We start from the raw sequence: 72,089 nt of genomic DNA, 5'->3' as shown, positions 1-72,089 counted from the left end.
GAGGCAGCGAAAATTCTTACTAGGAGAATCCTTTCAGTCGTCATATGAGTCTAGAGAACAAGACTTTTTGCATGAAATCGTAAGATAAATCACGAGGGTTAAGATCAATGGACAAGCTAACACAGAAATAAGCTATTCTGTTCAGATTCACCATTCAAGAACTCTGAAGAGCCGGCCTGTGTGGCCGTGCGGTTCTAGGCGCTTCAGTCTGGAACCGCGTGACCGTTACGGTCGCAGGTTCGAATCCTGCCTCGGGCATGGATGTGTGTGATGTCCTTAGGTTAGTTAGGTTTAATTAGTTCTAAGTTCTAGGGGACTGATGACCTCAGATGTTAAGTCCTATAGTACTCAGAGCCAAAATTCTGAAGATGATGTTCACGAGATGCATGTGCAAAGTTTGCAGAAGAACAGTCGTACTGGAATAGATTGTGGCTTCCATTATATTCTAACTACGTGGTGAGTATCTCAAACACACAGCGTGCACTTAAATGCAGCGTTAGGATCCTAAGTGACCAAAAAAAAAAATGGCTCTGAGCACTATGGGACTTAACATCTATGGTCATCAGTCCCCTAGAACTTAGAACTACTTAAACCAAACTAACCTAAGGACAGCACACAACACCCAGTCATCACGCTAAGTGACCCATACGTTGCTGTTGATACTACTGAGTATCGGCATTTGGTGGTACAGGCTTCACAGGTACACAGGGAAGTGAAGATTGATTATACACCACTGGAGCACACATTTGCTCAAAACCTCGCGAGGCCTGAAGTTTTAAGATGTCAATGGTTGCACTTTCTATTAAGGCATTGTTTCTGCTTTTCCCATATTACTTTTCACACAGTACTGTACTAAGCACTCATTATCATTTAACTGCTCGAGTACTGATGGAAATCTCTTCAAATGCGAATAGAAGCACTGCTTGTTCCAAATCAAAAGCGCTTACAGTTCTTTGTCTCCCTGGTCGTTGTATGTTACCACTTGCCATATTTCCATTACCAATTGGAACAGTCTTGCAGATGGAGTGCGTTGGATGTGTGCTACGTGATCGCTTGATCCGGTACAACCTACAGACTTTCCTACAATTTACATTAGCTTGGCTGTACATAAAAACAATGTCGTGGCTGTTCTAATGAAGACTTCAACTTGTAAAAACAGACTACACCATTAGTGCACACTGTTTGACCGTTGCTAAAGAGCAGAGACATTGTTGGACAGGAATCACCACATGCAAAGATGGACCACATGAAACCCACTACATACGTAATAGAGGTGGACTGGTATATTTATAACGAGAAATGGTACAGATTTCACAACATAGGAAAGCAGATAAGAGACATAAATAACGTTGAGGTTTGTCATAGGCAGACTCCCAACGTAAAGGTCGGTATCGGACTCTCAGTAAGGAATGTGGCCTCCCCGGGCACTAATGCACATTTTGCACATATTATTCATGCTGACTACCGAACTGTTGAGGAGTCCCTGGGGCACATTGTCCCAGTCCCCTGTCAAGGCGGTTTTCAGTTCTTTCACGGTTCGGGGACGGATGTTCAGAGTCGCTTGCCACAGTGAAGCACTATTCGTCGGAGGACACCACTCTGGCCCACTTCTGCTGACGTCAACCAAGGTTTAGGTCCTGGGAGTATACGCAGGCCATTCCATACTTTCAGTACCTTCACTTTCCAGTTTGTCTGAGACCTCAGCAGTCCTGTGTAAGGGGCACTGTCGTCCTAAACAAACGAACATGATCCAGAATAATCTACGTGCAATACCTCTGTGCTGTAACGGTACCTGGCGCCAAGATATGCAGCGTTATTCGGCCGTTGTGCATAAAGCCTGCCCATGCCATAACGTCTATGCTACACCGATGACGCTCATGAACATTCTGATGTATGTAACGTATTCCCCTCTCTCTCCACAGTTACTGGTGAGAAGAACAGTTTGCCACAGTGAAGCGGGATTCGCTGGAGAACATCACTCTAGTCTTGCTGACCTTAACTAACATGCTCTTTACACCAACAGACTCTTTCTCGACGATGGCGGGGTTGGACTGGGATACAGGCTTCCGAGTGTACAAACCAGCCTAATTTAATCACCACGTGATGGTTCTAAGAGAAACACATGTTGCAAAGTCTGCAGCGATCTGCCTAGGAGTGAGATGACTGTTCCTGTTCGCCACTAGGGCTACGAATCTATCCTCTTGCGGTATGGTGGCTCGTCTGCGACAATTGGCATGCTTCCGCATAGCATTTCCTTCAGCGGCCTTTTTTAATCACGCGATGACACTTTTGGATCCACCCATTACTGTGACCACAGCAGTGACACTTCGAGCCATACAACTTCCCGTCCACTATAGTAAGCCATGAAATGATATCTTTCAGACGTGTTGTCGTAACATACGGAATGTCGCACTAATCGGTTCCACAACAACCTTCGTCAAACACCATGCAGCATGAAATCCCGAATGCATACAGAGCGTTCGTGCACATGTTTCGCTGCAGTTAATGCGTCCTGCCCTCTGCATTTCCTTTTACTATCATTGGTAGGGCGTTCCAAAGCAATAGTCAGTTGTTTCGTAGCATTTGTCCCTTAGCAAGTGTCACTTGTTCATTAGCAGTTGTCAAGTAGTGTATTACCTTCGTTTCTTGTTCCCGCTCCTCATCATCAACGCCTGCAGTTTGGTTGGGTTTGCCTATCCTAAAATGTTGTCAACAACTCCATGCAAACAATTGTTTCCAGCGTCAGAGTTATGCTAGAATGTGTTTGGCTTCACAAGTTCCCGCTCTGTCCTTTCCAGACCAGTGTTCCTCTCTTCACATTTATACATTTGTCCTTCACCAGCACCACCAAAATTATATCACAATTATTAAAAAGTCCTGCCTATTTAAGGATGTAGGGTGTATTTAGGTACTCCGTGATTGCGACGGGATAAAAAACAATGAAGACTGCGTCAAGCGGATCGACAAATTAATGAAGCCGAAAATGGAAGATTCCAATGTAATATTTGATTTCTGGCAGAGTTTAAAGGGTTGTTTCCTGAAAATCATTCAGTTTCCAGCGAAATCGACGTGCTTGCTGCGTCAAGCACACCTTCAAGAGGATACATCGAAAAAAAAATCATCCTTGTTTGGCGTGAAATGGTCCAGGCTTAGGCTGTAACAATCAAGCTTTCAGTGCTGCTGAATCTTCCGGGTTGCATGGTCGTGATCCATGAAACTTTTTCGTCCCTCGCGTTTCTTGTAGAGTTGCTGTGGACAGCTTCAGAGCTTCTGCTGGTTGCGGCGAGTTTTGCAGCTGTGAAGATGTCCAACGCAGCTCTATACGAAACGTGAGGAACGAAAAAGTTTCATGAACCCGAGCTACACAATCCGGAAGGTTCACCAGTAGCTAGAACATCCGGTCGTGAAAACCTTCGTTGCATGATTAGCTTCATAGTGTCAGATTGCACAGCTGATATATACAGGAGGCACAGATACAGGTGTTTCAAAAATGACCGGTATATTTGAAACGGCAATAAAAACTAAACGAGCAGCGATAGAAATACACCGTTTGTTGCAATATGCTTGGGACAACAGTACATTTTTAGGCGGACAAACTTTCGAAATTACAGTAGTTACAATTTTCAACAACAGATGGCGCTGCAAGTGATGTGAAAGATATAGAAGACAACGCAGTCTGTGGGTGCGCCATTCTGTACGTCGTCTTTCTGCTGCAAGCGTGTGCTGTTCACAACGTGCAAGTGTGCTGTAGACAACATGGTTTATTCCTTAGAACAGAGGATTTTTCTGGTGTTGGAATTCCACTGCCTAGAACACAGTGTTGTTGCAACAAGACGAAGTTTTCAACGGAGGTTTAATGTAACCAAAGGACCGAAAAGCGATACAATAAAGGATCTGTTTGAAAAATTTCAACGGACTGGGAACGTGACGGATGAACGTGCTGGAAAGGTAGGGCGACCGCGTACGGCAACCACAGAGGGCAATGCGCAGCTAGTGCAGCAGGTGATCCAACAGCGGCCTCGGGTTTCCGTTCGCCGTGTTGCAGCTGCGGTCCAAATGACGCCAACGTCCACGTACCTTCTCATGCGCCAGAGTTTACACCTCTATCCATACAAGATTCAAACGCGGCAACCCCTCAGCGCCGCTACCATTGCTGCACGAGAGACATTCGCTAACGATATAGTGCACAGGATTGATGACGGCGATATGCATGTGGGCAGCATTTGGTTTACTGACGAAGCTTATTTTGACCTGGACGGCTTCGTCAATAAACAGAACTGGCGCATATGGGAAACCGAAAAGCCCCATGTTGCAGTCCCATCGTCCCTGCATCCTCAAAAAGTACTGGTCTGGGCTGCCATTTCTTCCAAAGGAATCATTGGCCCATTTTTCAGATCAGAAACGATTACTGCATCACGCTATCTGGACATTCTTCGTGAATTTGTGGCGGTACAAACTGCCTTAGACGACACTGCGAGTACCTCGTGGTTTATGCAAGATGGTGCCCGGCCACATCGCACGGCCGACGTCTTTAATTTCCTGAATGAATATTTCGATGATCGTGTGATTGCTTTGGGCTATCCGAAACATACAGGAGGCGGCGTGGATTGGCCTCCCTATTCGCCAGACATGAACCCCTGTGACTTCTTTCTGTGGGGACACTTGAAAGACCAGAAACAATTGAACAGCTGAAGCAGTACATCTCATCTGCATGTGAAGCCATTCCGCCAGACACGTTGTCAAAGGTTTGGGGTAATTTCATTCAGAGACTACGCCATATTATTGCTACGCATGGTGGGCATGTGGAAAATATCGTACTATAGTGTTTCCCAGACCGCAGCGCCATCTGTTGTTGAAAATTGTAACTACTGTAATTTCGAAAGTTTGTCTGCCTGAAAATGTACTGTTGTCCCAAGCATATTGCAACAAACGGTGTATTTCTATCGCTGCTCGTTTAGTTTTTATTGCCGTTTCAAATATACCGGTCATTTTTGAAACACCCTGTACTTGGCTTCAGCTTCCATTACACGCAGTGGCACATGTTTTGTACAGAACAAGAGGAAATGGCTACAGATAAGACGCTGCTTGGGACGATATGTGAATGGAGAACGTTTCATGGCCATGACCTTCAACTGTCTGTTAAGGCAAGAAGTGCAAAACGTGGATCGCGGACATTTATAATGCAACAACGGTACCACATATGAGTCGACGAAGGCCAGCATCAGCGACCGTGCTCTCATTAGCTGGCGAGAAAAACATACGCTTAGGAATTCAGTCTCACAACTGGTCGTAGATACTTGGAATATTTAGGGCTCTGGTGGAGCTGTTACTTGCTCAATCCAAGTTTGGAGTACATAATGCAAAAATTTTCCGTCAACATAATATATAATTTAAGATACGTTGAACAGTTAGAAAAGTAGTACACTAAGACAGCGTTTTTAGTAGCCAGAGATTTATTTCACCGCAGTTCGAGTGTATGTCGACACTGAAATGCAATTAATAAAACACACCATACCTCTCTCCGATCGCCTCAGCCGCTTTATGAATGCTTGATAGTGCGCCTAACTACTTGGAAACAAACCTTGAGATCGCAATACATGGGGCTGGAGCAGTAATGTGTACAACTTAGAATCAAACTGACAGCTTAAAGAACTGATCATTGTATTAATTAATTTTGATTTACAGAACAAATAAAAAGATAACTGACCGGATATAAGTGCCCACAATTACAGTTAAATTGAAGAGATATGAATAATACCGCCACTAGCTAAAAATGAGCAACCTTAATGTTAAACTAATTGGTTACCAACAATGGCGAATGCAGTCTGCAAGTATATATGTGGGCCTGCTGTGCAGAACGTACCAAAAATTTATCTGCTCGGTTTAAAATCAATGACAAATTCAGAAAAAATAAAACATAATAATTTTGAAAGAAGAAAACGTATGTATGGGAGAGTGTTGTACCTGGAGGTTAGCGTATCTAGGGATGTTTTCTGGTGGATGTTTCAATCTAGTGACTGATTTTAGAATCACATGAAGCAATGTGCACTAGAAACTGCCGTACGCAGTTTCTGGCATTTTCTGCTGGTTTTTCGTGAGATATGAGGTTGTGTTTTGTGCAGCGTTTTTAAATATTAAGAGAGCTGCATATTTAAGTGCTCTGTGACATATTAAAGCTACTGGAAGGATATTGTTAACTTCAGTCAGAGAGCTTTATGGCGAAAAAAGAATCTATATGTTTAAAACTGTTTACATAGGACTTGGGCAATTAAACCGTGCTTCGTCGGTCGTGTGCCATCTTGTATCTCGAAACTGAAGAAGGTCTTCTACCATTGGACTTGTGGTATCAGGTGATTATAATAAAAGTGCAGTTACTCACAGTGGGGCAGTGCGGACTGTAATTATCGTACAGCAGTGAAACGTGGTAGGTATTCTAAAGGGTTAAAGAGGAATCGATATAGATTGGAAAAAATTTAATTCCCGTTTTGGGTACCATGTGCAAATCTGGCGCTGTGAATGGAAGAAAGACGTATAGAAATGTTTCAATATATAATGGCCTTGGAACAGGACTTGGCCAGAAAAAGTGAAAGAGACAGTCATAATGTTGATTTTATAATTAACCACTGCTTACGCAATTTGTCCAATATGAGCACCAAAGACTTCGACGAGATGCTTTACAGCGCCAGATTTGCACCTGGTGGCCAAAATTGGAACTAATTTTTTCCAGCGTAAATCGGTTTTGCATTAACGCTTTAGTACATCTACCAAGTTTCGCTGCCATACTAAAATAGACATGTGTTAGTTACCAATATCTTCTGTTTCAAAATGTTCTTATCTTGTAACTGGTTTTTGATAATACTTCTTCTTAATTTGATTTCACTTACTGATTACTGATGTGTAGTACAGTAACAATATAACACACAGGCTATTAAATGCGGTATTAACAAGATTTTATCGATGCAACACTTTTAAATTTGAATAGAATGCTTATTCCTAAGTACATGACCATGCTGTTCCTTGGAACAGTCTTTCACATTTGGAAAAACATTACTTTTTTGGAGTATATTCGGGAAAAGACTGAAGCATACATAAAGTGAATGCCATCATTCCACAATGCAATAAGAAAATGCATTAATCTTCTTTTACAAGGCCTGCTAGAGGCAAAAGTCTGAAAAGTGTTCAAAGGTATTCCTACTGAAATTCAGAAAATATGACAAATATGACCCCAGCATTTTTGCAGCCGTTAATACACATAGGAAAACGTCCTTTTAGGCGATTCAGATTTATTGTTTCTTCTGCCAGTGTGCCAAGTTTCGAACAGTACCGGCAGATTATGAACTGCAGGCTATGTTTTATGTGTTGTAGTATTGAGTGATCTGAAGGTAAACTAGTGATCTCAATCTGTGATTCTGGTTACGAATAGGCGAAATTGGAATTTGAGTATATCAAGTACTAACCTTTCTTGTTTTTTTTTTTTTTTTTTTTTTTTTTTTATAACATTCACTGATACTGGTGGCATACTCCATAAGTGCAATAGTCACACTGTGGTTGATTAAAGTACGAGGAATTTCTTCCCAGAAAGCATGTAAAAACAGTTTCTTTACGAATCAAGCAGCACAGTATGGTCTTATGGTGTCTAAACCAAGTTGAACAGTACCTCATATAATTTTTAATCTATTGCCTGATGCACTTGAAAACGAGCTGGGAGGCTTGAAGTAGAAGATTTAAATTGAACCTTGGGATTTATTGCAGTTACTTGTACATGAATGGAGTTTAATTTCGTAACAAACAATGCTCATGGATGGGAGAGGGGTAAGGGGGGGAGTGCGGGGGGTTGCCTCTATCGGAACAAGGAAAAGGATTTTTTAAGCTTGTCTGTGATCCAACATCCTGCAACAGAGATAAGCACTGCTAAAGGGAAAGGACAAGACGGAACGTTATTAATACTCATTCACAGAAATTCGCGATGCTGATAAACTTAAAACTTCTTTAACCGTTTTACACGGGGCAAGAGCAGGTCGAGAGAAAAAAAAATTATGCTTATTATGGTCATTGAGACAAGAGAGCGAGAACATCGCTCAGCCTAAAAGAGAGCAGTGTAAAGAATTTATCTTACGATACACATGGAAAAGACTTCAGAAATCTGGAAAGAATTTGATACAAAGAACTGTAACTACTAACAAGCTCTGATCGCGGCATAAATAACTGTACACGAACAAGCAGTTGCATTGAATCTCATCAATATTGGCCCATGTACAGCTGTACAGCGTGTCCCGATCGGCCAACAGCATCTATAACGTTTCCAGCCTGTAGCACGTCCAGTTTTTAAGTGCCCGTTCACTCCACCACACCCATGAGATGATTCACTGTTTGGTGCACCTTCCGACTAATCACATTCCAGGCACAATATGGCGGCTTAATCAACTCGCGTCCAAAGTGCGCTCTACGGATTCCTTGTCCGCCCGTGTTAACAGACGGGCTCTCTGTAAAGGTCTTGAAACTTCTACCGCGTAGTTCCAGCAGCCAATGGAAGCACACGTCCACGAATTCGGCGGGAAAGACCGTTCCACCTACGTACCCCAAGACACGTATACCCAGACGGAAGGCAGTAATGTCCTCTGCCACCATCTGTCTCCTTGTTCGATTCCCGGCTGGGTCAGAGAGTTTCACCTGCCTCGAGATGACTGGGTGTTTGTGTTATCTTCATCATTTCATCATCATTCACGAAAGTGAACTGAGGAAAGTTTGGGAATTTGTACGGGCGCTGATAACCGCGCAGTTGAGCGCCCCACAAAGCAAACATCATCCTCATCATCATCTCTCCTTGTTCTTCGATTCCCCTCCCCGCTATAAATCTGTGAATTCCAACGGTTCAGCCCTCCGTTGCTAAGCTTGAAGGGAGCAGGAAATTCGCCTTAGCCCAGAGCCAGACTAAGAGAACGGATTTCATGCAAGACAGAGAGTGAAACTGATGCTGCCGATCATAAAGGGGAAATCAGGATTAATTAGAACACATACCAACAGATCACTTCCTATAGGCATGGATCCGAGTAGAAAATCATAAAGATGGCACTTGAAAATGATAAAATAGCGTATCTAGTTGAGAGGCTAGATTGTAATGAAATATCTATTGAAATAAACGGACGTCCCTCAAGATGAGAGAGCTGTAGTGAAAGTGCTGTCATTGAGTTCTTGGTGGCGGTAAAAGAAACAGGGGTAAAAATTCGTAAACGTTGGTGAGCAGTTGGAGTTGATACGAGTGCTGTTGGGCGACGGGGAAAAAGAACTAAAGCATCAGGAAGTGCTGAATCTTAGCTCCATAACTGAGCACGTTCGGGACATCCTATCACAGCCATTTCTACCGTTTCAGTTAATCATGTGGATGACACTGTTCGTGCAGACTGGCGGATCACAACTCCAAATTTGGCTCTACAGCTATCGGCGAGCGTTAGAAGTGCGCATGCAGTGACTGGGACTTCTAGCCATTCATAACACCACGTTCAGGCTCACTGAAATCTCGATAATCTGCCATTGTAGTAGCAGTAAGCGATCTAACTACTGCGCCAGACACTTGTTGTCTTGCCGGCCGGAGTGGCCGTGCGGTTCTGGGCGCTACAGTCTGGAACCGAGCGACCGCTACGGACGCAGGTTCGAATCCTGCCTCGGGCATGGATGTGTGTGATGTCCTTAGATTAGTTAGGTTTAATTAGTTCTACGTTCTAGGCGACTGATGACCTCAGAAGTTAAGTCGCATAGTGCTCAGAGCCACTTGTTGTGTTATATAGGCGTTGCCGACCGCAGCTTCGTAATCTACCAGTTTACGTATCTCTATATCTGAATACACATGCCTATACCAGTTTCTTTGGCGCTTCAGTGTATGTCAGCAAGCTTCACCAACTGTCCGCCAATGAGCTTGCTGTTTTAAAGCACACACAGCAAGACAGCGGCGTGGGAAGAGTAATCAACATAGCAAAATTCTGCGCCTATGTGAGGCACAGGCTTGGCTGTCACCGAGCCCCTTTTCTAAAGACGCAACTATACAAAGCCCGACCACCGTGGCATGGGCGCAACAGAAATCACACTGACAGGTTACATGCAATACTAGTTGCCTTCCCTCTGGTTGAGAGGAGGACGATGGCACCTTTCAAAGAGAGCACCCCAGACCGCCACTATTGTCACCTGGGCCCGACGTTCTTGGAACACAGTGGACGCGGCCGCACCTAACTCCCCTGTCCCGTATGCCTACCCACACAGAATATCCACGAATAGACCTGGGAAAATATGGCAAATGAAGTAAGACCCATTATCTGATTTAATCCGAGCAAAGAGTAATTTAAGCCCTTGATGCCCGATCACATCCATAATTCCCCGCAGGCTGGAGTGGCCGAGCGGTTCTAGGCGCTACATTCTGGAGCCGTGCGACCGCTACGGTCACAGGTTCGAATCCTGCCTCGGGCATGGATGTGTGTGATGTCCTTAGATTAGTTAGGTTTAAGCAGTTCTAAGTTCTAGGGGACTGATGACCTCAGATGTTAAGTCCCATAGTGCTCAGAGCCATTTGCACCATAATTCCCCGAGAGGGCAATTAAAGAAAATAAATGACAGAGGTGAAGCCAAACGGGTTTGGTGTCTCTTACCGATAAGGCAACATCGCCATATTGGGTCAGACATCGTTGCCCCATCCACCGCAGAGCGCAGACCTGGACCGTCGGATTCTCAACTGTTTGTAACACCTAAGGATGTTACATTAATGTCACAGGTCGCTACGCGATATTTAATTTTTTATTCGGTCATTTTTGACTGTGTTTGAGGAAAGTGCAAGGTCGAGTAGCTCTAGAGAAAGGTTTCAGTTTGCCTTGGAGGATAGCGAGAGGACTGAGTGGCCGTGTAGCGGTTCTAGTTTGACCGCAGGAGTTCTTTCACAAAGGCTCTGGTGGAATAAGGTGGGCTTCGCAGACACTGCTTTTCACAAAAGCGTCTGTTGTAAGCCCTGACTGCCTGTTTCGGCTGCGAAAGCAGTTTTCTCCTTCGACGGGCGTTGCCGACTAGCCCCCAGAGAATTACTATGTGTGACGAATTACACAGATCGCAGAACGGAATGATAAGGCGTTGATAGCCTTGAGCCGTGTGGCTCGATCAGCGAATTTCCCGCCGCCGGTATGGGTCATCTTTCTGGTGGTGTCCGCAGAGCGCGCGGTGGCGCCACCTACCGAGCCGGTCGGCGGGGGAGGGGGTGGGGGTGGGGGGTAAGCTCTAGGAAGTAGGGAGGATTTTGCTTTGGGACGTCTAGCAGTAGCGTCGTTGGGGAAGTATGGCGGTCAGTACAGGCGCCGTTCGAGGTAGCAGAAAGAGCACATCCAAAAGGGACTGTTTACGCACGTGACTGCAACTTAGCAAAAACTGCCTCTGAGCACTATGGGACTCAACTGCTGTGGTCATAAGTTCCCTAGAACTTAGAACTACTTAAAGGTTTAAGTCCCGATAAAACGACACCTCCCCCGCCCCCCCCCCCCCCGACGCAAAAAACAAAGCTATTTACAGCAAATAGTCACACTTAAATTTGATTGAATCAGTATTAATTACCATAACATATTGTCATTGAAGGAATTCTTGTACTTTCATTAATAGAATCAGTTTCAAACTATTTAAACACACAATAACAACTGGCCTCTGAGTAACTTCTAAGAATTTATGAAACTACTTATTTAAAATCAGACACTATCACTTCAGGTAGAAACGTAATAGTAATGTTATTGTAATTCACAGCAAAATATATCCAGGGAAAATTATTCATGTATATCTATAGCAGTTGGCCAGCTCAACTCCGTCGTGTAATATAAATATAATAATCAGGCGGCACTTAAAGACCAGCCAAACTGTTTTCAATGGCGGTTAAACACTGACAGTAACAATCTACAAACAGAATGTATCAGCACTCCAGACCCTAGTAAACGTTAATCATCACATCACATAGAGCTCTCACTAGAACCTTGCGTACTAAGCAAGTTGAAATTAACACATTCGAGGACAGACTCAGTTTCTATCTCACCATCTATGGCCGTCCTATCGCCCTCACTCCCACCCTTAAGTACCTTGGCGTCACACTCGACCGTCGCCTCTCCTGGACTCACCATCTCCGGACAATCCAAGCCAAGGCACGCTCCCGACTCAGTCTCCTCAAGCTCCTCTCCGGCCGTACGTGGGGTCTGGACCCCTCCACCATCCTCCACACCTATAAATCCCTCATCCGCCCTATCGTTTGTTATGCCCATCCGGCTTGGATCTTCACCCCCCCTACCTTTTACAAATCCCTCCAAATCCTTGAACGCCATGCTCTCCGCCTCGCCTATCGCTTCTGTCTCCCCTCCCCCACGCGGATCCTCTACGATCTCATCCCCTTCCCCCACCTTCTCCTTTTCCTTGAAAGGATACGGATCCTGTACACCTCCCGTAAACTCGATCCTCCTCACCCGCTCGTCTCCCCGATCCTCTCCCACCCCCGCCCGCTGCCGCGCCTGTATTCCCACGTCCCACCCGGTCTCCATCTCTCCACCCTCCTTACGCTCTCCCATGGTGGCTTCCGCCAACTCCCTCCTCCCCTCCATCTACCCCACCTATCAACTTTGACCCCGCCCCACCCCCCACTTCTGGTGTCCTTTCCTTTAGGCACCCTCCCTCCCTTATCTTCCCTTCCCTTTCCTTTTCCCCCGTCCCCTCCCTCCGCCCTCTCCCCCCGGGCTTCCCCTCCCCCTTCCTCCCACCCCCTATCTCCCCTGCCCGTGGCATCTCTGCTCTCCCCTCTCGCTCTCCCACTCCATTTCCGCCTCCGCCTCTCTTGGCAGGTCCCCGGAGTCGCACACGCACAGTGAACATTCGCGCGCCGGAGGTCATTGCCATCAGTGTCTCGTGTGTGTGCCTTCGTTTGTGTTTAGTGTATATTCGCCGTCACGCCGCCACTGTTCACGTGTACCGCCGCCGTCATCCATGTTTTGTGCACCGTGTCCACTAGTGTCAGTGATGTTTTCTCGTCCAGCGTGAACGGCTCCATGTTTTTTTGTTTTTTAGTGTCTACATTGTTTTGCCAGCCGTTTTGTTTGTATTCTCTGTGCCCCCTCTATGTATTACTTATTGTAACCTTAAGGCTGAAGAGCGGCGTACTCAGCTGCTGACAGCCCGCCTTGTGTAAGGTGCTAAAAATAAAAATAAAGAAAAAAAAAGACAGACTCAGTAGGAGTAGCAACGGCCGGCCAAGAAAATGAAGTCAATAGCACAGAACCCAGTAGTAGATTCTGGCCACAATTCACAGCACAAGCAAGGCCCTTATCCTCTTGTTTGTTCCACAAAGCCAGCCGCCGCAGATCCCGTTGCTAGGAGACATGCAGCAAGCGAAATACACCAACTGCTTCCCAGTAACGTGACTGCTTCCACGCGAGCGATATTTGCTAAGTTGCAGGCCAGCCGGAGTGGCCGAGCGGTTAAAGGCGCTACAGTCTGGAACCGCACGACCGCTACGGTCGCAGGTTCGAACCCTGCCTCGGGCATGGATGTGTGTGATGTCCTTAGGTTAATTCTACAGATGATGTGCTGTAATGAATTATTGTTTCTAGTTACTTAAGGGCAGATGTCAGTCTGTTGTAGGTAACTGCTAGTTATGGGCTTTTCCGTGCCTTTTCGTGACCGTTGTTGCTCCCGTTTGGGGGTCCATGCCGAGCCTGTATTGGAATCAGCTGAGTGGGCGGGCGTCCGCTTCTGGGAGTGATTTGTTGAATCCCTCCTGGTTGCTTGGTCACATGAAATTTTATATTTTATATCCTACATTGTAGTGTACCTTCCATTTAAGTAAAGTGGTTGTATGCCATGGTATCTGATTTGTTGGTGCCTGTACTCTGAATTACTTTGGTAATACCGATCGCAGCAGTAACGAGACTACATTTTCTCGTTAAATTTTAGTAAAATGTTCTTCAGGTTGATCAGTTTTTGAGTAAATAATTTTTAACTCATTTCACTAAATGTGTGATAGGCCATAAGTGCCGTGGTTTATGAATGTTTAAAGTTTGAAGTAACTTGCTCTCACGTAAATGGTAATTTTAAAAATGTGTTGGTTTTATTTATGTCTTGTTTAAATGTGGCAAATAAATATTCAGTACAACTGTCGATGGTGATTGCCTGATGTCACTTGGTCCAGTCCTACCAGCCCACAGCCTATTATGCTGAGCTTGTGCTGTTGTGTAAAAGTTGAATTCCATGCTGTGCCGACACAAGTCTCCCTCCAAAATCGTATCGAGTAGTATGAATCTCGTCAGATACCCTGCTTTGGCGCGGAGAACTCAGTCAGTGAGTGGAACCTGACTAAGTCAATACCAACAAACTGCATACTAAAACGCGTACAGTGAGCCAAGAATGGGAAATTTGTGCAGGGTTCCCCTGTATTTTGGAAAAGAAAGTGGGATTTCGCTAGTCACTGTGGGAATCGCTGGAGGTCCCGCCTTCCAGTCTGAATTTTTCAAGAAGTAGAGAATTAGTTGCGACGGGATTCTGCTTCTGGACTCGACGTGGGGAAAACGTCTGGGCTTCTCCTGACTTCGGTGGCAGTTTTTCTCCGCCGCCATCTTTGTCGTTTTGCATTCGGTGCTGAATTGTGCGTTGTGGTGCGCGTTTACTGAGTTCTTGTAAGTTTCGTCCTTCGCAATTAGCCCTGTGCGTTATCTGAGCTTTCCAGAATTTGAGGATTTGCAGCGCAACTTGGGTTGCTTGCTTAATTGTCTTATATCATGAGTCTTGCACTCCGTTACTTTGCATCTGCAAGGTGTGAAGATTAGGAAAGCTTGTAGTGCTTCCCGGGCAGTCTTCCAGTTACATTTTAAGTATGCTCCATTGTTTTAGCGGTACATTAAGATGTAATTAAGCTTCTAGTGAGTCACTGTTTGACGTTAATGATCACATAGTAACTATTTAATGGCCATTTTCTTTGGTTCCTGTAGAACTTTGATGATTATGAATCGGTATTGTTCAATGCACGTTGCTTTGCAATTATAAAACCGATTGTCCTCCAACTAATGCTAACTAGGCAACCTTTTATATAATATACATAGATATTTGCATATCTGATTTGTTATCTCATTGTGACGGTGTTTCTGCTACAGTACAGGTTACCACTGTTTGGAGATTATTGCTAATTTGATTAAATCAATTTATAATCTGAATTGCATTAACTCATGTAGCATTTCGATGCTAAAGTTGTGTGGTAGGCAGACAGCACCCACAACTACCGAGACCCAACATGAATTCGAAATAATGTCTCGTTGGGACGCTGACATTAACACCACAACGAGGATTAATTTCAAGAATGCTCTACGTAAGACTGACTGAAGATCATCATTGTAATTTATGCAGTGAAAACATGTCTACGAGCACAGGAGAGCTTTTACCGATAGGAATACATGTTCAAAGAAGTTTCGGATTTACTATTGTCCTCATTCACTACAAATACTTCGACTGGGCACTCGCCAGTCATTTTGAGGTTAGCAATCGAAGAAAAAAAAATAAAATAAAATTCACGAGAAATGAGGACATAAGGCTATAGAACGTAATGGATACTACATAGAAAAATAGTACATTTAAATGAAATGTTATCTGATAGTGTCACCAAATTCTAATTTTGAGCATAAATATGTTCTCAGAAAAAAATTATGAGACGTTATTTGTTGAAGGCCGTCGTATACAGCGTAATTTTTGATATATGAACTACTCTTGTAGGCAGCAATACAACAGCTTTACGACCATAAGTAATAACAAATATGCACTGCCTAAATTCAGTCATATTCATTTAAAGAACTGTTAAGATCAACAGAAAAAATAAGAAGATAATGGTTTAACGCCCCGTCGACATCGAAGGCTTTAGAGAAGGGTCACAAAAGTGTATTGGCTAAGTACGGGAAAGGAAATGGGGCGTATCGTTTTCAGAGGTATTTGCGTTAAGCAGTTTAGGGAAGCCACAGTGAGCCTCAATGTGGATGGCCGGAAGGGAATCTGAACTACTGTACTCTGGAACACGAGTTCATTCTGCCAACGACTGCGCCATCTCACTCAATTTTCTCACTTAACATGACGGAACTGCGCTGGAATACTATACGCCAAATCAAAAATCGAAAAATGCTGTAAAATCCTCTATCATAGAGAAATCGATGCTTTCAAATCAGTGAATACTCTCTCTTCTTTAGTGATCTTGAGACAGAAAGTGTGTGTTAATACAAAATATTTTTGAACAAAAGATTAAAAAAAAGTGGACTTACTACAGGCTTCGTTCGTATGTTCAGCATGTTTCTCAATATTTCATGATTAACGATACTAGGAAACTTAGTTTGGAAGGGAAAGAAAAGGTGTGTGAAATCTTATGGGACGTAGCTGCTAGGGTCATCAGTCCCTAAGCTTACACACTACTTATCCTAAATTATCCTAAGGACAAACACACACACACACACACACATACACACACACACACACACACACACACACACACACACACACCTATGCCCGAGGAAGGACTCGAACCTCCGCCGGGACCAGCCGCACAGTCCATGACTGCAGCGCCGCAGACCGCTCGGCTAATCCCGCGCGGCTAGTTTGGAAGGCCAACCGGGCTCATTTTGTTTACATGATAATGGAGAACTAATGGTACAATTAAAGAATAATCAATCATTAACAGCTATTATTTAAAGAAAAGATGCAAAATTATCGCTCTGACCGTCTTGTACGTTCTTTTATCTAGCTAATCGTTGTCCCGCACGCACAGTTCATCAGTGTGTCGATGACGCTTTTCCGCTGGTGTCGGCGGTTACTGGTAACAGTAGTTGCGCAGGACCCTAGTTTAACTTCTCTCCCCATTAAACTGAAGTTAAATTATTATGACTGAATAATATCTGGTTACTTGAATGGTAGATTTTGGGAGAGAGAAGTTGCTTCCCCAATATTTTTAACAAAAATATCTCCCATACTCCCAGGTGTGAATTCCTGTTTGAATTCTCAAGTCTATCAATCAACATGATTAATGGTATGTAAAGCGCATAATCATGCTCTGTCTGCCTCTCGATGTCGAAGTCAGCACCTGGAATAAAATTTCTGTGGCCCTGCAGAATTCCAGGGATCGACGATTCCGAAAATTCTTAAAATAGTCAGAGGCACAGTCGTACGCCGTGAGGAAGCCGTCTTGGGCGCTGTGACGTACTCACTCTGCACTATGGGAATCAGTGTCCAAGTTGTGTATCAATTTCGATAGAAGTCCAGAAATTAATCTCTCAAAATAGAGCGTAAACGACGAAATTTCAGGCCTTACAGATTTCAAAAATGGTTCAAATGGCTCTGAGCACTATGCGACTCAACCGCTGAGGTCATCAGTCGCCTAGAACTTAGAACTAATTAAACCTAACTAACCTAAGGACATCACACACATCCATGCCCGAGGCAGGATTCGAACCTGCGACCGTAGCGGTCACGCGGTTCCAGACTGAAGCGCCTTTAACCGCACGGCCACACCGGCCGGCCCTCTTACAGATTTCCCAGGATACGAAGTTCCCTACGAGTTAAGACACACCAAATTATGTTCCGAGTCACAGACAAGGGAGAAATTAAAATATCCAACAAATTAAACGTACCTTTTCCTTTCATGAAATTATATTTTCCCGTAAATGATCATCATAGCAACATTTCAGGATACATCATCCTCTTGTATGAGATGAAATGTTACTATAATTAATCAAATTACATTCTTTATTCAAAATGGCTGCTTCCAACAATGCCGCTTATTACATTTCACCTGCGATCATACCATCCAATTCCTCTCTGCAATTGATAAACCAGAATAAATTGATAGTACGCTTAATGTTCCACATTATATCCACAGAGTTCTTATACCACGAGTCAGAGATAATCCCTCTCGTCCTCTCTCCCTCGTCAGAGGGGCGCAGTAAGCAACGCGTTTTCTTAACTGTGCGCATGACGTCACAATGGAAGCAGCCACTCCAAACAGTACACTTGTTCGCGTTGTGTGTCAGTTTTTGCTGTATTTGGTGGAGTACTTTGACCTCTTACCTCGGAAGTACAAAGTCAACAGCGGAAACTTCAATGAATTCGGGAGTGTTAGGGTTTTTGCTTAGAAATTTGATTCATAACACACACACACACACACACACACACAACTGTGGACGGCGGGATCAACATTGCGTTCGCCAGCTTCTTGGGTTTTGGTTTTCCCTATGAAATACTCAGTCTGAATGTACTAGCGAGTATGAAAATTAATTTTTAAAAAACACTGTGCTGTTAAGGGTTGTTTTTCCTACAACCGGAAAACGAAAAGGAAACCGACATAATGAATCAGTTTCCCGCGTAACGAAACATTACAGAAACTATAACAGTCCAAATGTCGTGGAAAGACAGTGTAAATGTTGCGCGTGCACGAATGTACTCAAACCAGACGTTGTTCCGTCACGCAATTACAGTGCAGTAGTGCGATTGTCAATGTGTCACCTGCAACAGAAGCAAACGTTACAAGAAATGAGAACTACATAAAAGATCTCTCGAGACTCAGGAAAAGCTATCACCAAATAAGAAATATCTTAATGAGGGCACATTTAAGGGTGATATTCTTTCTTCTGAAATACATAAAGTTACTTTGATTAATGCTATAGCGGCTTAGTTATGATGAAAATTCAGGCTAAAACATTCACCGCAAGGGAACGCGTATGCATTCTGTCCTTGGACGAAATGAATATTGGCAGCAGCATATTTATGATTAACAAGAGGACAGAGTGTTAGGACCACACAGTAATATTTTAGTTATGGTGCGTGGGCTGCTTGCAAGTTAGAAACAACCTGTTTATTTTGATTTTCATATTTACATGAAAGCTGTCCTCTTGGATGAAGTTACTGTCGCCTTAGCCAGTAGTTCTTATAAGGTTGTAGCTGGTGTAGCAGACATGGGAACAAAACAAATTTCCAATTGCAACGAGCTTGGCGTGACGCACATAAAGTCGTCTCGCTCATCCTTTTGCCGTTGTCGTCCTATTATTTATCATGACAATCCGCCTGAAAGACTGTCCGTCAGTCACTCAACACATACTTCAATCCGCATTGTGACTTTATGACTGATGTTTTTCTGCTTTCCCTGCATGTGGTATAAATTTTCGATACGTTGCCTCTTGAGACACCAAACACCAGCTGCCTTGGTCCCAAACGCACCCACCATACGAGCAGCAACAATTTTCTTACATTCGAATGCACTACGCCGGCCGGAGTGGCCGTGCGGTTCTGGGCGCTACAGTCTGGAGCCGAGCGACCGCTACGGTCGCAGGTTCGAATCCTGCCTCGGGCATGGATGTGTGTGATGTCCTTAGGTTAGTTAGGTTTAATTAGTTCTAAGTTCTAGGTGACTAATGACCTCAGAAGTTGAGTCGCATAGTGCTCGGAGCCATTTGAACCATTTGAATGCACTGAGCTCCGACATAATGCACTCACAACTACACAGAACACTGTTCCGACCACGACTGACACTTACCGATGACGTCCTACAAGTGCCACTCGTGGTCAAGTACAAAAGCGCATCCTGCGGCCTTGGCTAGCATCTGCATTCACGTTCAAGTATGCATTTCTCCCAATGTTTCCATATTTTTGTCCAACACTTGTACTTTAGACATTAATTCTCCTAGCGATGTTGTTATATTCCTGGTTGTAGCCGCCAGTATTTTCTTTTGCTAGAAGCTCGCCTTGATGCAACTTGATACACGCGAAGAAGCATACGGTACAAAAGTGGAATGACGTACAAGCGACAGATGGTACAGTACGTACCAGCCCCGTGGGATAGTCCCCCAATTGTACTGAACTTGCTTCTGATTGGTCGGCACATTCGGGTGCTAAGCGCCAAAACGACTAAATTCTCTAAATTATTTATATCCTTTTCATTGTACAAGGGTCACTCCAAAAGAAATGCACTCTATTTTTGTAAAAAATACAGTTTTCATTCTGCATCTGTGAAAGTTTTGCAATGTAGATACATCCTTCCCGCTTGTTTTCAAACTTAGTTCAACCTGTTCCCGCTAGTGGCGCCGTCACAGCATGTCTTCAAGATGGCTGCTACGCTTGACGTTCGACAGAAGCAACGTGCTGTCATAGAATTCCTGTGCTGTGTAAACGAGACAGTGGGAAAAAGTCTACAAGAGGTTGGAAAAGGTGTGTGGAGGTGCTGCTGTCGATCGTAGTACAGTTAGCCGGTGGGCAAGCAGGTTACGTGATGTAAGCGGGCACGGCAATATTGAGGATTGTCCTCGCAGCGGCAGGCCTCGTACTGCACACACTCCAGACAATGTGCAAAGAGTTAACGAATTGGTGACTGCTGACAGACGCATAACAGTGAACAAATTGTCACACTACATTGGGATATGGGAAGGAAGTGTTTGCAGAATACTGAAAATGTTGGCGTTAAAAAAGTTTTGTGCCAGGGGGTTCCCAGGATGTTGACAGTGACTCACAAAGAAACAAGAACTCGGATAGACAACACTGAAACACCCGACTTAGAGTCCTGACCTGGCTCCATGGAACTATCATCTCTTTGGGAAACTGAAAGACCCTTTGTGGAACAAGGTTTGAAGATGATGACTCCCTTGCGCACGCTGCCAAACAGTGGCTGCAACAGGTTGGTCCAGAATTTTACCGTGCAGATATACAGACGCTGGTTCCAAGATGGTGTGAGGCAGTTGAGAGGTATGGAAATTATGTGGAGAAATGAAAATATTGTTCCTGAAGGATGTATCTACACACTGTAAAACTTTCAAACATGTAGAATAAAAGATGGATTTTTAAAAAAAATAGTGTGCATTTATTTTGGATTGACCCTCGTATTTAACCCAGTTTTCAGTATGACAATCTCTCATCGTTACCCTACGAGTCCATCGTTTCTTTTTATACTAAATTTCACTAGTTTTGAGAAACATAAGACTAACGATATTGCAACAGACGTGCTTCGGACACCTTCGGGTCGCTCTGGCGCGCCTGGGAGACGAAGTACTTCGGCTGCACTAGTCACTCTGTTTCGGGCGTTGTGGACGGACGGACACGTAATTCTGTTTTGGGCGTTCTTCAGAGCCGGACGTGTCGTAGTCTATATCGGAAGTTGGATAGAAAAGTTCCTGTACAATTAAGAAAGCTATGTCGAGTGTTGTAAAAGACAGTGTAAAATGTATGAATATTTAAATAATAACCAAACGGGATACATTAAAGAGAAGTGTCGCCTACCATAATTTTCAGTACTACAGATCTTGCAATCTTTAGATGCGGACTAACGTGGGCAAATGGCATCCCATAAAAAGCACAATCACAGATTCGAGATGACAGCAGAGCAGCCTCCGCCGAAGAAAATCCCACGACCGACGAGCTGTCTTCTGAACTGGGGACACAACTTTAGAAGACGACAGGTTGGTGGAAACAGTGGTTAGAGGCTCTTATTCCGTCTCTCCAAATCTCTCCAGCTTCCAGATCTGACTTCCAAAGGACACATAATTTATAATGTACAGTGCAATAACTGTTTTAAAAATTCACTGAACACGGAGAATTAGTCTGAAATAACGTTATAAATCAATGATTTAAAAAATTACCTCCAACGACGTCGTCGGCCATATGACAGTCACTCTTGAATTAAGGCCACGTCTGGACTTTTACATGGATTAACGGTCTATAGTTATATGAATCCGACCAGCTCTTCCACATTTTATAAAGCCACCTGGCTGCCTTCCATTAGGTAAAAAAAAAAAAAAATTCAAATGTGTGTGAAATCTAATGGGACTTAACTGCTAAGGTCATCAGTACCTAAGCTTACACACTACTTAACGTAAATTATCCTAAGGACAAACACACATCCCCATGTTCGAGGGAGGATTCGAACCTCCACCGGGACCAGCCGCACAGTCCATGACTGCAGCGCCTGAGACCGCTTGGCTAATCCCGCGCGTCTCCATTAGGTCGTTATCTTAGTCTTCTCTCATCTCTTGTAACGAACTTCGTTGGTCACTTACTACCCATAAATTACAATGATCATTAAATCCTTCAGTGCGCTCTATTTCCTGAACCATTTATTGATTTGTTATCTCTCCTCGCGAATCTCGACTATTACCTCTCTATTACTCGTTGAGTATCTTAGGTACCTAATTGTACTTATTCACAACAGTGTTTCCTTTTTTGTACTAGAATATCGACCTGTCCAGTTTCCCATGGGCTGCATTAAGAGAAGTGCCAGACTACTTGTTTGTAGCAGCAGTAATAAATTATACAGTGTGAATGTTAATAAGGCCGACAAACTCCAGGGATGGATTTCTCATTGGAAATAAAGGAAATATGTCCTAGGAATATGTGTCCGGTACACAGTTGCCAAGGTAGCTGGCGCCGACGAATGAAAGTTCCTCTGACCACGTGCTGTGTCTTCCTCGTGTGTAGCAGGATGTGTGATTTACGCGGAGTAATATAAGCAGCAGAATGGTCCGACTTTCTTGTCGGGAACGAGCAGAGATGTTTTGTGTGCGGTCAAGCAGATAGAAACGATGCACAGGCAGCACGGTTGTCCAGATCTCGCGTACATGCAGTCCGCCGCCTCCCTGCACGTTCGTCTGTCTGTAAGGACCCGTGACCACACAAACCCAGAAAAAGGGCTCGAAATGTTCTGTGACGTGATTGGTGCCTGTGAGGGTACTTGTTTTGGTGTAGCCGTATTGCCTCTGGACCGTTTCCATCTGCTTGGCCGTACACAAACACCATCTCGGCTTGTTCCCGACATGAATGCGGCACCATTCTGCTGATTACAGTACGCTACGCCAGTCGCACGGCCTGCATTACACAAGGAAACACGGCAAATGATCAGAGGGACTTTCATTCGTCTGCGCCATCTACCGTTGCAACGACGCATTTCCGGACACAAGTTCTTAGGACCTTCTTTCCTCCATTTCCAGTCAGGAATCCGACCGTGTAGTTCGTCGGTTTTATTAGTGTTCGTCCTGTGTACACAAACCTTCCTCGTGAATGGCTATTAATGAAGCCATATTAAAATCCCTACAGTAGTTTCTGCTTCTGCTGTGTTACTTTAATCAAACTACAGAGAGGTCCAAAAAAATGTATCCACTTTTAAAAAGTCCATAACTTGCAAACTAATTGAAGGAGTTGTCTCATTTTTGGTGAAAGTGTAACTTAAAGTCCAACTTAAAGATATCACTGTAGGTGTTCGAAATGGTCACCATTAACATCCACACACAAACGAACTGCAGCACTAACTACTGACTGCAACGTGTTCAGTTGGATATTTGCACATGAATGTACGATGGATTCTCGAAGTTCATTCAATGTGCGTGGCTTTTGGCGATAAAAATCCTTTAGTGTTCCCCACAGGTAAAAGTCGAGAGGAGTTACGTCTGGGGAACGTGGTGGATACTCCACAGCACCTCTGCATCCTATCCGTCTTCCTGGTAGATTTTCGTCGAGATACGCCCAAACACGATTTTGGTAGTGGGCTGGGGCACCATCTTGTTGAAAATAAACTCTTCCGTCTTCATACTAGTCTCGGATGGCAGGTAAACTGGATGTCTGGAGCTTCTGAAGGTACACATCACCGGTAACTTTGTCGTCAAAGAAGAATGGCCCTTTCAAGCCCTAGTAAGACAACCCACACCACACATTTACTCCTGGCAAATTCACGGCTTTGTCTACATGGAAGTTCGGATTTTCGGCGGCCCAGTAGATGCAATTGTGGCGATTTACTGTACCACTGAGTTTGAACTGTGCCTCATCAGACCACACAATCATCTCTGCAAACTCTTCGTTGCGCACCATGTTAGTAAACCACTCGCAGCACTTCATTCTCCGATCTGGGTCGTCCTCGTTCATTGCGTGTAGCAATCTTTGGATGTAGCACTTCCACTTTGCTGTCTTCAAAATTCGCCGAACACTTGAGCGACTCACTCCAGTTTCACGGGCACACTGTCTCACAGACTTCTGTGGTGAGCGTGTGAATTGTTGTAACACACGACGGGAGTTAGCTGGACTTGTTACTGTTACAGGTCGTCCAGATCGTTGTTTGTGTACATCTTTAACACAGCCTTAGGCTCCAAATTTGTCTCGAATGCGACGAATCGTTAAACGTGTCGGTGGCTCTGTTTGATACTCATTTCACCATTGCCGTTGAACCGCATTAATGTTTTCGTACTTAAAATACCACTTCAAAGCTGACTTCCTTTCATCGAATGTAAGCCTTGCGCCAGCCATATATACTCAAGTAACTAGGTGCAACTAAGAACAAAACACTATCTGGCGACTGTCATCTGACAAAACAAAACAACGCAATACAACGCTTGTGTGGCGATTGCCGGAACTACAAACTATTACACTACCAAAGATGAGACAATTCCGCCAATTAGTTTGCCAGTTATGGACTTTTAAACAGTGGATACATTTTCTTGGACCCCTCTGTATGTACCTTTAGCTGGCCAGAAGACCCTTTGATGATAATAATTGATTTTAATAATAATAATTGATTTTGCTAATTTCATATTAAGACAGTCATGAACATTTTATGCATTGGAGCCACTCGAATGGCCTTTAGTAGACTCTGACAAACAAAAACCGTGAAGCAGGGCTTACTGCAACAGCAACACACCGCGTTTATATGAGGAAAATCACTGTATGCTTGGATAAAGCTGTCGACATTGAAACTGATGAGCTGTGCTTCAGAATCTGAAGGTAATGCTCGAAAACGGTTTACTACTATACAAGGCGATTCAACTGCCCTTACCAATTCGTTTATGGACCACACAGTACGTCGGTATCAGAAGTGGTTTGCTGACAGGCTACAGCCACGAAAACGATACGTATTCCCTCTCAGCACTTTGGGTGACTGTTAGCAAACGGAATCATACAGTAAAAAAAATGAAAGTAAGGATTGGCCAAGAGTTACACAGTATTTTTAGACGAAGATGTGCCTTGCTTCTGCCATAATTATCCAAGTCTCTCAAAGCTTTTTTTGTGTAATTAGCGGTGTAGTCATACTTTTCTTCGATGTCTCTGTAACTTTATTCCCTTTACAGTACTTAATCTTCCGCAAATGGTTCAGAAGCATTGCCTCATAAAGTGCGTTTCAACATCGGAAATAACGAAATTAAGAGGAAGTACCGAAATGGGAAGAATGGAAGTAACAAGTTTCCAGTACCTAACCTTTATCTGGCCAGAAGGCCCTTTGATAGTAACAACCAAAACCTGTATAATTTCACCGCTAATTATACAAAGAAAGATTGGAGACTCGTGGAGAAGTGTGGTAGAAGTAAGATATATCTTGGTCCAAAAATACTGTGTAACCTGTGGCCAGTTTCTTCAGTATGGTTCCATTTGTTAACAGTCGCCCAGAGCTCTCAGAGGGAACTTGTCTGGATAACGTGGCTGTTGCCTGTCTGGATACAGTTCCTGATGCAGACATAGTGCGGTCTGCATGAAACGAATCGGTTTGAGCAGCTGAATGACCCTGTATTTATGCGACTATGGTTTTGTCGACAAAGAATGTGGTATCGTTGGCTGGGAGACGAGGCGCAGGTTCAATAGTCTAAACGGAAAGGTTTTTCTTCCCACACACACAATGGTCTCTTCTCTCGCAGTGTGTAAGAGTTGCATCTTAAACAGATCCCTTGAGCTGAAGGTGACTCTAATGGATGTGCGCACTGTATGGTGTCGTTTTAATATTGTGGGATGATGAGTGAAAGGAGAGAGTGATCTCAAATAGTAAGACAGCCACCAATAAGGACACATTTCCATCAACAGTGTCACATGCACTCTCTCCACGAGCCGCTGCAGGCAGGTTTGGCATTTAATAGCGTACACCGGTGGAGAGTCGGGTGACCAGAAGCATAACATTGCGCTAACACTTGCCTTTCCGGCCAAGTAATGGCAATGAAAATTTCTTCCAACACCAGGATTCGAATCGGCTACCTTCGAATCGAGCACCATCTCTCAGGCGTACATTGGTGACCTACACTACACAGGCGGCTGATTTTGACGGAGATGTGAACTCATTTCGTGATCGATTAGTATGAACAGAATGCGAAAAGGTAGATGCTGACTATGCTAAACCTGATTATCACTTGAAAGCGTATGCAAAGCGCAAGGTGACTCACCAGTACTATAATATTTTTAGTCAGCTAATATTTCGTGCCTTTTCTATTCGAAAACTCTTCAAATGTAGGCTAAATAGATGTAACGTCTGGACCTCGCTTCATCGTCGGGAACCAGCCAAATGCCTATAACTCGGATGAGGAAATTAGTATGGGGTCGGTTGTTATTCTCGTCTTCTGATTGAACAGGAACGCCAACTAATTCGTTTCAAATCCAAAAGATGAACAGCATGATTCTGTCAGTGGTCTTTAAGATTTTGCAGAAACTTCCTGCGAGCAATCGCTACTTGCGTCTCGCACCGGCTACGGTCGGGCCACAAATAGTACAATTTTTCTTAGGGTGTGCTGCTAGGCTAGCAGGAGGCTACCTTCACGAAAATGTAAGAGGACAACAAATATACACATTGTAAACACGATAAAATGATTTTAACTTCCTTGAAATAAAGATCTACTCGTCACTGCAACATTCCCCAGAGCCGGCCGCTGTGACAGAGCGCTTCTAGGCGCTTCAGTCCGGAACCGCACTGCTGCTACGGTAGCAGGTTCGAATCCTGCTTCGGGCATGAATGTGTGTGATGTCCTTAGGCTAGTTAGGTTTAAGTAGTTCTAAGTCTAGGGGACTGATGACCTCAGAGGTTAAGTCCCATAGTGCTTAGAGCCATTTGAACAATTTTGAACTTTCCCCAGTCATAATTTTTCTGCACAAAAACGGAAACTGTAGTAACGTCGGAATCTGTCTGCACTGACAGAAATGGTTCAAATGGCTCTGAGCACTATGGGACTCAACTGCTGTGGTCATAAGTCCCCTAGAACTTAGAACTACTTAAACCTAACTAATCTAAGGACATCACACACATCCATGCCCGAGGCAGGATTCGAACCTGCGACCGTAGCGGTCGTGCGGTTACAGACTGTAGCGCCTTTAACCGCTCGGCCACTCCGGCCGGCCGCACTGACAGACTATAGTTAACACCTGTCATATCAATTTGGAGAAAGTCGACCATTGCTACCAGGACATGCGAAGAGAGCCCACGACGTGCAATGCTGAGTGTGGGACAAGCTGTTACGTTATACTTCTATTCATCGTGCCTCATAGCATTCACTACCAGATACTCGCTAATCGCAGAGCACGTAAAGGCTTCATCAATCTTTATTTCCATGCAAAACTAGTCTCTGTGCTAAGCAGTGTCGTCATAAACTGCCTTGAGTAACCACTCGACGAAAGCGGTGACCCACATCTGTTGCCCATGACGTCAGTCTGCGGTCGTCGAAGGATCGGCAACATAAGAGCTTATTAAGGCGCAGAAAACAAAACTCACTCTCTCTTTCCTGGTCATTACGCTATTCGCGAATGAAACTTCACTTTTTGACACTTTAGACGTAGCCTATCACTTCTACTCCAATAATTAACACTTTATTTGTCAGCGTAATGTATTCTCCCATCATTTTCATCTCATCGTATGCACAGAAGGAAAGATTAGGGTGGATGGTTCTGTCGACGACAATGTCAGTGGCGACAGAGCAGGAGTTCGAATTTGAGAATAAAGGGGAAATAAATCAGCCGTGCTATTTCCCTTTCGCCTGATTCAGGAACCCACGAAAAACCTAAGTTGAGATGGCCGGACAGGGTTTTAAACTGCCGGCCTCCAGAATGCGGCTCCTATGCCTTCCTTACCTCGACGCCACCTCTTTCGGCCAGAGCAAAGTATTCGATCATATTAAAAGTGCTGTCCATAAGAATTTCGAAACTAGAATCTTGAGTATTTCATTTTGCTTAACCCATTCACTACAATTGGGACGTTTGTGTTTCATGGTATGTTATAAGAGGACAAGTGGGAATTTGCTGCATGTAAGTGTAATGTACAACGCGTCATATTACTTATGCAAGAACTTTTTCACATCGTATTACAAGTAGGAGGATCGACATTACTGTCATATGAGATACTCGAATTTGCATGTAATGATAAGGAGCTTGTCATTTGGAATATTCTACCGAAATGCCAAACGTCTGTAGTCATAAATACGATCAAAGTGCTTTTCTGAAAATACACTGCTGTAAAAAAATTAATACACTTTCAGAGGTTTCCAGTTAACTCAAGATTTGTTGCTGCAACAGTGCATATGGAGTGGAAGAAATGATTACATTTACAGAGCAGTTGCACAAGCCGTCGTGATGTCAGGTATCGACCCATGCTGAAACACCTAAATTCGTACGTGATGTAGCCTCCACAGGCGTCAATGCAGGCGCTGACTCTGGTATCCAGTCGGGGGTATAGATGGCGAAACTGTCCTGGGATACATTATGCCTCGCCTGCTCGACGTGTTCGCGTAGTTCTGTAAGAGTCACTTCTCGTCCCATGAAATTCCACCCGCGGGAGAACAGTCTGGAGATAGTGCTGGCCAGGGAAATTGATGCACGTCTAGCAGGGCACTTTCAGATTCAGGGGCAGTGTGTGGGCGAGCATTATCCTGTAGGAATAAAATATCACCCTCCTGTTGCAAGAACGGCAAATGAACGGATCTAACAACCTTCTGCACGTACCGAGCGCTGGTTAGCGCCCTCTTCAGAAACACCAATTCTAGCTTATCACGCCCCAGACCGTAAGGTCTGGTGTGGTAACAGCGTGTCTTGGTCGAAAGCACTCAAGACAGTGCTCACCAGGTCTGCGTGATAAACGCAAACGATCATCACTTGCGTGCAGGCAGAATCTGCTTTCATCGCTGAAGATGATGGGGCGCCATTCCTTCTTGAAGTGATGCTCTGACGTAACCAGTGGAGTAGTGCACGTCGATGCTGTGGGCTGAGTGGGAGACGGGTAAGAGGTTTACCTGCCTATAGTCTCACTGCTAATAACCGACTTCAAATACACTCCTGGAAATTGAAATAAGAACACCGTGAATTCATTGTCCCAGGAAGGGGAAACTTTATTGACACATTCCTGGGGTCAGATACATCACATGATCACACTGACAGAACCACAGGCATATAGACACAGGCAACAGAGCATGCACAATGTCGGCACTAGTACAGTGTATATCCACCTTTCGCAGCAATGCAGGCTGCTATTCTCCCATGGAAACGATCGTAGAGATGCTGGATGTAGTACTGTGGAACGGCTTGCCATGCCATTTCCACCTGGCGCCTCAGTTGGACCAGCGTTCGTGCTGGACGTGCAGACCGCGTGAGACGACGCTTCATCCAGTTCCAAACATGCTCAATGGGGGACAGATCCGGAGATCTTGCTGGCCAGGGTAGTTGACTTACACCTTCTAGAGAACGTTGGGTGGCACGGGATACATGCGGACGTGCATTGTCCTGTTGGAACAGCAAGTTCCCTTGCCGGTCTAGGAATGGTAGAACGATGGGTTCGATGACGGTTTGGATGTACCGTGCACTATTCAGTGTCCCCTCGACGATCACCAGTGGTGTACGGCCAGTGTAGGAGATCGCTCCCCACACCATGATGCCGGGTGTTGGCCCTGTGTGCCTCGGTCGTATGCAGTCCTGATTGTGGCGCTCACCTGCACGGCTCCAAACACGCATACGACCATCATTGGCACCAAGGCAGAAGCGACTCTCATCGCTGAAGACGACACGTCTCCATTCGTCCCTCCATTCTCGCCTGTCGCGACACCACTGGAGGCGGGCTGCACGATGTTGGGGCGTGAGCGGAAGACGGCCTAACGGTGTGCGGGACCGTAGCCCAGCTTCATGGAGACGGTTGCGAATGGTCCTCGCCGATACCCCAGGAGCAACAGTGTCCCTAATTTGCTGGGAAGTGGCGGTGCGGTCCCCTACGGCACTGCGTAGGATCCTACGGTCTTGGCGTGCATCCGTGCGTCGCTGCGGTCCGGTCCCAGGTCGACGGGCACGTGCACCTTCCGCCGACCACTGGCGACAGCATCGATGTACTGTGGAGACCTCACGCCCCACGTGTTGAGCAATTCGGCGGTACGTCCACCCGGCCTCCCGCATGCCCACTATACGCCCTCGCTCAAAGTCCGTCAACTGCACATACGGTTCACGTCCACGCTGTCGCGGCATGCTACCAGTGTTAAAGACTGCGATGGAGCTCCGTAAGCCACGGCAAACTGGCTGACACTGACGGCGGCGGTGCACAAATGCTGCGCAGCTAGCGCCATTCGACGGCCAACACCGCGGTTCCTGGTGTGTCCGCTGTGCCGTGCGTGTGATCATTGCTTGTACAGCCCTCTCGCAGTGTCCGGAGCAAGTATGGTGGGTCTGACACACCGGTGTCAATGTGTTCTTTTTTCCATTTCCAGGAGTGTAGTTCGTGTTGAAGCGTCTGGTCTCACAAGCTGTGTTATCTGTGCTGTGGTTACTGTACGATCTGTCACTGCCGCCCTTAGAACACGAAGGTCCTTGCGGGCCTCTGTGCTGTATGGAAGTGCAGAACATCGTGTACGGGTGTGAGAATGTTAGCATCGTTGCACAACTGACGCAACACGTCCAACGTTTGTGGCAATTCTCCAAAAGGACCATCCAGCCACTCGGGAGGCTACAATTTGAACCCTTTTAAACTCGCTGGCTGTAGGAAGCACGAATGCGTCCTCGTGACATGGTTGCCTGCTTGCTACGCCCCTTTGCATCACAATGTGCCTTCTGGCTGTGAGCATTCCCTGTTAAAGGGTAGACGCATATGGCGTTCTGGTAACTATACCACTACGCTATATGTTATCAGTTCGTCTACTGTCCACCATGTAGCATATCAACGGATCAAAATCGAGGTCGTGTTCCCAGATGTACTAACTTTATGCCCGGCTGTGTATATATATCATAAGTGAAAATACTGAGTGGTCATTCATTTCATTACCACTGGGACATAGTACCTGTTGGACAGATAAGTACCATCCCGTGGGATGGTACATATCCCCTCTCCTCCCCAGGTTGGAAAACGAAATGGCTGAAAATAATTTTTTCAGATTGTTATTTGTGACTACGAAATTAGATAAGAAATTGTAAAAGTCTCTTCACTGCAATAAAATGTTAGTGAAAGGGTTTAGTTGTATAATGTGGAAATTAGCTCGCCCGGTTGGCCGTGCGGTCTAACGCACTGCTTTCCGGGCGGGAAGGAGCGCCTGGTCCCCGGCACGAATCCTCCCGGGAGATTTATGTCGAGGTCCGGTGAACCGGCCAGTCTGTGGATGGTTTTTAGGCGATTTTCCATCTGCCTCGGCGAATGCGGGCTGTTTCCCCTTATTCCGCCTCAGTTACACTATGTCGGCGATTGCTGCGCAAACAAGTTCTCCACGTACGTGTACACCACCATTACTCTACCACGCGAACATAGGGGTTACACTCGTCTGGTGTGAGACGTTCCCTGGGGGGGTCCACCGGGGGCCGAACCGCACGATAACCCTGGGTTCGGTGTGGGGCGGCGGAGGGGTGAAGTGGACTGCGGTAGTCGTCGTGGGGTTGTGGACCACTGCGGCTGCGGCGGGGACGGAGCCTCTCCGTCGTTTCTAGGTCCCCGGTTAGCATACAATACAATACATAGAATATGGAAATTACCGACAATGAGATTGAATGATTTCAGTAGTCTTGTTTACATAATACTACCACAATTTATGTTTTAGGCAGTCAGAGATACGCCCTCTTAATGAATTTAGCGTAAAGGATTACATTAAAAAGAGTTGACTTAATGCATACAAATTTCATACAGACTGGATGATTGCTGGTACTAATGTGACACATACTCAGAGGCAAAGAGTCGTTCCCGACACTGCGAATTCTTAGTAACTGCACTGGATAAGAACAATTCGGCTTGCGAGGTACATGCTTTCACTAAGTGCATTTTGACAAACCTTACTGAAGTATGCGTTGAACATAGCGCTCGTACTTCACTCATGCGGGGCGAGACGGTGGTCAAGCCAAAAGGGCTACACCATCAAGAATAATCACTTCTCACTCATTGGAAAGATCAAGGTGTCAGCATTTTGTCTAGTTCTGAAATCGGAAAACCTACAAAAGTAAGTCCGATATATGTCACGATTTGAAATTCCTTCTCATATGCCGGCCGGAGTGGCCGTGCGGTTCTAGGCGCTACAGTCTGGAGCCGAGCGACCACTACGGTCGTAGGTTCGAATCCTGCCTCGGACATGAATGTGTGTGATGTCCTTAGGTTAGTTAGGTTTAATTAGTTCTAAGTTCTAGGCGACTGATGACTTCAGAAGTTGTCACATAGTGCTCAGAGCCATTTTGAACCTTCTCATATACGAAGCTAAGGCGCGTGAATTTAGGTGGTAACTCGATCTATCTACAATATTTAGAGAATATTACGTAGAATAGGAGAGACTTCCCTTACGCGACGTGTTATAACGGGCCAGACAAATAGTTAACTGACTGGCGTGAATTTGGTTGCTCATAGTAAACATCTCTGTTCTCATGAAAAAAACGTACAAACAACGATGCTTATAGCTGCGCTGTGTATAACAGGCATGATGTACCCCACTGTTACTATACCTACTTGGCGTGAAGCAAAACAGTCGCACGTGATAGTATGAAGAATTGCAACTCTTTCAGCTCCGTCAAGCTCCGTCAAACTCCGTCGCTTACCTTCTGGCCTGAAAACCGTGCATAGAAAGACGGTGTGCATTGTTCACCGCTATTTGTGCAACATCTGAGATAAATCGTAAAATTATTTTAGAAAATACTACATTTTCTGATGGCAAAATAGCGCTCCCGGTGGTATTGTGATAACTGCAGAGTCCAACTGTGTGTAAATTGGACTGAATAGGAAAATGATGGCAAGGAAATTGAACTGATAAAGTTTGTGCAGAAAAGTACTTGATTATTTCCAGAATGTAACTATGCCTCGACGGCACATCCACCATTAGTGTTCAGAACACATGGTGCAAAAGGCATCAACACATGAAACTTGAAACAAATGAAAATGTATATATATCAAAAAACATCGAATAACCCCCAGTGGTATGGAACGTGACGAAATGCAACGCTCTACTGGCGTGGATTAATAGGATACCGATGCGATATCGTACGTCGAGGTATACACTCCCGCAATGCGGACCAATGAAATAAGTACGCGTAAATTACACGATGTCGGAGAACAATTACAGATCAATCAGTAATGCAAATGTGGTTCGTGTTATGTGGAAGACAGCATCCAACCCTATTGTAGTTCCCCATACACCGAACACGCCAGCATACCGACCAGTCCAGAGTAGAGAACACTCGTTAGTGTTCGTCAAGTTCGGCGTCCACCGTCCGCCATGAGGCGTACATGTATCTGAATGGCCAGTGGAACAGGAACTCAGTGTCCTTCCGACCAAGCTCACTGCAATGTACCTTCAAAATTCCAGACAGATGTTATAATTTGAAACGATAGGAAAAATTGACAGAAAATTCTTCATTGGACATTATCAGTATCTTACAAACCTAAATTATTAAATGCCTAACTGTATGAAATTAACTTTAATATGCAGAAGTATGTTTGAAGTAACTCCAGAAGTGTGACATCCGTACACATGTCACGTTCTTTGGCACATCAAATCACCAGCCGAAGTAAACAAAAGTATCGGACACTTTTTTATTCAGTTCATTGATTAGTATGGATTGTAAAAGAAAACCAAAATTCTGTCCTATAATATGTAAAGACACAATGTATAGAGCAATGGCAGTATCAACAAACGAAAAGGATGTTTTAAAAGTGGTTAAAAGTATGAAGTCCAAGATGTCAGTTGGAGTTGATGAGCTGCCAATAATACTAGTAAAGAAAACAGCTAATCAAATAGCGAACCATTGGCGCACATACCAAACTTGTCAATGGCTGAGGGCGCGTTTCCACAGAAACTGAAAATTTCTAAAGTCGTTCCCCTGTTGAAAAAGGGTGATAAGCTTAAAATAGAAAACTGCAAACCTGTCTCACTTCTCCCAACTTTCTCTAAGGTTATAGAGATACTAATGAAATATAGAGTCACACATTATCTTCATATCCACCATCTGATAAACAGTAATCATCACGGATTTCAAGCTGAGAGAAGTACCGAAACAGCTGTACTGGAATACACGAAAGAAATGATGAGTAAATTGGGAGAGGGAAAAATTGTAGTCGGGATAAATCTATATCTGTCAAAAGCCTTTGACACTGTTGACCACAGCATACTTTTGGAAAAGCTTGAAGCTATAGGTATGAGAGGACCGGTAAAAAAGTGGTTTGAGTCGTATCTGGAAAAGAAGATGCAGGTGGTTGAAATTACAGCACCAAATATTATCCAAAAGATTAAACTAAGATCAGATCCAAGGGAGGTCATAATAGGAGTTCCCCAAGGAAGTGTATTAGGCCCCTTGCTTTCCTCGTTTACATTAATGATATTCAGGTGTCAAAGAGAAAAGCTAGAATCATGTTATTTGCTGATGATACTAGTTTGATAGTTAGTCACTGCACAGTACTGTGGACCATGTCCTACAAGATATACAAAAATGTTTTAGTGCAAACAAGCTAACGCTGAATTCAAAAAAGTAATGTGCAATATGGAAAAATAAGTGAACATGACGACCTAAATCCCACCACGGAGGGCAAACAACTTGAAAGAGTACAGTGTGCAAAATTCCTGGGTATGCACATTGATGAGAAGATAAACTGGAAGGACCATTTGGTGAGCTTAGCACTAAATTCAGCATTTTTTGTACTTAGAATAATTTCAGGAGTTTGTAGTAATGACTGTACCAGATACTATATTTCGGCTATTTTCAGTCCATTGCATCCTAGGGGATAGTATTCTGGGGAAAAACAAATTGTCGTCTAAATGAGATTTTCAAATTACAAACACGCGCTATTTGGATAATGACCCAGAGCCCATCTCACACATTGTAGGCCCCTTTTTGAAGCATTGAAAATTTTAAAAATTCCATCATTATACATTCTGAAATCTCTGTCTAGTGATCAAAAGAAATCAGGACAAAAAGAAAAACCAATACAGACTACCATAATTACGATACATGGCAATGTAAAGATCTCCACTTACAAGCTGTAAGAAGGACCTGAAGTCAGAAACATGTATGTAATCAAGGCATCAAACTTTTTAATGCACTACAAAACATATCAAAAATCTGAAAAAGGAGGATAAATTTGAAACTGTTATAAAGAACCACATGCTTAACAAATGTCACTACAGTGTAAGTGAATAGCTCTGCTCAATTGTATAAGAATATATGCTAACATAAATGTGATAAATGAAATCACAACACCATGAATAGGTCTGTCAAGCACATAAGAAATTGTTATAAAAACATTTATTAGTTGTTATTCAATCTATATATTGAGCAAGCAGTAAAGGAAACAAAAGAAAAATTCGGAGTAGGTATTAAAATTCATGGAGAAGAAGTAAAAACTTTGAGGTTCGCCGATGACATTGTAATGCTGTCAGAGACAGCAAAGGACTTGGAAGAGCAGTTGAACGGAATGGACAGTGTCTTGAAAGGAGGATATAAGATGAACATCAACAAAAGCAAAACGAGGATAATGGAATGTAGTCAAATTAAGTCGGGTGATGCTGAGGGAATTAGATTAGGAAATGAGACACTTAAAGTAGTAAAGGAGTTTTGCTATTTAGGGAGTAAAATAACCGATGATGGTCAAAGTAGAGAGGATATAAAATGTAGACTGGCAATGGCAAGGAAAGCGTTTCTCAAGAAGAGGAATTTGTTAACATCGAGTATAGATTTAAGTGTCAGGAAGTCGTTTCTGAAAGTATTTGTATGGAGTGTAGCCATGTATGGAAGTGAAACATGGACGATAACTAGTTTGGACAAGAAGAGAATAGAAGCTTTCGAAATGTGGTGCTACAGAAGAATGCTGAAGATAAGGTGGGTAGATCACGTAACTAATGAGGAGGTATTGAATAGGATTGGGGAGAAGAGAAGTTTGTGGCACAACTTGACTAGAAGAAGGGATCGGTTGGTAGGACATGTTTTGCGGCATCAAGGGATCACATATTTAGCATTGGAGGGCAGTGTGGAGGGTAGGAATCGTAGAGGGAGACCAAGAGATGAATACACTAAGCAGATTCAGAAGGATGTAGGTTGCAGTAGATACTGGGAGATGAAGAAGCTTGCACAGGATAGAGTAGCATGGAGAGCTGCATCAAACCAGTCTCAGGACTGAAGACCACAACAACAACAACATATTGTATTAAACATAAGATAGATTCATATGATTTCAGCATAGAAAAAAATTCTGTAAAGATATTATATAGTTGTTGAAATGTATCCTGACGACTCCTATATCACAAATGTGATCGTTGGGATGGTAATAAATAAATAAGCATATTATATAAGTGTAAAACTATGTAATCAAAAACTTTGTTAAATTTTAGGACGCAAATGTAAAATCTATTGTACACCAAGCAGCACAAAAATATTTTATATATGAGGACACAAATGTAAAACTTCCAAAGAAGTACACGCTACCATCTGACGATGGGCTCAGGCCCGGAAGTAGTAAAGGTAAAATAAAATCGTTTCAAGAAAACTTGTGGATGGTTGTAGTATTTTCTACGATGTTATTTACGAAAACATCTGCGGTATTCTCCAACCAAAATAGATAAAATAGCATTGTCCTCAAATTTGTTTCCCTTATATAGACACTCCATATATTCCTTCCACCTTTCAAGTGCTCCTTCTTTGCTTATTATGAAATTTCCATTTGAGCTCTTGACAGTTATTGAACAGTGAGGTGAGAAAATCATGGGATACCTCCTAATACCGTGTCAAACTTCCTTTTTCCCGACGAAGTGGAGCAACTCAACGTGGACTCTACTCAACAAGTCGTTGGAAGTCCCCTGCAGAAGTATTGAGCCATGCTTCGTATATAGCCGTCCGTAATCTACATCTACATCTACATCTATACTCCGCGAGCCACCTTACGGTGTGTGGCGGAGGGTACTTATTGTACCACTATCTGATCCCCCCTTCCCTGTTCCATTCACGAATTGTGCGTGGGAAGAACGACTGCTTGTAAGTCTCCGTATTTGCTCTAATTTCTCGGATCTTTTCGTTGTGATCATTACGCGAGATATATGTGGGCGGTAGTAATATGTTGCCCATCTCTTCCCGGAATGTGCTCTCTCGTAATTTCGATAATAAACCTCTCCGTATTGCGTAACGCCTTTCTTGAAGTGTCCGCCACTGGAGCTTGTTCAGCATCTCCGTAACGCTCTCGCGCTGACTAAATGTCCCCATGACGAATCGCGCTGCTTTTCGCTGGATCATGTCTATCTCTTCTATTAATCCAAACTGGTAAGGGTCCCATACTGATGAGCAATACTCAAGAATCGGACGAACAAGCGTTTTGTAAGCTACTTCTTTCGTCGATGAGTCACATTTTCTTAGAATTCTTCCTATGAATCTCAACCTGGCGCCTGCTTTTCCCACTATTTGTTTTATGTGATCATTCCACTTCAGATCGCTCCGGATAGTAACTCCTAAGTATTTTACGGTCGTTACCGCTTCCAATGATTTACCACCTATGGCATAATCGTACTGGAATGGATTTCTGCCCCTATGTATGCGCATTATATTACATTTATCTACGTTTAGGGAAAGCTGCCAGCTGTCGCACCATGCATTAATCCTCTGCAGGTCTTCCTGGAGTACGTACGAGTCTTCTGATGTTGCTACTTTCTTGTAGACAACCGTGTCATCTGCAAATAACCTCACGGAGCTACCGATGTTGTCAACTAAGTCATTTATGTATATTGTAAACAATAAAGGTCCTATCACGCTTCCTTGCGGTACTCCCAAAATTACCTCTACATCTGCAGATTTTGAACCGTTAAGAATGACATGTTGTGTTCTTTCTTCTAGGAAATCCTGAATCCAATCACAAACCTGGTCCGATATTCCGTAAGCTCGTATTTTTTTTCACTAAACGTAAGTGCGGAACCGTATCAAATGCCTTCCTGAAGTCCAGGAATACGGCATCAATCTGCTCGCCAGTGTCTACGGCACTGTGAATTTCTTGGGCAAATAGGGCGAGCTGAGTTTCACATGATCTCTGTTTGCGGAATCCATGTTGGTTATGATGAAGGAGATTTGTATTATCTAAGAACGTCATAATACGAGAACACAAAACATGTTCCATTATTCTACAACAGATTGACGTAAGCGAAATAGGCCTATAATTATTCGCATCTGATTTATGACCCTTCTTGAAAATGGGAACGACCTGCGCTTTCTTCCAGTCGCTAGGTACTTTACGTTCTTCCAGCGATCTACGATAAATTGCTGATAGAAAGGGGGCAAGTTCTTTAGCATAATCACTGTAGAATCTTAAGGGTATCTCGTCTGGTCCGGATGCTTTTCCGCTACTAAGTGATAGCAGTTGTTTTTCAATTCCGATATCGTTTATTTCAATATTTTCCATTTTGGCGTCCGTGCGACGGCTGAAGTCAGGGACCGTGTTACGATTTTCCGCAGTGAAACAGTTTCGGAACACTGAATTCAGTATTTCTGCCTTTCTTCGGTCGTCCTCTGTTTCGGTGCCATCGTGGTCAACGAGTGACTGAATAGGGGATTTAGATCCGCTTACCGATTTTACATATGACCAAAACTTTTTAGGGTTCTTGTTTAGATTGTTTGCCAATGTTTTATGTTCGAATTCGTTGAATGCTTCTCTCATTGCTCTCTTTACGCTCTTTTTCGCTTCGTTCAGCTTTTCCTTATCAGCTATGATTCGACTACTCTTAAACCTATGATGAAGCTTTCTTTGTTTCCGTAGTACCTTTCGTACATGATTGTTATACCACGGTGGATCTTTCCCCTCGCTTTGGACCTTAGTCGGTACGAACTTATCTAAGGCGTACTGGACGATGTTTCTGAATTTTTTCCATTTTTGTTCCACATCCTCTTCCTCAGAAATGAACGTTTGATGGTGGTCACTCAGATATTCTGCGATTTGTGCCCTATCACTCTTGTTAAGCAAATATATTTTCCTTCCTTTCTTGGCATTTCTTATTACACTTGTAGTCATTGATGCAACCACTGACTTATGATCACTGATACCCTCTTCTACATTCACGGAGTCGAAAAGTTCCGGTCTATTTGTTGCTATGAGGTCTAAAACGTTAGCTTCACGAGTTGGTTCTCTAACTATCTGCTCGAAGTAATTCTCGGACAAGGCAGTCAGGATAATGTCACAAGAGTCTCTGTCCCTGGCTCCAGTTCTGATTGTGTGACTATCCCATTCTATACCTGGTAGATTGAAGTCTCCCCCTATTACAATAGTATGATCACGAAACTTCTTCACGACGTTCTGCAGGTTCTCTCTGAGGCGCTCAACTACTACGGTTGCTGATGCAGGTGGTCTATAGAAGCATCCGACTATCATATCTGACCCACCTTTGATACTTAGCTTAACCCAGATTATTTCACATTCGCATTCGCTAATAACTTCACTGGATATTATTGAATTCTTTACTGCTATAAATACTCCTCCACCATTGGCGTTTATCCTATCCTTGCGGTATATATTCCATTCTGTGTCTAGGATTTCGTTACTGTTCACTTCCGGTTTTAACCAACTTTCCGTTCCTAATACTATATGCGCATTATTTCCTTCAATAAGAGATACTAATTCAGGAACCTTGCCCTGGATACTCCTGCAGTTTACCAATATTACGTTAACTTTTCCTGTTTTTGGTCTCTGAGGACGGACGTTCTTTATCAACGATGATAATGTCCTCTCTGGTAAGCCGTCAGGTATTTTATCGTTTCGCCCAAGGGGGGGTCCCTCTAACCTAAAAAACCCCCGTGTGCACGCCACACGTACTCTGCTACCCTAGTAGCTGCTTCCGGTGTGTAGTGCACGCCTGACCTGTCTAGGGGGGCCCTACAGTTCTCCACCCAATAACGGAGGTCGATGAATTTGCAACCATTATAGTCGCAGAGTCGTCTGAGCCTCTGGTTTAGACCCTCCACACGGCTCCAAACCAGAGGACCGCGATCGACTCTGGGCACTATGCTGCAGATATTAAGCTCAGCTTGCACTCCGCGTGCGATGCTGGTTGTCTTCACCAAATCAGCCAGCCGCCGGAAGGAACCAAGGATGGCCTCAGAACCCAAGCGGCAGGCGTCATTCGTTCCGACATGTGCTACTATCTGCAGCCGGTCACACCCAGTGCGTTCAATAGCTGCCGGAAGGGCCTCCTCCACATTACGGACGAGACCCCCCGGCAAGCACACCGAGTGCACACTGGCATTCTTCCCCGACCTACCCGCTATTTTCCTGAGGGGCTCCATAACCCGCCTAACGTTGGAGCTCCCTATAACTAATAGGCCCGCCCTCTGTGACTGTCGGGACCTTGCCGGAGAATCGGCCACTGGCCCAACAGGCGAGGCATCCTGTGGTGGCTCGGAAACGATGTCATCACCACTAGGAAGCACCCCGTACCTGTTGGAAAGGGGTAAGGCAGCTGCCACGCGGCCAGATCCCACCTTCGCCTTTCGGCCAGGCACGCGCGAGCCCACCACTGTCCGCCATTCACCCTGGAGTGATGGCTGACCGGTAAGATGCTCACTGCCGGAAGACGCAGCGACATCAGGGGTTCCATGTGATTCCAAGGCCACCGAAGTAGGCATAGGTCTCACCACAGTTGCCCCAACGCCACTACGAGCCGACGCCTGCGCCTCGAGCTCGATGAGCCTAACAGACAAAGCCTCCACCTGCCCCCGTAGAGTGGCCAATTCTCCTTGCGTCCGCTCACAATAACCACAGTCCCTACACATGACTATGTTTACCCTACCCTATACGGTGACAAATTCCCAAGATAATCTTCTGATGAGCTACTCTGATAATCAAGAAACACTCACTGAAATACGAGACGCGAAAACTACGCTAGGTTTTCCCAGAAAAGCTATTTAAAAGCTAAGCGCAGCAAATAAGTACAAAAACGCTTTATACAAACAGTACTCGCTGCTGCTGGTGCTCTCGCTCTGGCTGTCACAAGACAACTGCTCATTCAAGTGACTAGTGGCTAACGGCCGCGAAACAAACAAAGACGGTTTTAGGGCGCTTTCTGTTCTAAACGATCAAGAAAACACTAAGAAATCTAGCACGAAAACTACGTAAAGTTTTATCAAGAACTGTTAGTTACTATGCAGAGCAGATAAACACAAATAGAATCCCTTCCTTAGTGGAAGGTCGTAAACAAAATGCAAAATAAACGCTTTATACAAACAGTACTCGCTGCTGCTGGTGCTCTCGCTCTGGCTGTCACAAGACAACTGCTGATTCAAGTGACTAGTGGCTAACGGCCGCGAAACAAACAAAAGACGGTTTTAGGGCGCTTTCTGTTCTAAACGATCAAGAAAACACTAAGAAATCTAACACGAAAACTACGTAAAGTTTTATCAAGAACTGTTAGTTACTATGCAGAGCAGATAAACACAAATAGAATCCCTTCCTTAGTGGAAGGTCGTAAACAAAATGCAAAATAAACGCTTTATACAAACAGTACTCGCTGCTGCTGGTGCTCTCGCTCTGGCTGTCACAAGATGTTGCCGCTAGAGGATTTTGTGCACAAACGCCGCTGCTCTCGGTCGTTAAGTGAAGGACGTCGACCACTACGTTGCTGGTGGTGAGAGGTAATGCCTTCAATTTGGTGTTCTCGGCACACTCTTGACTCTGATCTCAGAATACTGAATTCTCTGGCGACCCGTTGCGTCTAGCTCGAACTATATTATTCCACGTTCAAAGTCTGTTAATTCCTGTCATGCTTGCATAATCTCGCCGGTAGCCATTTACATGAATCAGTTGTGTACAAGTGACAGCCCTGTCGGTGCACAACTCTTTTATACTTCGTGTACCCGACACTACCACCATCTGTCCACGTGCATATGGCTACCCTAAGAGTCTTATCATCTCAGTGTATAGTAAGTTTACCCCAGTCACAGTGGATTATGGCTTAGCCAGTTTCTACAGCATGTTACTCTTCAGATATGCTTATTGTTTGACTTTCGGTAATCTCTCTACAGATGTCGTCTAGCAAAGGTATTTTTAAACTTATTCTGTAGTTGCTGGTCGTGGCTAAGTGATTATAGCCTGCAGCTGGTCGTGTTCACGTATCAATGACTAGCAGATACAGTGTTCGTGGATACCTTCAGTGGATGTGGTTTAGATGTTGCTAGGAATGACCCGAAGAAATGACACGAAGAGTGCCATAGCATCGAAAGCTGTTCAAAATGGCTCTGAGCACTATGGGACTTAACGTCTGAGGCCATCAGTCCCCTAGAACTTAGAACTACTTAAACCTAACCAACCTAAGGACATCAAACACATCCATGTCCGAGGCAGGATTCGAACGTGCGACCGTAGCGTTCGCTCGGTTCCAGACTGAAGCGCCTAGAACCGGTCGGCCACTCCGGCCAGCTCGAAAGCTGTTGCAGCCGGATAAATACGACGGGCATGCCGTAAGCAATGAAACTAATATTTTTCTCAGGCAATTTGAAAAAAAATGCGTAATTTGCTGTGGGTCATCGTGTAATATTACCGCTTCATCCCCTATAGTCTCTTGAAGTTCTGTTAGGCGGCGGCGCAGCGCGTAACCTTCTAAATGGCGTCTGTAACGGAGATGCGTTCCAAGCAGAGACCCGTCATTGAGTTTCTTATGGCGGGTAACCAGAGCATCGCAGATATTCGTAGGAGCTTGCAGAAGTGTGTGCGGAGACATGGCGGTAAATAAGAGCACGGTGAGTCGTCGGGCGAGCAGTCTTTTACCGCAACAAGGTCGCGCAAACCTGTCCAATCTCGCGAGTGCTGGCCGCACACAGCTGTGACTCCTGCAATGTTGGAACGACGCCACAAAAATACAGACAAACTTTTCCTTGTCCCTGACAAAGCAAGGCTTCGCTCAAGTCTTCACACCCGAGAGGAGCTCAGTAAACTTCACCATACTGTACTTCCTCATCCACCTTACAGTCCGGATCTCGCACCTTCCCACTTTCATCTGTGTGGCCCAATGAAAGATGCTGTGCACGGAGTAGGAGTACGTAGATGATGGGAAGGTTACTAATGCTGCAAGACATCGGCTCCTACGTCGAACAGTAGAGTGATACAGGCCCTCCCAGTAAGGTGGCGTAAAGTCGTCGGCACACGGTGCGTGCATCCGAACGTTGGGCGTTGAGCGTGCCGAGTTTCTGACGTCATAGTGTGGAATGGCACGCTCGGCAGTCTTTCCGAACGTGCAGAGCAATATCTGGCATGTCAGATATTCTGAGCATGCGTCTGAGCGTTGACCAATGAGATGGCAGTACGCCACCTACGTCACAAGCACGTCGTTTCCCTTCAGTACAGAGCTGTGAGGCGCCATATTGGCATTCATTTCAAGCCTATATGTATATCTGCCGTTTCTAAGCACCACTAAATTGAGAATCACTGGAAAACCGGTTGTTAACTGTGTGATTCGTTCCAATAAAATAATTAGAATCATCATATTCGTGGCAAAAGAATTATTGTAACTTCCGTATTATGAGAGTAGGCTATTTGAAGGGAGCGATACACTGAAGATCCACCCAAAACTCATTGTTCTTGGTACATTTTGTTATAATTAAATTTCAATTAGTAACATATCTACGATTAAGGTTTTCAGCAAACGGTAATATAATATGATTATAATAAAAACGCGTGATGTTGGTTTAGCGTAATAAATAGCGTCACTGTTCTGTATAGAGTTGTTTAGTGGGGCGGTGGTTCGAGTTTTCACACTCCTATTTTTTTTCTAACATTCACGTTTTTATCAGGTTCTTATACTTTATTATTAGTTTGATATAAGTATACAAGGTGTCCCAGCTGTCTTGTCCACCCAAAATATCTCTGGAACAATAACAGCTATTGGAAAACGACTTTCACCGGTATCAATGTAGAGCTGGGGCCCATGAATGTACATATTTGGAAACATTCTAAAACGAAAGCATATGTGTTTTTTAACACAAACTTATGTTTTTTTAAACGGACCTCCTATATTTTTTCTTCAGCAATCCATAGCATGACAAAGCACACACACAATGGCGTTGATTTCATCGCAATACTCCCATTACATCCCGAGATATTAAGACGCGAAGTTGACGCTTGAAACACCCGACATGCGCTGCTAGCGCACGTCCTGAGGCTCAGGCGTGAACCCCATGCTGCCCGTAATCGCGATGTGATTGACATGCGTAATCACACTTCCATACTTATCAAGAGGTCCGAAACGAATAATACGGTCTGCTGCCATCCTGCATTAACGTCGTACATTCCAGGAGGTATTTATCCAATAGGCTAGGGCTGATGCGGTTCTGTAACATATCTGTGTACCGCAACGTTAGTCACAAAGTTAACTTCGCTTATCGTTAATCCGTTACTAAAAAGGTAATGCCGTTCAACGTTAAAACTTTACTTTACTGTAGATCTAGCGCAAGTGACAGTTAATCATTCACTCGTAATAGTAAAATTCATGTTGATGGTTTTAGTGAAACGAGCAAGTGGACTAAAAGTTTTACCGTTGTTTAGGTAAAAATGTTTTGATTTGGGAAGTTTAGGTAGGACATAGAGGATGAATGTAAACATGTTTAACCAATTAGTTTTATTATCATATAATTATCAATGTTATGTTTATCTAATGCGTTAAATGACAAATTGTTGCAAACAAGGCTTAACATCACTGGGTAAAAAAAATGGTTCAAATGGCTCTGAGCACTATGGAACTTAACTGCAGTGGTCATCAGTCCCCCAGAACTTAGAACTACTTAAACCTAACTAACCTAAGGACACCACACACATCCATGCCCGAGGCAGGATTCGAACCTGCGACCGTAGCGGTTGCGCGATCACTGGGTAAAATTGCCCTTTGTAGAAACTTCCACTGTGATACCAGCACTACATACTAAACATAGCGTTCACATCTCATGCTCAAAGTGATGACCATTGGCTTGCATACATAGGGTCTCTCTGCGGATGAAGGATTCCCTGCTTCGTGCTACTGTTTCCTCTTTGATTGCTGTACAAGCATCTATAATGCGTTGCTTCATGTCCTCTGGTGTTGTTGGTTCATGTTGGTAAACAGCATCCTTCACTGCTCCCCAAAGAAAATAACCCAGCGGTGTAAGGTCCGGAGATCGGGCAGGCCACCTAACTGGGCGACCTCGTCCAATCCACCTACCAGGGAACTTACGGTTCAGAGGTCGTCGTGCTCGTAAGGCGTTATGTGCAGGGCATCCGTCATGCTGATACCACATGACCATTCTCCGGTTCAGAGGTACGGTGTCCAGCGGAACAGGAAGATTGTGTCGTATAAATCTGGAGTATTGTCTGCCATTTTGGATGCCATTTATAAAGAAAGGTCCGATAATGGTATCTCGAATAATCCCACACCAAACATTAACTTTCCACGGACGTTGATGCTCTACCTGACGGAGCCATTTTGGATTGTCTGCGGACCAATAATGCATATTCCTCATATTGACAATTCCTTTGTTTACCTCGTCGGTAAAGAGAACATCTGCAAAAAAATTTGGATTAGTCAGAAGTTTTTGCTCAGCCCACCGACAAAATGTTACCCTATTGCGGAAGTCATTTCCATGAAGATCCTGGTGTAAATGAACATGGTAAAGATGAAATTTATGACGTTTAAGAATACGCTGTGCACTTGATTTCGACACACCAACTTCACGTTCAATTTGACGTGTGCTGATTTGAGGATTCACAGCTATGGTAGCGAGCACAGCAACTTCAGCACGTTCATCTGTGCGTGTTCTAGGACGATGTCGAGGTCTTGGATTTAAGCTTCCCGTTTCACGTAGAGGAGATGTGAGACGACCAAACATCCGGCGCGAAGGCGATGGCTTTTTAGGGAATCGTCTTCTGTACAGTCGTTCTGCCTGAACAGCATTTCGTCCACCTACAACAGGGTACAGTACAGGTATGTAGAGTAGGGTAGAAAACAGACATATTAACTTAATAATCATAATGTTCGCTAACAGTACTGTCAACAAACAAGCAATCTCATAACGTATTTTCCGTCAACGTACATTCTCCATAGATCAGCAGCATTTCTACCATATCTTCATGTGTGTACATTATACTGTACAGTATAAGTTCCACAACACAACGTTTATTCACAATGTGTACTACCTCCGTGCCGTCACTAGATTACTGTGATGCACGACTACACTGGCAAGCGGTGTACTGCCCGCCAAAGCAACAACAAATGGGATGCTCGGAGGGTGGTGGAGTACAGGAGTTTGCATGGGTCGCAAATCATAAACAAGGCGAAGTGGTAACTGTGGCAGTAGTGGGAACTACGTTGGACACTTGACTAGGTAGAGCCAGGCGCTGCGCGACAGGCACAATGGGTCATATAACGCATTGGATAAACCTTATTTTGGGTGTGCAGGATAAATAAGACAACCTGACGGGTGTACACCGATCGGTACTGGTTCATATTGTGTACGTAGATACGTAAAACGTGCAAGAGGGAAACCATTACGTGCTTATGAGAGTTGATGGCAGCAGACCGTATTATTCGTTTCGGACCTCTTGATAAGTATGGAGGTGTGATTACACATGTCAATCACATCGCGATTACGGGCAGCTTGGGGTTCACGCCTGAGCCTCAGGACGTGCGCTAGCAGCGCATGTCGGGTGTTTCAAGCGTCAACTTCGCGTCTCAATATCTCGGGATGTAATGGAAATATTGCGATGCAATCAACGCCATTGTGTATGTGCTTTGTCATGCTATGGATTGCTGAAGAAAAAATATAGGTCCATTAAAAAAACATAAGTTTGTGTTAAAAAACACATATGCTTTCATTTTAGAATGTTTCCAAATATGTACATTCATGGGCCCCAGCCCTACATTGATACCGGTGAAAGTCGTTTTCCAATAGCTGTTATTGTTCCAGAGATATTTTGGGTGGACAAGATAGCTGGGACACCCTGTATACTATAATATTTGATATTATGTAAATATAAGTTCACCTTTTTTGAGAGGTAACTTTGGTCGATTGGCTTAATCTACAGGACAGCTTGCGCTACTTGTATAAATATGTTTTGCTCCTTTTTCTTTTACGTTTCGTAATTTACATAGTGCAAAGATTCAGCTCTTGGGTAGGAACAGTGATCAAGTAAGACTGACCTTGGGGCTTTACTAAAATGTGGGAATGATGAAATAATGTTTATCTTATGCGCAGAAGTATTCCAAATTTGTAACGCACTGTTTGTAATGGAACTTTTATAAACCTATGTCCTTATTGATTGGACATGGTACTTTCCTTTTCGTGGACGATGGAGAAGATGTGCATTTTAATAGAGCTAACATGGGAATTTTTCGGGCGCCCGTTGTGTAAACTGTGTGATTTACGAACTTTAAACATCCCTCAACTGCGGCTGGAGTGCGTTGCGATCGCACATACCACGTTGGGGCCCACGTACCGTGTGCATAAGTCGCATCGTTCCTGAGCGTTCAGCAGCACGTTGAACTTGGCACGCTCAACGTTAACGTTCGACAGCACGGTCCGTGTGCCGACGGCTTAAGGCCGTCGCACTGTACGAAGATTATGCTGAAAAACAGGGTTTTGTAGCCAAGAGAGTGGGGCACAATTTGGTGTATTGGAATTCTAAATAAAACCAACCGGCTTTCAGGAAAAAAAAGGTTGCTTCATTTATTGAATACCCATCTAAAACGCGGTAGTGGCTGTGAATATAGTTGCAGTATAAGGATTTGTATCAAGAAGGGAGCAATTTGAGCCTGACTGGGAGCCGCTGGGATGCTGAGGGCCGTTGTGGCTGCAACCAGTGGCGCCTGCTGAGGTCGCTTGCTCTCTCGCAGTGCTCGTGCGTCACCGCCAGCTGTTCCGCGAAACGCAGCCAAGAAATTGCCTGCGCGGGCGTTAACGGGTGAAAGCTGCGTGGGTACTGCCGCGTCTCTCGGTCGTCACTACACTAGCTGTTGCTTGCGTCGAAAGCTCAACTATAAAAATGTGTCCACGCAGCGTCTCAGATTTTTCTGTGCCAATCCATTCAGGCACTATTCCAGTAACCAATGATACATATTTCAATCTTCTTTTTATCTTACTATCGCCTCTCCCAGAGTAATAAATACTGAGTGCCTTGAGAAACGCCCCAATGTGTCTATTACAGCCACGGTTCTACAAATACTCCTTTCCTTGCCCTTTCAAAATGCTTCAAATGGTTCTGAGCACTATGGGACTTAAATTCTGTAGTCATCAGTCCCCTAGAACTTAGAACTACTTAAACCTAACTAACCTAAGGACATAACACACATCCATGCCAGAGGCAGGATTCGAACCTGCGACCGTAGCGGTCGCGCGGTTCGAGACTCTAGCGCCTAGAACCGCTCGGCCCCTTTCATTTTAGCTACCAGGCTGCGTCATTATGAAACACTAAAACAAGTAAAAGGCAGACGTTTCGACCGATTATCTAGTGGTCCCCTTCAGAGCGAGTTACGTCCGCATTTTATTGTTTTAATGTTTCATAACGACGCAACCAAAAACCCAGAAAGAGTTAATTCAAATCCTCAGAACTTATAAGATCTACTCGTCTAATTTTCGACATTCTTCTGTAGCATTTCAAAGGTTTCTATTCTCTTCTTGTGTAAACTGCAAACAATTATACTCAAGAAAGGCTTCCTAACACTAAAATTTTTGTTCGATGTTAACAAATTTGTATTTTTCGGAAATGCTTTTTTTTTTTGCTACTGCCGGTGTGCATTTTGTTTCCACTCTTGGTCTGTCATCGTCAGTTATTTTTCTGCCCGAATAGCAAAACACATTGACTATCTTTAATGTCTCATTTCTTTATCTAATTCTATGAGCATCATCTGATTCAGTTGACTACATCCCGTTAGCCTTGTTTTACTGTAGTTAATATTATAACCTTTTTTAAGACACTATCCATTCCGTTCAGCTTTTCTTGTAAGCCCTATATCATCAGTGACAGAATTGCTCTGTCATCGGAAAATGTCAAGTTGTTATTTCTAATCCCAGAGCTTTCTCTTTCGTAATGTCTCCTTCAAAAAATGTGTGTGAAATCTTATGGGACTTAACTAAGGTCATCAGTACCTAAGCTTACGCACTACTTAACCTAAATTATCCTAAGGACAAACACACACACACACGCCCATACCCGAGGGAGGACTCGGGCCTCCGCCGGGACAAGCCGCACACTTCATGACTGTACCGTCTTAGACCGCTCGGCTAATCCCGCGCGGCAAATTTCTCCTTAGTTTCCTTCGCTGATCCATGCACAGAGTGAAACACACTGACATTAGGCTACACCCCTGTCTCACTCGCTTTCCAATTACTGCTTCCCTTTCATGAACTTCGACTCTTACAACTGCTGTATGGTTTCTCTGCACATTGTAGATAGTTTGTGACACCCCCTATTTCACTTCGTTTTCTTTTGGAATGTTAAAGACTATATTCTGACCAGCATTAACAAAAGCTCCCTCTAAATGTTTAAATGCTATAAACGCACAATTGCCTGTCTTTAAATTATCTTTTGCGATACTTTTACGATACTGAAAGTGGAGTCAAATTATTCCAAACTCGATCACTGTGTAATTTGAACATAGGAATAAATTATTCACCTGAAAGGAAAGTATATTTGGTGTAATTTATCCTAATAATCGTTCGATGTATACGAAGAAAGCGTTTTCAATTCACTACTGGTATGAAATAGAGAATTAGGATCGAGGACTATGTTTTTGATTACGTGCATCTACAGCACATTGTATTGATCTAAACCAAGTCTGTGAAAAAATCAGAAAATGAGACGTGGCTCTATAGAAAGACATTAAAGGAAAAGACTCTGTCAAATGATTGGGTAGTGAAGAGAATGGGTGCGGAGAGATGCCTATGGAATACGAAAAGGAGTAGTGACAGCTTTATGGCATTCTCAGTTACTCAGACTGGCACTGGGAGGTGCAGCACAAGTGAAAATTAAAGGCTGAACAATAACTGTGACAACACTGGACTCGCATTCGGGGGAACGACTGTTCAATCCCGCGTCCGGCCATCCTGATTTAGGTTTTCAGTGATTTCCCTAAATCGCTCCAGGCAAATGCCGGGATGGTTCCTTTGAAAGGGCACGGCCGACTTCCTTCCCCATCCTTCCCTAATCCGGTGAGACCGATGACCTCGCAGTTTGGTCTCTTTCCCCAAAACAACCCAAACAACCCAATAACTGTGATATACAAAAGAGATTATAAAGGAAGTTAGTGGAAGAAGAAAGAAACGTAGAAACAAGAAGCAAGATACTAAATAAAAAGGTTAGCCCATTGTAGCAAAACGCTTGGACAAGATAAAACCAAATTTGCACAATAGATCGTAATGGGTTGAACCGAAATCAGTAATTTTCTGCACAGTGTTGGCCATCTACATATAATGTAACCTTACTGAAGATTTTGTAGTAGTAAACTGATTTATATTTTTCAGTGTCAATTATATCTTAGCTCTTTAATTTTATGGGTGAATAAATGAATATTTCCACCTAATGAGACAGCAAACACCACAACCGTTTCGGTCCCTTGATACAGTACTATGTAGATATCGAATTTTCCTCTGGTAGTAGTTCATATTAGTCAACTGATCTAATTAAGATGGGTGACGACCGCTGCAGCTGCCTGTTCACAAACAAAACTTTTTGGCGGAAGGATAACTTACATGTGGAAATTTAAGCGAGTACCTTTCAACAGAGGCCAGCAGTTGAAGAAAGAACTTGCTGTCTTCTTGGTCGATTGACTTCCCTGGTTCCTTCCAGCAAAAACAGCACCACAAATTAGGCCCTTCTTGGCGAAGTTCAAGGACTCTGCCTACATATTTAAGCTTTTGACCTCTGTGCCCCACTCTCGTCTATAAATAATTTTTTTAATAGAGTGCTTGCAGCTTAGTTTCGCGAAGTATCAGCCGAACGCCGCTTTGCCTGACGCCATCTTGTGGCTATTATGGTAGCAGAGACTCAGTCAAAGGCCATGCACCTATTAAAGATGTGCAACACACTCCAAAACTGTTGAGTCACCAATCGGCGCGACGCTTATTGCAATGAAGCCTCCGGCCACTTCATCGAGCAACCGCCAGTCGTCACAACATCAAGTAATCACCCAGGCATAGGGTCACGTGCTACTTATCTCATTTGATGCCGCTGCTAGTTTGCTAAGTGTCAAGATGCCAGGGTCTTTAGGAGCCCCATATTCTTTGCTTTTCATTGCCTATTTCTTTTATTCTGACCACCACTTGACAGACCAGTCTCGTGTTTCGTGAAAATATGTTTTAGAATCACGACCTTTATACGAAGATGTCGTATATTACAAATATTAAATTGTTTGGAGTTTTTACTGAAATTCCTTAATATAAAATGGCGTCGCTTGTTTCTGGTCAGGCAGCTTTTAATTAGGGATCAGTCTGACTACTCGCAGAGCTGCCTTGATAAAAATAAATTTGCACCATAGCCGGCAGTCCTAACAAGTTGAACAACTATTGCCTTGGAAACAATAATCGTCAGAGAAACGTTTCTAAGACTATTATTAATATCTTTATCCGTGTACCACAGTTGAGGATAACGAGCGGGTATTATTCACTTCATCTGACCTGTAAATCCTTTGTTTACAACAGCAGTATTTGCTGGGTGACGTCTTTCATTTAATTCTGAAGATGCAGTGAAATTTACAGCAATTGTATGCTAGCATGAACAGCTAAAACGGAATAAAAATAATTTTAAAATACAACGGTACGTCTGTTCTGACAACTACCAACTCTATATTTGTATACAATCCGTGTTTGATGGCTAACTAATCTAAAGACTAGACAATCAAAGACTAGACAATCACGAGTCGCTGAAGAAGTACTTTCGTGTAACAGTCGGTCACAGTGATCACATTCGTGAGGGTCGTAAGAGAGGTACTGTTTGACAAAAGGCTAAACACTGATTGAAACAATATCATTTATGTGAAGACGTGCAGTGTTTACAGACGACGGATTTGCACCAACAACGTTTAAAAGTAAACCGCGGTGAAGTCAGCATTATACCCTGTCCAACGCAAAATTCTGGTACACCGACCTCGATCAAAGTTACTGGCCGTCGACCGCGTTTGAATTTTACCGTGGCGCACCCCGGTTTCCTCGAGATGACCAGGGTTTTGTAAGCCTATGATATTAAGATGGCGGTGAGTTCAGTCGTACTGAGACAACCTCAAAATATTGTATACTGTACCTTATGTGTTATATGAACCCAGAAAATTTATTAGTTTATGAATCAAACCTCCCAGGAGTAGAACTAAATTGTGCCACGAAATATGGCCACATTGATTCTTTGTCTCTAACAAGAGACCCACACAACAGGATTTTTGTAATTTTGTATTTTTATGGAACGTGAAGTACCAAACTAAAATATAGCTCCCAAAGCACTTTGCTGCAACTCTCAAATTTTTCGTCAAAATCGAAGAGTGAAATACGAAAAGATAGGAACTAATTTAATTAGTAGATTCTTAAACTACAGAATCTTGATTAACAACCGTTTATAGAATACCTGTAATTAAGAATTTTTGTTTGCAATGAATATTGGGTTTTTGTTCGCAGTATATAGTTGAAATAAGAAGACGTGCATTTTTCATTAAAATGATAATTACATGTGTTAGTATATATTTGATGATATTCTTATTTAAATGACGCAGGTGTTCGAGCCGAACGGAAAAATAAGCAGTTCTAGAAGCATACCCATGTCATACTTCGAAAAAAAGGTGTTGTTCTTTTGTTTTCCATTGTGCCAAACATAAATGAACGGATTAGTAGCGAGGTACTCGGCTTGTTGACGAAAGTGAGACCATGTGACGATAACGTCGCTTATCAGCGACTGTCTAGAAAACCTATTTATATAGGCGTCCTGTGAAAATTTGTATCTCTGTTAACATCTTTGCATCTCTAGAGCGCCTTCCATTGCAGTACTCGCAGTTAACCGCAGTTAAATGCACGGTTGGCTGACGGTTTCCTGACCGGCGATTAACGTTAGTGCACCACGGAGACATTTTAAACGTGGTTTATTTTTAAGCGTGATCACGGGATATTCGTTACCTTGATTTTTGCCTGCGGTTGGTGCACTCTGCCAATATCTGGTGAGGGCACTTCAAAATGAACGTTAATCATTACTATGGCAGGCCAAGTAACTTCTGTTGACTGCTGCACTACATTTTAAAGTGACATAAGCATGGCACTATTTTCAGCATGGTTACCAAGCCTCTGTAGGCAATTGTTGGAACGACCTGCCAACTGTTCAGTTCCTCGGCAACAGAAATGTGCTCTGATATACTTAAATTTTCCTCGAGACATTTGAGCCTCATCTTTATTTACCATAATGGTGGAAGCTGAAGATGTGAATTGAAGTTTGTGTTAGGGAGAGCACTGGACTAAGGTGATCCGTGCAACTACACTATGTGATCAAAAGTATCCGGACACCTGGCTGAAAATGACTTAAAAGTTCGTGGCGCCCTCCATCAGTAATGCTGGAATTTAATATGGTGTTGGCCCACCCTTAGCCTTGATGACAGCTTTCACTCTCGCAGGCATACGTTCAATCAGGTGCTGGAAGGTTTCTTGGGGAATAGCAGCACATTCTTCACGGAGTGCTACACGGAGCAGAGGTATCGATGTCGGTCGGTGAGCCCTGGCACGAAGTTGGCGTTCCAAAACATCCCAAAGGTGTTCTATAGGAGTCAGGGCAGGACTCTGTGCAGGCTAGTCCATTACAGGGATGTTATTGTCATGTAACCTCTCCGCCATAGACCTTGCTTTATGGACAGCTCGATCGTGTTGAAAGATGCAATCGCCATCCCCAAATTTCTCTTCAGCAGTGAGAAGCAAGAAGGTGCTTAAACGTAAATGTTTGCCTGTACTGTGACAGAACCATTCAAAACAACAAGGGGTGCAGGCCTCCTCCATGAAAATCGCAACCATACCATAACACCACCGCCTCCGAATTTTACTGTTCGCACTACACACGCTGGTAGATGACGTTCACCGGGCGTTCACCATACCCACACCCTGCCATCGGATCGCCACATTGTGTACCATGATTCGTCACTCCACATAAAGTTTTTTCAATCGTGCAATGTTTACGCTTCTTACCCCAAGCGAAGCGTCGATGGCATTTACCGGCGTGATGTGTGGCTTATGAGCAGCCGCTCGACCATGAAATCTACGTTTTCTCACCTTTCGCCCAACTGTTATCGTACTTGCAGTGGATCATGATGCCTTTTCGAATTCCTGTGTGATGGTGTGGATAGATGTCTGCGTATTACAAATGTCTGCCTATTCAAATGTCGGCGGTCTTTGTCAGTTAACAGGCGAGGTCGGCCTGTACGCTTTTGTGCTGTACGTGACCCTTCACGTTTCCAGTTCACTATCACATCGGGAACTATGGACCTAGGGATGTTTAGGAGTGTGGAAATCTCGCGTACAGGAGTATGACACAAGTGACACCCAATCACCTGACCACGTTCGAAGTCCGTGAGTTCCGCAGAGCACCCCATTCTGCTCTCTCACGATGTCTAATGACTACTGTGGTCGCTGATATGGAGTACCTGGCAGTAGGTGGCAGCAGAATGCACCTAATATGAGAAACGTATGTTTTTGGGGGTGTCCGGATACTTTTGACCACACAGTGTGTGCTGTGGTGGGCTAACGGCTAACATATCTGCCTAGTAGGCTAGGAGACGCAGAGACCCAGGTTCACGTTCCGGTCATGGAACAAGTTTTAATTTATTCCTTCAACTTTCATCACTATCGTAGAAACCCGCTCCTTACTCACGTATCCATTCGAAAACCGCCATGTTAACGTCGACAATCGTGGTAAATCTCTTTCCCTCAAGTGTTCATTCAGCTTGCCAACAATATGGAAATCGCATGGTGCAAGATCTGAACTTCTGGGTTAACATCATACGTGGCTGTCTGACCTTAGTCGAACTGTTGGCACCATTTCACTATGACTGGACGCAACAACTGAGTTTGGCCCATACATGGCCAGAACGTCACGGGACGCGTGTTAGGCTTTTTATCACCAGGATCTTACTGTGCCATGCACTTCAGGCTTGGAATGCGTTTTCAGTTCCCGCACCACTTCAATCGCAGCAGAACTGCGTCTACCGCAAACCCGATACTCGTCCTCTCTTCTGACAATGCGCGACACCTGTCGCGCAATAATCTTAGGATGGGACGATTTGCATATCTTCCTGAAGGCCATACGTACTCCGTACGTCCAAAAAGTTCCGACACTGATTTTACTGCTGGCGTAAAAACGTCAGCGCAGTAGCTACAGTGGCAGTTTGAAGTAGCAACTGTAAACAACATAAATATTCGGATTCGAGAAGTGAGTGCTGAGCTGGCGGCGTTTAGTATCGGACCTACGACCGTATGAGTCAACTTCGTTGCGTCACAAATCGCAGTGGAGCAACATCTCTAAATCAAGTATTAAAGACATTCTCCAGAAGGATTTGAAGAAGAGAAAGAAATGGAAAAGGTTTGTCGAGCACATCTTGTCCCAAGAACAAAAGAGGCAGTATGATTGAAGTGAAAAACACAGACAATTCTTTTCTGGAAGAAATATCAACGGTGATGAGAATTGGTTTTATCATTACGAACCTACCACAAAACTACGAAGTATAGAAATTCTTATGGTAGTCACCGCTTTGATGACGTAACCGACAGTAAAGCCAATGTGACGCGCGAATTGATCAAAATCGCAAAGAAGGACTTTTCTGGTTGTATGAGCGTTGTGTGCGTTGTTCGCAAGTGCGAGGGGAATATTATGTAGAGCAACTGAAGCACTACAGCTATAATCTTAACGTTCGTTTCTCTATGTTTCACTAACCCAATCTCGAAACGTTTTCGACTGACACGGTACTTTCCAAAATAATAACTGCTACACCGCGCGACTGCTACGGTCGCAGGTACGAATCCTGCCTCGGGCATGGATGTGTGTCATGTCCTTAGGTTAGTTAGGTTTAAGTAGTTCTAAGTTCTAGGGGACTGATGACCACAGATGTTAAGTCCCATAGTGCTCAGAGCCATTTGAGCCATTTGAATAACTGCTGCATCGTAAGTTCTTTCCTTATTCGTCATCGAAGTGAAAATTTCGAAGAATGGAACAGCTAATGGCAAAGGTCTGTATTCAGTGATCATTGTTGGTTTCGGTACAGGAATGATGTGGGGGGTGGTGTGGGGGGAGGGGTTTGATACATAGTATCAGGGGTGGGCATGAAACAATAGGTGGATCCTTGTATCGGCCACCAGAGCCGGCCGTTGTGACCGAGCGGTTCTAGGCGCCTCAGTCCGGAACCGCGCTGGTGCTACGGTCGCAGGTTCGAATCCTGCCTCGGGCATGAATGTGTGTGATGTCCTTAGGTTAGTTAGGTTTATTTTCTAAGGTTTAAGTTTATAAGGTTTAAGTTGTAAGGGACTGATGACCTCAGATGTTAAGTCCCATAGTGCTTAGAGCCATTTGAACCATTTTTTCGTCCACCAGACTCATCTCCTCACGTAACCGAAAAATTTAGAGAAAACCTGTGATCATTTGTACGTAAGTTCACCAGTCGTACTGTCATCATCAGTGGGGACTTTAATCATCCAGCAGTTAATTGGAAAAATTAGTTTTGTTAGTGGCGGGCGTGATAAGACATCCAGTGAAACTTTACTAAATGCCTTCTCCGAAAACTAGCTAGGACAGATAGGACGCTCATGACGCAGGCCTGTTGGATCTAATGGCAACAAAGAGACCCGACCCCTTTGAGTATGTCCACATCGAAACTGATATCAGTGACCGTGACGTAGTTGTCAAGACCGTTTACCGAAGTACAAAGGACAGCTAAAACCAGCAGAGAGATATGTATGCTGAGTAAACTAGATAAAAATTCATTAGTGTCATATCTCAACGAGTAACTTGCAACTACTAGCACAGGGAAGCAGCACGTAGAGGAACTCCGCATTGGATAGGTATCTACTCGGTAGAATAGTTCATAATGCGAGGGAACCTCCATGGCTCACAGTGACTGTAAAGAAATTTCTAAAGAAACAGAGATAATTGCATAATGGTGTGAAAAGAAGCATAGGGATACAGATACAGAGATGCTGAATGACACGGGTTTGGATGTCAACAGAGCGATGCCTGATGCCTTTAATGATTACCGTAACAGAATCTTGTAAGGTGATCTTTCAACAGTGCCCAAAGAATTTCTGGTCATATGTAAAGGCTGTTTGTGGCACCAAAGTTAGTGTCCAGTCCCTAGAGAATGAGACAGGAAATGAAACTGAGGCTAGCAAAGCAAAAGTTAAAATGCTTAGCTCCGTTTTCAAAAGTTCCTTTACGAAGGAAAACCCAAGAGAACTGCCCCAATTTAATCCTAGTACCACTGAAAAAATGAACGGTATACGTATTAGTGTCAGTGGTGTTGAGAAACAGGTGAAAGCGTTAAAATTAAACAAAGCTCCAGGCTCCGTTGGACTCCCTGTCAGATTCGATACTGAATTTGCGGCTGAGTTAGCCCCTCTTTCAACTATAATCTGTCGTAGACACGTCGAACAATGAACCGCGCCCAATTCTTGGAAAAAGGCACACGTCACACCTGTCTACAACAAGGGTACTAGAAGTGATCCAGAGAACTACCGTCCAGTATCCTTGAAATACACTACTGGCCATTAAAATTGCTACATCAAGAAGAAATGCAGATGATAAACGGGTATTCATTGGGAAAATACATTATACTACAACTGACATGTGATTACATTTTCACGCAATTTGGATGCATAGATCCTGAGAAATCAGTACCCAGAACAACCACCTCTGGCCGTAATAACGGCCTTGATACGCCTGGGGTTTGAGTCAAACAGAGCTTGGATGGCGTTTACTGGTACAGCTGCCCATGCAGCTTCAACACGATACCACAGTTCATCAAGAGTAGTTAATGGCTTATTGTGACGAGCCAGTTGCTCGGCCACCATTGACCAGACGTTTTCAGTTGGTGGGAGATCTGGAGAATGTGCTGGCCAGGGCAGCAGTCGAACATATTCTGTATCCAGAAAGGCCCGTACAGGACCTGCGACGTGCGGTCGTGCATTATTCTGCTGAAATGTAGGGTTTCGCAGGGATCGAATGAAGGGTAGAGCCACGGGTCGTAACACATCTGAAATGTAACGTCCACTGTTCAAAGTGCCGTCAATGCGAACAAGAGGTGGCCGAGACGTGTAACCAATGGCACCCCATACCATCATGCCGGGTGATACGCCAATATGGCGACGACGAATACACGCTTCCCATGTGCGTTCACCGCGATGTCGCCAAACACTGATGCGACCATCATGATGTTGTAAACAGAACCTGGATTCATCCGAAAAAATGACGTTTTGCCATTCGTGCACCCAGGTTCGTCATTGAGTACACCATCGCAAGTGCTCCTGTCTGTGATGCAGCGTTAAGGGTAACCGCAGCCATGGTCTCCGAGCTGATAGTCCATGCTGCTGCAAACGTCGTCGAACTGTTCGTGCAGATGGTTGTTGTCTTGCAAACGTCCCCATCTGTTGACTCAGGGATCGAGACGTGGCTCCACGATCCGTTACAGCCATGCGGATAAGATGCCTGTCATCTCGACTGCTAGTGATACGAGGCCGTCGGGATCCAGCACGGCGTTTCGTATTACCCTCCTGAACCCAGCTTTTCCATATTCTGCTAACAGTCATTGGATCTCTACCAATGCGAGCAGCAATGTCGCGATACGATACACCGCAATCGCGATAGGCTACAGTCAGACCTTTATCAAAGTCGGAAACGTGATGGTACGCATTTCTACTCCTTACACGAGGCATCACAACAACGTTTCACCAGGCAACGCCGGTCAAGTGCTGTTTGTGTATGAGAAATCGGTTGGAAACTTTCCTCGTGTCAGCACGTTGTAGGTGTCGGCACCGGTGCCAACCTTGTGTGAATGCTCTGAAAAGATAATCATTTGCATATCACAGTATCTTCTTCCTGTAGGTTAAATTTCGCGTCTGTAGCACGTCATCTTCGTGGTGTAGCAATTTCGATGGCCAGTAGTGTACATTTGTTGTAGAATCTTAGAACATACTCTGAACTTAAAAACAATCAACGTTGAAATGAATGACCACCTCAATGACAACCAGCATGGATTTCGAAAACATCGATCATGTGAAACCCAACTCACACTTTCCTCACATGACATATTGCAAGCTTTGGATCAAGACAATGAGGTAGATGCACTAAATGGTTCAAATGGCTCTGAGCACTATGGGACTTAACGTCTCAGGTCATCAGTCCCCTAAGAACTACTTAAACGTAACCAACCTAAGGACATCACACACATCCATGCCCGAGGCAGGATTCGAACCTGCGACCGTAGCGGTGTTGATTTCCGAAAAGCATTTTAAAATGGTTCAAATGGCTCTGAGCACTATGCGACTTAACTGCTGAGGTCATCAGTCGCCTAGAACTTAGAACTACTTAAACCTAACTAACCTAAGGACATCACACACATCCATGCCCGAGGCAGGATTCGAACCTGCGACCGTAGCAGTGACCCGGTTCCGGACTGAAGTGCCTAGAACCGCACGGCCACCGCGGCCGGCTCAAAAGCATTTGATTCAGCATCACAACTACGGTTATTGTCAAAGGTATGATCATATGGAGTATCAAGTGAAATTTATGACTGTATTGAGGACTTTTTGAAGGGAGGACGCAGCATATTATCTTGTATGGAGAGTCATTGTCAGATATAGAAGTAACTTCAGGTGTGCACCAGGGAAGTATGTTGGGGCCCTTTCTGTTCATGTTGCATATTAATGACCTTGCAGACAATATTAATAATAAGATCGGGATTTTTGCAGATGTAGGCATCTGTAATGAAGTACTATCTGAAAAAAATTGCACAAATATTCACTCAGATCTTCATAAGATTTAAAAGTGGCGCAGATATTCGTAACTTGCTCTAAATTTTCAGAAATGTATAATTTTGCCCTTCACAAAACTAAAATATCAATGGGTCCTATTCGAATGGGCCAACTCCTATTAATACCTGATTGTAACATTTTGAAGGGATATGGAATCGAATGATCACATAGGTTCAGTCGTGGGTAAAGCAGGTTGTACACTTCGGTTTATTGGTATAATACTGGGGAAGTACAAGCATTTTACAAAGGAGATTGCTTACAAATCACTCGTTCGACCAGTTCAAGAATATTGCTAAAGTGTGTGGGACCCGTACCAGATAGGACTAAAAGGGGACACTGGAATTACACAGAGAAAGGCAGCACGAATTGTCGCAGGTTCTGTTTAATCTGTGGGAGTGTGTCATAGACATGCTGAGAGAACTGAAATGGAAGACTCTTTAAGATAGACGTAAACTGTCCTGAGAAAGTCTATTAACAGAATTTTAAGAAAAGGCTTTAAATGATGATTCTGGGAATATACAACAGCCGCCTACGTATCGCTCACATAGCGACTGTGAGGATAACATTAGAATAATTACTGCACACACGGAGGCATCAGAGAATCATTCTTGCTGCGCCCCGTACGTGATATTGAACAGGAAGAAACACTAGTGACTGGTACAATGAGGCGTACCCTCTGCCATGCACCTCACGGTGGTGTGCAGAGTACAGATGTAGATGTGATGTATCTTCTCCAAATGTTGCCCTTCTTAAGTGTGTATGCTGTTCCATTTTATTGTGCTTTAAACACTTCATGAAAAATTCAGATTTAAAGAACAACAAAACAGGCAAGTCCTATTTTGTGAAATATGACTCCAAGTACTGCGAGTAACATAACTATACATTGTTTCAAACAAATGATTTACTTGCTCAGAAATAATACCTGACTTGACTGGAGAACCTGCTGGTCATGTAGTGTTTATTTGCCAGGTTGTGCTTGGTATCTTTACATTCATTAATCTTCAGATATCTGTTGTATACAAGTGCACAGTTTTACAGATAAATGATCTTCACGGGTGCTAGGAAAGACACATCTACGAATTTTGAACTGTTTTGTTAGACAAACTGCCTATTGGCTTCTGTCTCGGGTACTTCGGCCGACGTTCATCTAATGATTTTTCTGACGTTTCGCCAGCACGAGTGGCTGGCATTGTCAAAGCTTCACCCTCCATTGCCGGTGGTGAACTGGAGGCGAGCTCGCGGCCGCACACTATATGTACCTGGCGCGCCAACGTCCGAGGGCTTCTTCGCGGCCATTTCCGGTGCGGTTCTCCTCTTGCTACCTGCGACGGTCGTTCGCTGCAGTACGGGAAGCCAGGCTCCGTTTACCTTAAGGCTTTCCTCTTTCTTGTTGAAACTGTTCGCGTGTTTTTGGATTTCTACAGCTTCTCTGAACAAGCGCGTGTGATAGTGCTTCTCTACAGCCAAAACTTCCGTGTCGGCGAATTTTATTACGTGGTCGGTCTCATTCAGTGCGTGCTCTGCCACGGCCGATTTCTCCACCTGCCCCAACCTGCAATGTCGCTTATGCTCTTTGATCCATTAACACCAGGATCAAAGAGCGTAAGCGACATTGCAGGTTGGGGCAGGTGGAGAAATCGGTCCTCGGACGTTGGCGCGCCAGGTACATATAGTGTGCGGCCGCGAGCTCGCCTCCAGTTCACCACCGGCAATGGAGGGTGAAGCTTTGACAATGCCAGCCACTCGTGCTGGCGAAACGTCAGAAAAATCATTAGATGAACGTCGGCCGAAGAACCCGAGACAGAAGCCAATAGGCAGTTTGTCAACAAGTGGCCACAAAAGCCTTAACAATTTTGTTTTGTTAGACTTTAACAGATCGAACTGGGGTAGTTCCCTCGTAAGTTGTGAGGGTAACTACGTGGACTTTCGTGTGACTCATTTTGTTGCAGTTGTAGTGGGAGCATCGTCAGCCAGTGGACAAAGAACGCGGATGCCGGCGACCACAACACAAGCAGAGCGCCTTGCGACGCGTGGCGGGCGGTCTGCGGCTTCCGGAGGACGTCCGCGCTACGTTACGTCCTGTCGGCCCGTGGCGCGGAAGTCGCACGCCAGCGGAATTCTCACACCGGCCTGTGCCTCCCCGAATACGCCAGTGCTTGTCGCAATTCTTCCTAAACACGAAAATCATCGTCCTTGATGTTTCCTTGCTTGCGCTTTCAGGACGCTGTTGTAGTTAGAGTTAAAAGAACATCTAGTTTTATCCACTTACTGCGCTTGTTGTTACATTTCTGTGATTCTTTGTGAATTCTGCTTACCTTATTGCTCATGAAGATACGTGCTCTGTGAGTTCGGTGTTTCTCAGAGATATGTTGCGTCGTTTTGCGTCACAGCCTCACTTAGGAAAGTATAAATTAATTGCAAAAAATTACCGCGTTGACCCGAAAATAAGCCGCAATTTTTATCCAGATTTCACTCTCGAAAAACAAGGTGCTGCTTATATTACGGTACCTTCTTTTTCATTTTACATAACCGAGCGAGGTGGCGCAGTGGTTAGGGCACTGGACTCGCATTCGGGAGGACAACGGTTCAAACCCGCGTCCGGCTATCCTGAATTAGGTTTTCTGTGATTTTCCTAAATCGCTTCAGGAAAATGTCGGGAGGGTTCTTTTGAAAGGCCGCGGCCCATTTCCTTTCATCATCCTTCCCTAATCCGAGTTTGTACTCCGTCTCTAATGACTTCGTTGTCGACGGGACGTTAAACACTAATATTCTCCTCCTCTTTTTATATACCCTTTATGCTTTTTTGTTTTTTTAAGCATTTGCTACGGTACAACTAGCGTCTGTAATCAAAACTCGCTTCAAGGCCTTTTACCGTTATTTTATTGGCTTTAACATTGTGTAGTTCTAATAATATTGTTTCGTTACTTACAATGCAGTTTCATTTCCATAATATTTAGAAAGCCTGATTTATGCCGATATTAAAGACCATTTCGAGCGAAAGAATCATCAAACCAAGGAATTCGGCGCAGTTGCGAGGGAAGCTTCGGACTTACTGTTGTGCTTTATGCCAGAACCATAACGAACTGAGAGGCCGGAAAAAAGTATGGACAGGAAGAACCTAGCGTGCAACGTTGGGTTGCATCAGAATAAAAATGGAAGAACACATTTTCAGCCAAAAATCATTCAGGCTACCGAAACGTGGCAAGTACTCGGAACTTAAAAGCTAAGTTTCTTTCCTGTGTGAAAGACAAGAGGAAGGATAGAATGCTGGTCTCACAAGAAATATTACAACTAAAGGCCCTGAAAATCGCAAGAGTCTTAAACGTGCCACAAGGAGAATCCCGCGCGAGTTAGTGTCGTCGGTTTATGCGAATAAACAGCGTTGCTCTCCGACGATGTAGTAAACTAAGACAGAGAATGTCAGCAGAAATCTGGGAGAAACTGCTTACCTTCCAGCAATATGTGATCTAGTTGCGAAACTGTCATACCGTTTCCATCATACTGGCAATGCCGACAAAACACCAGTATTTTTTGACGAGCTGAGCAATACCACAGTACGCAAGAAAGGGGCAAAAAGCATCTCCTTAAGAGGAACCGGGAATGAAAAAAAAGAATAACTGTGGTGATGGCTGTTACAGCCGACGGGGTTAAGTTACCCCTTTATCAGGAACACTATGCCCAAAAATAACTTTCCTAAGGGCTCAGTGTTTCGCTTCCAAGAAAAGAAGTGGATGGCAAGGCAACTGAATTTTGACTGGTCGTATGCTGTTTCGAATCACAGACCTGGGGCACTGCCTGCTAAGAGAGCCGTGTTAGTTTTGGAGGCTCTTGAGGGAAATTTAACTGCTGAAATTAGACATAAACTTGCTGCTCAAAAGAGGCCTCGTCGTAATACCCGGAGGAATGACTTCAAAACTACAAATGCCAGATACGTCCATAAACCGTTCAAGGACAGCCTCCAAAAAATGTATTCAGTTTTTATCCTGGGAGAAGACCATGCTTATACACCTTCTGTTGAGATTAAGAAGCCATCAGTCAATCTTCTGTGCGAATGCATACTTGCTTCCTGGTCCTCCATATAATCAGAGAGCATCATCAAGGTATTCCAGAAATGCTGCATACCGAATGTGCTGGGTGGCAGAGAGGATGACGTACTGTGGGAAGAAAATGATGGGAGAGGGAGTGAGGAATTGAATACCAGTAGTGATAGTGATAAGAGTCAATAAGGCAAAATATGGTACAGATATACTTGATGCCGATGTGTTGTATCATACGCCAGAAATGTTTACCGTTCATACCTGCATCTTACTTCTGAAGAAAAACTTATATGTATGTAGATATCTTACTGCTGACTGTAGGTAGTACGGCAGTACAGTCGGTAATCACTTGTTTCTTATACAAGCTACTTTCTTCTCCAAGGCGTTTTCATTCCGTGGAGGACTTATCGTCGACGAAACGCGAAGGAAGAGACTCCACTCTGAACGCACGACGTGAATTTGCAAAATACCGAGAGACGCCGTTCTCTTTGAGGAGCGTTAGAGATCTAACTGAATAATGGTGAATTTAAAGGTGTTCCCTAATCTGCTATACTATAATGATACTGTGAAACTGCTATGAAACCGTCTAACAGGTTACGACAATTAGCTGAACCAGAATTTGAGACAAGAAACTTTCCTTTCGTGGGGAAAATACCGCGAAAACAATCGAGGTTTGAGTTTTGGTCCGATCATACTTTTAACCTGTGTGGTAAGTTTAGAAACAGCACACATTCCGTAGCGTGGTGATGCATGAAGATTCATTCTGTGTCAATGATTTTTGTCTTTCTGCTGTTCTCACATATTATTCGTGTTGCTTGGTGCCACCTGTGGGGCTTTATTCCACCATACCTCCGTTTCTTTGCGTCGCCCATTCAGTTGCCTAAAAAGGCAGCGATCATCACCTTAGCGGGACCGCCGTTCGCTCCATAACGTCAATTTATTTTGAGGCTAGATTCACAAGCACATATCTGAAGGAATATACGGTATATAATGCGTGAATTCTGAGTTGATTATTTTTCGTGATGACTTGCATTTTGACGTGTTTCCTAATACGTAAATTCGTAGCTGGAAACAACTCGGCGTTCTCCTTACCTCAGAACATCCCCGGCGAACTTGGAAATTCCGGCAAGCTATCGTAGTCAGCAAATTCGCTACCCACGTTCTTCCCGACTCGTGTTTCGAAATTATACAACCGCGCACAGTTTCTTTATATGGACATCCATGAATCCTAAATGGCTTCGAAACCATATTTTCTGGCGAGTGACGGGGTATTTTCTTTTTCAGTTTTTCTAGAAATACAGTCAAGCAGGCGTCACACGCTGGCACAATAGTTGACGAAATCGCAAGGCGGAATCGTCACGTCTATAGTGTCGAAATACCGCGCCACTGATACGCTTGCCTGCGAACTGGTTTGAGAGAACCAAAAGAACTACCGTCTACATTTCAAGTGTACAAGACTTCATAAGTTTCATAAGGTTATAAAAAAGTAATGCCTCGGTGAAACATAGTGTAACAGACAAGAAAGTTGTCAGTTATCATAATAGCACTGAAAAAAAAAATACGATGGGCGTTCAATAAGAATTGCAACACGTTTGTTTTCTGAAAGCAAGTTGGTTTTTCCAACACGCAGTAGTTTTCGCCGCTTTTTTTGCTACAAAACCTTATTTTCCAACATAATCTCCGTTCAATGCAATAGTCTTCCGCCACGTTACTGAGACGGCGCGTATACCGGCATGGAACCTCTCTACTGGTGGGCCCAACGTCTTGCTACAGCATTAGCCCTCCCACCCCCCGTCACGTCACACACATACTGCTGCCCGTAGACTGCATCCTTCATTGGACCAAACAGATGGAATTTGGAAGGTGCGAGATCCGGACTGTAGAGTGGATGAGGAAGAACAGTTCAATGGAATTTTTTGAGCTCCTCTCGCATGCAAAGACTTGTGTGAGGCCTTGAATTGTCATGGAGAAGCAGAATGAAGTCGTTTCTTCATTTTTTTGAGGGTATAGTATTCTGTTGTATGGAACTGGGGACCTAGAAACGACGGAGAGGCTTCGTCCTCGCCGTAGCCCTCAGTGGTACACAACCCCACAACAGGCTACAGCAGTCCACTCACCCCACCACCACCGCACACCGAACCCAGTGTTCTTGTGCCGTTCGACCCCCAGTGGACCCCCGGGAACGTCTCACACCAGACGAGTGTAACCCCAATGTTTGCGTGGTAGAGTAATTATAGTGTACGCATACGTGGGGAATGTGTTTGCGCAGCAATCGCCGACATAGTGTAACTGAGGCGGAATAAGGGGAACCAGGCCGCATTCGCCGAGGCAGATGGAAAACCGCCCTAAAAACCATCCACAGACTGGACGGCACACCGGACCTCGATTCTGATCCGCCGGGCGGATTCGTGCCGGGACCGGCACGCCTTCCCGCCCGGAAAGCAGTGCGTTAGAACGCAAGGGTAACTGGGCGGGCTTCTTAGGGGTAGCACGATACGCTTCCGAGTGGTTTGTTACACCATGAGAGAGGACATCAAGCAGAATGACCCTTTCGGACCGTCGCTATTACCTTACCGGCTGAAGGTGGCTCTTTGAACTTTTTCTCCAGAGGAGAGGTGGTGTGCGGCCATTCCATGGATTGCCGATTTCTTTTTGGTTAGAAGCGATGATCTCATGCTTCATTGCCTGAAACGAAGTTCTACAAAGAAATGTCACGCTCAGCCTCGTAACGCCCCAGCAATTTCTCTCAGATAGTCCTACGTTATTCTTTACAGTCTTCTGTCAGGTGGCGAGGAATCCAGCATACAAACACCTTTGAGAACTCAAGTTCCTGGACGAGTGTGTCGGCACTACCAAAGACGTCCAGTTGAGCAGCGAGGTGTTTGTGATCCGTCCAACACCTCGAATGAGACGGTCCGCCACGTTCCAACAATGCGCAGTCACAGCTGCGTGCGGTCGGCCGTCACGCTGGAGATCGGACAGTTATGAGCGATCTTGTTGCGACGATGACAGAAGCCTCGTCCAACGAATGACTGCGCTTTTGTTCACTGCCTGTCCCCGTAGATCTACCGCAAGCGCCTATGAATATCTGCATTGCTCTGATTGTCAGCAAAAAGAACTCAATGACACCTCTCTGCTTGAAACACACTTTTCAGTACTTCATAAAACTATAGGTTAAAAAGAAATAGTTTCTGCATCTTTATACTTTTGACTGGAGGTCTTGGGGACAACGGCCGTTTACTATTGTAAGAAAATGAAACGCTTACAGCCGCCCTTATCATTTTATTTATTTTGTAGCTACCAATATGGCCTTTCAATGCCTGTAGTTGATGCCAAGTCGTTGACATGATTCCTACACTACTGGCCATTAAAATTGCTACACCAAGAAGAAATGCAGATGATAAACTGGTATTCATTGGAAAAACATATTTTACTAGAACTGACATGTGATTACATTTTCACGCAATTTGGGTGCATAGATCCTAAGAAATCAGTACCCAGAACAACCACCTCTGGCCGTAATAACGGCCTTGATACGCCTGAGCATTGAGTCAAACAGAGCTTGGATGGCGTGTACAGGTATAGCTGCCCATGCAGCTTCAACACGATACCACAGTTCATCAAGAGTAGTGACTGGCGTATTGTGACGAGCCAGTTGCTCGGCCACCATTGACCAGATGTTTTCAATTGGTGAGAGATCTGGAGAATGTGCTGGCCAGGGCAGCAGTCGAACATATTCTGTATCCAGAAAGGCCCGCACAGGACCTGCGACATGCGGTCGTCCATTATCCTGGTGAAATGTAGGGTTTCGCAGAGATCGAATGAAGGGTAGAGCCACTGGTCGTAACACATCTGAAATGTAACGTCCACTGTTCAAAGTGCCGTCAATGCGAACAAGAGGTGACAGAGACGTGTAACCAATGGCACCTCATACCATCACGCCGGGTGATACGCTAGTATGGTGATGACGAATACACGCTTCCAATGTGGATTCGTCCGAAAAAATGACGTTCTGCCATTCGTGCACCCACGTTCGTCGTTGAGTACACAATCGCAGGCCCTCCTGTCTGTGACGCAGCGTCAAGGCTAACCGCGGCCATGGTCTCCGAGATGATAGTCCATGCTGCTGCAAACGTCATCGAACTGTTCGTGTAGATGGTTGTTGTCTTGCAAACGTCCCCATTTGTTGACTCAGGGATCGAGACGTGACTGCACGATCCGTTACAGCCATGCGGATAAGATGCCTGTCATCTAGACTGCTAGTGATACGAGACCGTTGGGATCCAGCACGGCGTTCCGTATAACCCTCCTGAACCCACCGATTCAATATTCTGCTAACAGTCATTAGTTCCTGACCAACGCGAGCAGCAATGTCGCGATACGACCTTTATCAAAGTCCGAAACGTGATGCTACGCAATTCTCCTCCTTACACGAGGCATCACAACAACGTTTCACCAAGCAACGCCGGTCAACTGCTGCTTGTGTATGTGAAATCGGTTGGAAACTTTCCTCATGTCAGCACGTTGTAGGAGTCGCCACGTCATCTTCGTGGTGTAGCAATTTTAATGGCCAGTAGTGCATATATACCGCATCAGTGGCCAACGTAACAGGTTACGCAGACTAACTGTAAACTTTGGTGTCAGCACTTCAACCATGTTGGATAGCTGGAATGCTGACACAAAAGTTTACAGATAGTCTGCCTAACCAGTTATGTTGGCCACTGATGCGATATATATAGGGATCGTGTCAACCCCTGCAGCATCAGCTACAGTCGGAGGATGGTACATTGAAGCGCCGAAACTGGTAGCTACAAATAAACAGTCATAAAGACGGCTGTAGGCCTTTCGTTTTCCTACAAAAGGGAGAATATTCCAGTATGCCCCACAACAAATTCTGCATTTTTTCAGTTCGAAACTGGTCGATAAAAAAGGATGTGTTCTATTTCTTATACGTTTCTTGTAAGTTCACATAGTTTAATTTAAGCTACTGTACAGCTGAGAATTCTGTAAATAACAACAGAGCACCAACAGACAGGTTGATTTTTATAAGTGTCAATCAACTCAAGGTAAGCATCCCTGGGAGGACAAGGAACAAAAAAGGCCATGTGAAGATATGGCCAGAAATGCGTTGCAATTGAGGTACACAGACTTGAATGTGCAGGTAAAAAGATCTTTAACAGTGCCCCCGGTACGAGCACCAGGTAGGTGGTCTACGAGAATGGGGAAAGCCAGACGACCGTGCGGAACATTCTTCACAGGAGCCCCTATCCATATGACTTACAGTGCGTGCAAGCCTTACTACCTACAGACTTTCTTCCACGTCGACTCTTTTGTTGCTGGTTCGTCTTACAGGTCACCATACTGTAGGGACTACTGTCATCCATGCTATTCATAGATGACGCTACCTTTGTGAGGGACTGTAACGTCAAAATTCACAACACCCATCTGTGGGCTACGGAGAACTGAGAGCACTGGGCCGGCCGGAGTGCCCGAGCGGTTCTAGGCGCTACAGTCTGGAACCGCACGACCGATACGGTCGCAGGTTCGAATCCTGCCTTGGGCATGGATGTGTGTGATGTCCTTAGGTTAGTTAGGTTCAAGTAGTTCTAAGTTCTAGGGGACTGATGACCTCAGATGTTAAGTCCCATAGTGCTCAGAGCAATTTGAATTTTGTCAGCACCGGTTGAGCCTGAATGTGTGGTCTGAGAACTGGCGACCACCTCGGGAACCTCAGTCTTTCCACAACGTCTCACAGACGAGGCATATCCACACTTCCTGCGAGTGATCCTGCCTCCCCTGCTGGAAGACGTGCCTTTGGTGCTACGAGAGGTCGCTTCTACATGATGGTGCTCCAGCTCGTTGCCCTCTTGAGAGTGGAGCTGGAACACTAGTACAGTCAGAATATTCTCGCTTGCCTAGAGTGATCTCATGTATGCTTTCGGTCATTTAAACCTGTATTGGCAGAGACCATCACCTCCTTCAAGTAGATATCTTCCTTGGAATTTATCTTCAGACTTTATGACCGTATGAGCTTTTTGCTCCTTATCCTCTCAGGAATCGATTGCTGCAGTTTGTCCCCGTTCAGTATGACTGTATACAAGGCTTGCCACCTGCCTCTTTCCGTGCCATTTCGATAGAAAATGTGTAAACGACGTATGTAACATTAACAAACTAACTTCTAAGTGTACACCAGCGATGCAGCAGTCAATTTTCTCTTTCACAAAGAATACCCTGAGTGCGAGGTTCCAAAAGACCAATGATGTTTACTTCATCCCAAACCACAAATGTTGTCTGCCAAGAAACCACAGTATTCAAATGGTTCAAATGGCTCTGAGCGCTACGGGACTTAACAGCTGAGGTCATCAGTCCCCTAGCACTTACAAGGGAACCTCCCCATCGCACCCCCCTCAAATTTAGTTATAAGTTGGCACAGTGGACAGGCCTTGAAAAACTGAACACACATCAATCGAGAAAACAGGAAGAATTTGTGTGGAACTATGATAAAATAAGCAAAATATACAAACTGAGTAGTCTATGCGCAAGATAAGCAACATCAAGGAGACTGTGAGCACAGGAGCGCCGTGGTCCCGTGGTTAGCTTTAGCAGCTACGGAACGAGAAGTCCTTGGTTCAGGTCTTCCCTCGAGTGAAAAGTTTAACTTTTTATTTTCAGTTTATGTGACAAATTCTTATGTTTCCATCAGTTTTTCGGGAGTGATTATCACATCCACAAGAAAACCTAAATCGGGGAAAGTAGAAGAATTTTTTACCCATTCTCCAAGTGTCGTATAAAATATATTAGACGTGTTTTCCTGTGGAGGAATCGGTTGACCTATGACATAGCGATCAAATGTTTTCGGTTCCCATTGGAGAGGCACGTCCTTTCGTCTACTAATCGTACGGTTTTGCGGTGCGGTCGCAAAACACAGACCCTAAACTTATTACAGTGAACGGAGACGTCAATGAACGAACGGACAGATCATAACTTTGAGAAAAAAAGAAAGTAAACTTTTCACTCGAGGGAAGACTTGAACCAAGGACCTCTTGCTCCCCAGCTGCTCACGCTAACCACGGGACCACGGCGCTCCAGTGCTTACACAATCCTTGATGTTGCATATCTTGCCCATAGACTACTCAGTTCGTATATTTTGCTTATTTTTTCATAGTTCCACACAACTTCTTCCTGTTTTCTTGATTGATGTGTGTTCAGTTTTTCAAGGCCTATCCACTGTGCCAACTTATAACTAAATCTGAGGGGGGTGCTATGGGGAGGTTCCCTTGTTAGAGCTACTTAAACCTAACTAACCTGAGGACGTCACACACATCAGCGCCCGAGGCAGGATTCGAACCTGCGACCGTAGCAGTTGCGCGGTTCCGGACTGAAGCGCCTAGAACCGCTCGGCCACCGCGGACGGTGAACCACAGTATTGGCTGCTGATAGCAACAGGGGCGGAACTGCAGGTGTCCAGTGGTGAGTACAGCATGAGGTTACAGAGCGTAGTTGAACTGCGTAGTCGATGAGTAACTCACATCAGTGCTACAGTGCTAGTGGTGTTGATAGAAAGTAGAGCAATAGGAACAATAAACAAAGCAAATACTGCATTATATCTACAATAACAGTCGCCGAAGTTGACATTTCGTCAGAAAGTAACACAAGGAATTTCGCAGAACGAATGTGAGATGTCATATACACTCGACAGTGCGGACATGCGCATGGAGAGTACAATGATGGCGATACGTGCTTAACAAGTGAAAGTGATACCGAAACGGTGTCAAACCATGTAGTTCATCATCTTTGTCACACAGTGAGCCATAAATCCTGTGTCCAGTTGGGTTGTTGTGGGGGAAGAGACCAGACAGCGAACTCATCAGTCTCATCGGACTAGGGAAGGAC

This window comes from Schistocerca cancellata, chromosome 2 (assembly GCF_023864275.1).
Source record: "Schistocerca cancellata isolate TAMUIC-IGC-003103 chromosome 2, iqSchCanc2.1, whole genome shotgun sequence".
In the NCBI taxonomy this organism is placed as follows: Eukaryota; Metazoa; Arthropoda; class Insecta; order Orthoptera; family Acrididae; genus Schistocerca; species Schistocerca cancellata.
This window is presented reverse-complemented; position numbering follows the sequence as displayed.